Below are 72,089 nucleotides of genomic sequence, written 5' to 3'. Positions count from 1 at the left end.
TTTACTGACACAAACATTTGTATCATCTGTTGTAGACCCAAATACATTAAATAAAATAAGAACTGATTCTCAAAAAAGATAAACGCCATTCTTAAAATGTATAAACGAACAATAGTTGGATTAATATTGATTAGAGTGCACAATAAATAAAATAATTCAGAGAAGAAAAAGAGATATGTTATCTATCAAAACCCAGTTAGATTAACATTCATTGCATTGGATTGCACACTTTGTTTGTGTGGATATGTAGCAAATTAACATGTTAAATAGCACTTAATGACTGACTGAATGGAAATGACAATAAATGAAAATGTAAACCGAAAAAAGCGATCATGAAAATGTTTCCAATAAATGAATAAAATGATTTTTGACCACTTTGTTGTTCAGATATATCACATATTTGTAACTGAATGATGCATTCATTGAAACAAAACACAGTATAAACTGAGGAGTGAGTCCCGTGAGTTTCATGTGTTTTCTCCACTCCGCTGGGAAACTGCTCTCATGTCAAGAAGCATCAGATCAGTGCATGCGCTGCATCGTCCAATCAGTGAGCGATACACAGTAAGGGGGCGGGGCGAGTGTCTGAGGATTTCATCGAAGGATGGTCTGGTGGTTCCTCGATTATAGCTCCTCCATTATCGCTCCTCGCTCCTCGCTCCTCCGGCAAAAATAAGGCCATTGGGACGCTACTCAAGATGGCGCAGACAAATCAACTTCCGGTGAGACCGAGACCGAGGAGCGAGGAAATGAAAAATAAGAGAAGTGAAACGCAGCCAAAGTCTGTTCGGGGACCCTATGGCTCCTTGTCCAAGCCTGAGCCACTGATTGGCAAGTTAACTCTTTATATGATTCATCAGAGGTAATATTTCCATTCATGTTATTATTTTAAACCTTTCTCTCCTTTCATCCTTCTGCCATCCGTGTCACAGGCAGAAGTAGATGTAGTGGGGAGGAAATAGGTACGACATATATCGATATTTTAGTTACACTATATTGTGAAATTACAAAGAAAGCTTTCATTTTCCTCTGCCACACTTGTTCTCTCCCTCCTCTTCATGTCCAGTTGAGTCATTTCCCCGTCTGTGCTGCGGGTCTAGCTGCGTTGTTCTCTCTGTCCAGCAGAGGTCCTCGCTGTGCTTCTGATGTACAGTTTGGCAGCTCCCTCCAGTCAGGCAATGATCCGGTCCCTCTGTGTTCCTGTGTGCCTGCCCCAGTTAGTCTCTGCTTGTTAGTTAGTGTCCCTGCCTGAGCATTCAGCCCCCCAGTGGCGGCTGGTGGAAAATATTTTAGGTGGGGCTGTGGAAATGGTGACCAAACAATACTAGGGGTGTCCGGGGGGATGCGGACATCCGGACATAGTTTCTACAGCATAAACTGTGCAACAGTAGGGGAGAGTGGGGTAAGTTGAGCCATTTTTTAGTTATGCTGTCCTCTAAGCAAGGAGAAATGTCACATTGTAAAAATGAAAGCACACACCTATAATGCAGGATGTCCCCTATCAATAGCAATGATAAGAATGAATATTTGATCAAGGGCAGTGAAAATATTACTTACACAAAAAAAGTGGTCTTGTGGCTCAACTTGCCCCGGTTAGGGGTAAGTTGATCCAGGTCAGGGGGTAAATTGAACCACTGTTGGGTAAATTGACCCATTCACTTTTTCTAGTTTAAACCTGGGCATACCTACAAACAATCTTAAAGGTAACTATAAACAATAAATAACTTACCAAATACAAGTTTAGTTTTTCAAATATTTTAATATAAAGTTCGATTGATTATTTTTTTTGACATGTTAAAAGATACAATTTCATACATCTTACCACTTAAACAGGGTAAATTGAACTTTAAATGTAGCCTACAATGAGCTCTCAACTGGGCCTACTTTTATTCTGCTACTCCACATTCCACCCCTCGAGGTTGCAGGGAAATGTTAATTGTTGCTCCCTCCGTGCAGTTCCTCCAACCTTTTTTGGTTTAGGTAGCTTCTTCAGCACATCACGTTGTGGGAAAAGTGCCGCATCATTTTCTTTGAAACAAAAAGTGGGTTTCACCTTGGCAGTGCTCCCCGGGATTCTTCGGAGAAATCGTGCACTAACTTCATCTCCGTCAATTTTCTCAGCCATTCCAATGTAATTGTAGCACTTGCATTTGGTTTGAAATTTTACGATGACAAAGTCACCAACTAACAAATCTGTGGTGTCTGTTTCACCTAGCTCATCCTCAGAGCTCTCATACTCTGACGTGTCATCATATTGGACTGGAGCATCACTCTTTTTCTTCTTGGTTGGTTTCTTGTGGAGCTTTCCTTTTTTTTCTTTGCTGTTACTTTGCTTTTTCCCCTGCTGTTTATTTTTTCTCTCTTCATGAGCCCTCTCAATTGCCTGCTTTTCAGGTGTATCAGTTAATATTCTGGTCTTCACCCGCTTTCGCTTCGTCTGTGCCCTGGGATGTGGACTTTTGGGTAACGGCAGTATTTTATCTGGAGACACATATGCAGTGTGGCTAGGTTGCAGATCTGTGTCATCTGGTGAATCACATCCAGGAGTGGAGCTTGATGGAAGCTCAGAAGTTATGGAGTTCGAGGCAGTGGGGGGATCATCTGCAGCGGGTGGATCATCTGCAGCTGCAGCGGGTGGATCATATGCAGCTGCAGCGGATGGATCATCTGCAGCGGGTGGATCATCTGCAGTGGTTGAATGATCTCGAGCGGCAGACTGTAACTCAGGGTTTGGCCTGTCTGACACCATGGATGGCTCAAACTCTGCATCAGGGAAGATATCTCGATTGTATGGGTAGATCCCTGTGGACCTGAATCCAGAAATGACATTTTGCGGTGTCATTGCTGACAGGAAAGCCTCATTTACACATCCGGCAAGATTGTATATTGAGGCTGTTTTGCCTGGGTTGGATCTCATCCACCCATCGAGAGCTTTATTATAGTAGGTCTTGAATGGACCATACACGGTCTTGTCCAGAGGCTGCAAGCGATGGGATGTGTGAGGTGGAATGGTGAGAAGAACAATACCGTTGTTCTTCGCTATATTGACTGCCCTTAGGGAGATATGAGCCTCATGGTTATCAAGGATGAGTAGAATGGGATGGTCAGGGGAGCAGTTAGAATGCTGAACGAGATGTTCGAGGAACAAAGTGAAGGTCTCTTCATTGATCCATCCTGATCTGGTGGAGGTACCAATAGATCCTGGAGGTGATCCTGTGATAAAGTGGTCTTTATATCTAACCCTTGGGAAGATGAACATTGGAGGTGCTGCATTCCCAGCAGCGTTGACCGCACACACAATAGTCACCAGCTCTCCTCTCTCAGCTGATGTGATGGCGCCCACTTGCTTTTTCCCTTTCTCTGTGACAACCTGCTTTGGGTTCTGCACTGTAGTGACACCTGTTTCATCAACATTGTAAATCCTATTTGGAGGGAATGTATGCCTGTAAATCAAAGAGAGGACATTAAATAAACAGATCAGAATAATTAAACCTTACAGGTAGGCTAACGAAAAATAATTTGCAACAAAATAGCAATGAATAGATATGAAAATGCGGCTAGTAAACACATGCAATGCATTATGAATGTTATCAAAAGTAAATTCTGTCACCTGTCCATCACTTTGCCCAGATTGTCAAAGAATTCCCCCACTGTAGTTGTATTGAAGGCTGTAGCCCTTCCCATGGATGTTGCTTCAGGCATACGGCAGGAAAGATGATGGCGTGGCTTAAAGTTTTTGAACCAATCTCGACCTATAAAAATACAATTAATTTTTTCAAGATAGGCCTACTGTATTTAGCTACACGACATCATTTAGCCTTAGTTGACATACTAAATCATGTTTTCTCTTACACCCCTACCTGCACAACTACTCTCCACCCAGTTGTTGGGGACAGGTATGTTGTTTCTGTCTGCCAGTTCAAATGCCAGTTCACTGCATTTCCTTGGAGTGAGGCCATGAAACTGGTGTGCCAGTTTTTTTATGTGGTCTGCAAGCCCCTTCTCTATTTCCTCTGTGAAGACTCTCTTTGCCTGTGCTGTCCCATTGTACCCTACTCAGTGGCGGCGCCAGGGTATGGCTGGGGTAGGCTACAGCCATACCAAGAAATGGCTTAGCCCCACCTTAGCCCCACCATGAAAAATGATGTTAAAGTAAGCAAAATAAAGTCAGTTTACTCGCGCGGAGTAAATTGCACAGACAGCAGCTAGTAAGATTGATTTCAGTAGCCACTTGTCTGGAAATACCGAAGACTAGAAACAGTTTTGAAAACTTTTGTCACGTAGTGATCGTTTTCTCAATAAAACATCTTTGATAATGTCTTCTGGTCAATCAGAATCACGATAACGGCGTGGTGTTGTTGCAGGAAGTCCCGACGGAGAATACTTTAGCGGTAGTACATCTCTATATACATCGATACAACATTACGTGAAATAAGACCCCACGGTTTGATGATTGATAGGTGTGTGGGCTGTCTTTCATTTTGACAGACAGAACAATGGGGGCTATCCACCCTTATCCACAATGTAATTCACACAGCCTCTTCCCCTTTCTCTCTGAGGAGCAGCAGGTTCAGCTTTCAGAACAAAGTAACAAAAAACAAAAATGGCATTCATATTTTTAAATGTGTAGTAATAGATTTATTTATTTTTCTTCTCAAGAGAGTACCAGAATGTGTATTTTATGTTAGTATTTCAAAAAATCTCCTTGAGGGAGAATCCCCCCAGACCCCCCTGCAGGGGTTGGGTTTTCAGCATGTCAACTCTTTCACCTGTGGGGAAATTGCAGGATTGGCTCCAGGTCGCCCTTTTTATTTACTACAAGACAAATGTGCCTTTTTATTTACTACAAGACAAATGTGTCTTTTTATTTCAAACAGTTCAATTTGGATTGAGACAGGGAAATAATCTAAACCTCACGCGTGGCGTTTCACTGTCAAGGGGGGCGATATAGCGTGTATGTAATTACATTGCAAATACTGACTTGAGCCCCACCACTGTATGGGTTAGCCCTACCATAGATTACCCAACAAAAATAATCTGGAGCCGCCACTGACCCTACTGTTTTCACTTCCTTTTCCTCTTTCTTTTTAATGTATCTGCGTAGGGTTGTCCTGTCAATTTCTCGCTCTTTGGCCACTGCTCTAATGGATTTTCCACATTAGACCTCAGCGGCTGCTCTCTTCATCTCCTCATGGGGTGTTGAGCCCCAGCTTGTCTTTCGGTTGTATGTTCTTGGCATGATGGCTTTTCTACACTGTTTAAAATCTGAAGGAACAAAATCTGTTGTTTAATACTACATTAAAGTTCAATTTAAGACTGTTTACACTTAACTCAATTTTTGCCTCATGAGGGGGTAAGTTGAACAACTGGCTCAATTTACCCCAAGGCCCATGGTTCACTTTACCCCATAGCCACCATTTTAGAAAAAATAGCCTAGCTTAAAAATTCAGAGTCATCTTTAGCTTAATGATTCACATGGTTTAATACGCTGCTAACACATCAACATATACAATATAAGTGTTTAAACCTGGATACATTTTTTTTGACATGACAGCTGATATAGCTGACATCTAGAAAATGTACTTTGACAAGCAAAAAACGTTTTTTTGTAAAAATGTTTACTTATACAGTAAACTAGGATACCGGATAAAGTTAGCAACACACGTTAACCATGAACAGCCTATTTCCGTTCTCCTAATGTTATTTCATCCAACGTTGTGGAATTAGAGAAAAAGGGCTTCTAAACATGATTTATTTGTGGGGTGGAGGAATATAATATTAGTTAAATATAACATTGGGGCACGTGTGATTGTAATGAGTGGAGGTGAAGAAATTACGATCTCCATTTTGGAGTAGGCCTACAAGCTAGTATAATAAAGTTAACGTTACACAATAATAAGGAAGAGAGCTATTTGTGTGATACATCACTATTGATATTAATTTAGAGTGCATATTTGAGACTTCCAAACAGTAAACAAAAACGTAATTTATGGGTGAGTGTTTTTAGTGTATTCTGTTGATTATTACCTGTCTGTATTATGTTGCAGCTCAGCTGATTTTGAAATGATGGCAAAGGGAGAGGGACCGAAGTGAGAGTGAAAACACAAGGTAAGTTTAATACTACTGTTGTATATAAGTAAGCATACTAAACATGTATTCTATCACTGTATTATATAAGTAATCTTGTTAGTGTATATTAGTAACCTACTGGAGGGGCAGTGATGTTACAGGTGGAGGAGCTGATGTTACAGGTGGAGGACTTACTGGACATGTTACATACTGTACGTAAAATACGACCAAGAATGTGAGACAACTTTATACAAATTCATATCACATCCATTACTGATGCCATTTGTCATACTTTGTTAAACTCACAAATAATAAAGTTCCATAACTTCAGTTGGAAACAAAGACCACACCTTATCTCCCCAAGGCAATTTCCCATCCAATAGGTGTGCTATATAGGTGTGTATAACCCTTTCTCCTGTTTGTTTCTCCCTCTTTCAGCACAAGAACCAGAGGGGGATTCAATAGAGCCTGAATACCTGCACTGAGACCCTCACCCTGCACCCTGAGTCTCAACTCTCAGAGTTTTTCAAGCCTTTCCCTGTTATTTGTATTAAACCAAACATTAAGCTTCCCAATGGTGTGGTCTTCGTTTTGTGAAAAAGTGCAAATGCAGTGTTTGAATATGATTACCTCACATATTTTGTTGCGGTTGTCTGTTTTGATTGTTAAATTGCTCCTGCTGACTTGAGCTAGCCATTTTTTCCTCCTCTCTGTGTCAGTGGGGAAGCCGTACATTCTGATTCTTACTCCTTTTTCGGAACGAATGGAGCATCCCCAGGCAGCACAGCAAACCATGGTGGAGACGATATGCCAGGACAACACGGAGGAAAAGGCACAGACAAACTGCATGACATGCTATTCAATGTTTATTGAATTCCATGTATTTACAATGGATGTTCCTAAAACAACACATTTAACGTCATAATCATGCTGCTGCTAGTCCATTGATAGTCACCTGTTGGTCTCCTGTCCTTTCTGAAAGTCATAAAGATTACATTAGTCATTTAGATTACTTATGTCCTCAAGTACCATGGGATTACTGAAACCACCATGAATTTAAAAAATGGTAGAAATTAATCTAATCAAAATGTTGAAGCATTCCTTGCCATCCCCTCCCTCTAAATATATCAATAAACATTAGGAAGTGATGCTCCTGACTACCATACCTGTTTAAGAAGATAATATTTGTTTTAAATAATTCAAAGCAATACACAACAGCAACAGGCTCTTTAACCAAGGCAACGTTAGCCTAACATGTATATGTTAACAAGTAAACTAGCTGTTCACACTATTCCTAATATTATCCATAAATATTTGCAGATTCTATTTTATTTTTTAAAACATATTGATGTAAATACATACACATATCGGTATGTTGTATAAATATTGCAAATCAAAACCTTTATTCACTACTTATTACCAAAAATCGTAGTTCTATCTCCGGTAATCATGCATTCAAATGTCCCGCCACGAACTTCCGGGGAACTATTGACTCTCCCTGAACCAAGCATTTTGGACTTCCGCTGTCGTAACTCTTCTATCTATATGGCGCTGATACACGGGCAAGGCCAGGCAGGAAACATGTGACTTATCAGTAACTTTAGACATCGTAACACAATTTTAAACGAGATTTTATTGTAGATTATACATTTTACTGATACCAATTATATAATATTTACCTTGTTTATTAAAAATAAAAATAAAAATAAAAAATATATTTTTTAAATATATATATTTTTTATTTATTTTTAATGTGGGAAGAGGGGGGGCGGCGCCCCTATGGGCCGGCCGCCACTGCAGCCCTCCCATGTTTCTTCGTATGCTTTAATCTTTTGCTTGGTCCTCAGACCTCAGTGGGGACCTAATCCTGTTTCCTGGTCCGCTGCTCTCAACCCTGTCTCCTAAAAATTACGTTCCCACAGAACTAAACTGCATTCTCAATTACGTTTAGCTAGAAACGTATTTTCTCCCACGTTACGTTGGTTATGAACGTATCTCAAATACGTTTATTTTCTACATATCTTCTAGAAACATATTTTCTCCCACGTTACGTTTGTTATGAACGTATCTCAAATACGTTTATTTTCTACATATCTTCGAGAAACATATTTTCTCCCACGTTACGTTTGTTATGAACTTATCTCAAATACGTTTATTTTCTACATATCTTTGCCATTTATTGTCTTGCTTATAATAATGATAATAGTCATTTATAAATATCATTTTAGAGCACACATTTGAAATCGACGATCGGGCTCGATATCCTATGGTTAAATTAAAATCAGTAGGCGAGGCTGTAATTTCGCCAGCTGCGAGGCAGAAAATAATAGTTTTAACATGCCAAAAAGCTGCTGTGTCGTTTATTGCACCTCAAACATTAAAACAAATCCAGAGTTACGTGTTTCTGTACTTCCTCTAAGAAGAAAGGACAGTATACAACAGAAGAGCTCTGTGGCTTCAGGCTTGATTGCCGTTCAAATGACAGCTGGTTTCCCCAAAAGTGGGCGGGGCTGTAAAGTGAGTAGGAAAGATCCTCAGCTCGCTGATTGGATGTTTTAGCCGCAATGCACGTCGGGATATGGTGTTAATGCGATATGAAATCCGAAAAAAAAATCAGAGTTTAGGATGGCCGAAGACACTACACTACCCATAATCCCCAGCTATCGTTTGGGACTACAGTCCCGTTGACAAACCCTGTGATTAATCTTCAAGCTCTGGGATTGGATGTTGGAGTGGCAGTGCGCCAAGGTTACGCCGAGCACCAAACAGCTCTTTGAAATGGAACGAAACCACGGCAGACTTTCCAAAACTGCACTCGAACGCCCCCCCAGAACTACACATGCTGGCTATTGTGTTTCGCAACATGTTCTATGGCACGTCTCTACTGGGAATTGTAGTTTTAAAAGACGTTTTCGTTTTTCCCAAAATTAGAAGTTGACAGTATTAAACTGTGTACAGCCCTGGAGGTTTAGGGGATAGGAAACAAATTGGTGTGTACAAATGTAAAACATGTAATTAATAAATGGGTGAAAATCGCTTGTGTCCATAATGGGAAGCATTAATATATACCCACATGCCAGCTCATTGTTACTTTGTAATTCTACTCCACTACAATTCAGAGGTGAACCTGGTATTTTTACTCCACTACATTTATTTTAGTTACTTTGCAGATTCTGATTAATGATGTGAAATATAAACAACCCTTAAAGCAGACTTTAGTTACACCTGAGTAAAATTCAGGGAAAGGTGATTGTCAAGTGCCAACAATCAGGAGAGATATTAGTTGGTGCTTGAGAAGACGAAACATTTATCTGCAGATCTCTATAAAGTATATTCATTACTCGTTATTCTCTACTAATAGTCAATTAAAAACTGTATATAATAGCTATTTTGCACATCCCTTTCAAGATTTTCTAAGGTTTATTGACATATCATATACACAACTATGTTGAAGTTATGCAATTAATGAAAAACTTGGGTCACAGGTTCCTCAACAGTGCATTACAAGACATCTATCAATATGTGTATACCTCCACCATTAAACTCAAATTCTGCACATGTCTTATACTATCTACATACATAAGAGTATAATTAATATATATATAATATCAGTTAAAATAAGTGCTTCAACACAGTTAACATTGCAGGAAAGAAATATATTAGACGTTAAGTACTTTGTCAGGCTTAATATTTATCTGTAGATAGATACCCCCAAAGCTTTTTTCTTATTTGAAAGAAGACCTTAACCTAAAGCATTCTTTAATGTGTTAATAAAGGTTAATTAGTTTGTCTGTTTTGCACATCCTCATATTAATATCTTTATACATCCGGCACTAAACTGTTTTATTGTAGAGATCACTTACAGTATCTTCTTGATTTTTTATATTCTATATTTCTATCATTGACCTTCTACTTTCCCCCTATGAAAGTATGTACTCTTAATATTTTATTCATCAAATAACATTATTCAACAAAAATAACATTATTCAACAAAAATAATTAAATAACGTGCTTTAACCACTAGGCGGTGCACACAAGGTACACACAGTATACTAATAATAACTTTGTATTATTAGTGTAGGACACTTATGTATGTATAACATCTGAAGATGTGTAGTTTTATTCATGTTTTTACATAATTGTACAGGATATTGCTATATTATTTCTCATGTTTTACTTCTACACATTAATATCTGATTTGTAAAACATCACAGACAGAAAGGTATATCCGTCATTTAATGGTAAGCTATTGAAATTGTGATTCCATAGATGTGTCTCCCATCACCCAAATCCCCTGACTATTCTCTCAACTCAGTATTTACATTCTTATATTCAAAGAAAATCAGTAATATCTTTAAAAACTACAAGTCCTTTTCTATCAGCTGTGCACTGTTATGGTGTAAATATAACCTATCTACCAATTGGATCAAATATAAAAGTCAGCCGAATTAGTGTTGATGCTGCAAGGAGACGTATTTTGTGAAAAGAAATGTAAGATGTTGTTTAATTGTTGATATATTTATGGTCCACGTCACGTATTCAGTTTCGGCGGCAGTTCTTCCTGTTTGTCCAGAAGTCTTCTCATCAGGGCTCTATAAATAAAGAACTACGGCAGATGTGTAATATTTAATGCAGCCGAACCGTGTATTACAATGCCGTTATGTGATGACTTTCAAAGAGAAAAGCAAGAACACTCGGAATAAAGTATTATTATTTTTTTTTTTAATGTTTTCGGATTTCACATCGCATAAACACCATATCCCAACGTGCATTGCGGCTAAAACATCCAATCAGCGAGCTGAGGATCTTTCCTACGTCTGTTTCCGGTATTGTTCCTGTAATGAGAGTTCACATTTATGCTACATTGAAGGGTGGAATTGACTACACATCTTCAGAAACATAATTTGCTTCAGATATAACTCATAGCAATATTGTAACCATTAAGAAAAGCCAACTGCATTAAAAACCCAGTTAACAAACACTAGGTAAAGTATTTTTCCTTCAGTAATGAAGATGTAATTCCAATGTAGACACACCTGGGGTCGCTGTTCAGTCTGTTACGCTGAGCCATGCATTGTCTGGAACGTAAAAGGGACGAAGAAGACAAAGTGAAGTGACGTACTTCCGGTTCAATGTGAAAACATTCCCAGTTTAACAACAGAAACAAATCGCTTAATAAAAAGATAAAACACTGGCATGTAATCTACGTTAGAATAAATAGAATGGTTTTGAATAATAGATGAGAGTAAAATCTACGTCACTTTACAGTCCCACCCACTTTTTGGGAAACCAACGCTGTCATTTGAACGGCGATCAAGCCTGAAGCCACAGAGCTCTTCTGCTGTCCTTAGAGGAAGTTTGAGGTGTTTGAGGTGCAATAAACGACACAGCATGTTGTATACTGTCCTTTCTTCTTAGAGGAAGTACAGAAACACGTAACTCTGGATTTGTTTTAATGTTTGAGGTGCAATAAACGACACAGCAGCTTTTTGGCATGTTAAAACTATTATTTTCTGCCTCGCAGCTGGCGAAATTACAGCCTTGCCTACTGATTTTAATTTAACCATAGGATATCGAGCCCGATCGTCGATTTCAAATGTGTGCTCTAAAATGATATTTATAAATGACTATTATCATTATTATAAGCAAGACAATAAATGGCAAAGATATGTAGAAAATAAACGTATTTGAGATAAGTTCATAACAAACGTAACGTGGGGGAAAATATGTTTCTAGAAGATATGTAGAAAATAAACGTATTTGAGATAAGTTCATAACAAACGTAACGTGGGAGAAAATATGTTTCTAGAAGATATGTAGAAAATAAACGTATTTGAGATAAGTTCATAACAAACGTAACTTGGGGGAAAATACGTTTCTAGCTAAACGTAATTGAGAATGCAGTTTAGTTCTGTGGGAACGTAATTTTTAGGAGACAGGGTTGCTGCTCTGCATTCTGGTTCTTACCTGGCTTGCTCGGGGCTTGGCAAGCGGTTTGATGTGTTTAAAGCAGGCCACCTTTCCCTCTAGCAATGTGCAGATATAGGACCACATTTATCTGGAAACTTGGTTACTAAGGGCATATTTTAGTCTTCATCATCGATCACATTTGTTTTATATAAACCAATTTAACAAATTAGGCTAAAGGGTTTTTCAAAAACGGAACAAAAGACCTTCTGTCCTTAGACCCTTGCAGTAGACAAGGAACACTCCCCAAAAGAGAGGCCTCAAATTATGTTTTTCTTAAGTTCTCCCTGGTCTTGCATAACAAGAACTTATGTTTGCGCTGCTCCCATTATCATTCTACTACAGGGGGTAAAACAGCGATGGTGCACATGCAAAACAGAGACACACAGATAGTGGAAGGGTAGAAGAAATCCACATGATTTTCTCTGCAACAGGCTTATACCCACACTCTCCATCCGGTGAGTCAGACTTAAGTTCCTCCTGATAAATCCCTTCACAATCAACAACAGATGTGCAGGTGTAAAAAACAAGTATTACTGTGAGGCAAGTATTCTCCCGTCAGCTTAAGGCATTATTTTTAGGATGTTGTTGTGTGATAAAAAACAAGACGCCATGCTCAGTCTTAAACTGATCCACAGTATGGCAGAATTTAAACATCAGCAGAGCAGCCGAGGAGATTTTGAGTTGCATGTCAAAGTCTGTATTTTGTAGCCACATACTGTGCACGACTGTTTATCCATTGATGTGTTTTGCCGCTCTTTATCACACACAAGAAGCTGGCACAGACACACAGAGAAGCTCAACGGAGCCTCTCTAAATGCATGTTTGTGTTGAACATTATTCCACCTGCTGATCCTCAGGATCCAAGACGCAATCTCACAAAGCATGTCTGGCAACCAAGATAACAGCAGGAAGAGGTACAACATCCGGATAGTATACAACTACAGGTTTTAGATGCCTTGTAAACAAAGGCTCTAACAACACTGTAAAAACAGTTCCGATGGTGAAGTCAACAAAACTCAATTTTTTTATGTAATTTACTTGCCCTAAATTATTTTTTTTCAATGTGCGTTTAAATAAGTAACACTTAAGTAACAATGAGAACATGTTTTAAGAACTCATTAATTTGTAAATGAATATCACATTTTCTGAACTTTCTTATAAATAAGTTTTGGAAAACTTCATACAAATGTTTTTGTCAACGCCACGGTCATGACACGCCCTCAAACGAGAATACCGCGGTGTGAGACTTCCTGTTCCTCTTTGCAGCGATTCTTCAGCAGTTGGACACGTGTTTGCGTTGGATCCTCTTCAAACCATCGTAAAACAAGTAAACATGCCACCTGAGTTATTAATTACTGCTTTTTAACTAGTGTTATTTACTTTTCTTGTATTCACTGTTTTGAACGAAACATCAACATTTTAATGCATGCCAGCGCCATTACTGCTGTTAAAGTTAGACTCAGTCCTGTCGTGCCCATGTAGTCTATTTTTTCGCGCAAAGGGTGTTGGGCAAAGTTTGCATCAAGTGCTTACCGACGCAATTCTGTTAAAAGTGGTTAAGTTAAGAGTACGTATTAAGAATCAACTCCGCAAACTGTTCCCCTGTGCCTCTCTAAGCGTTGGCCGGGCACCGTGATGCGGCCGGGGGCTCAGAGGCTCTCCTGCCGTGCATGTTGTGCGGTAAAATACCTCCGCTAAAACTATTCCCTACTACTTTATAACCCAGCGGTTATGTAAGAGTAAGTCACTAATGCGCCTATTTGATATTAATTCCTCTGTATGTATTTCGCCGTTTGTTCTACTGTGAGCAATTAATTATCTCTCTACAATCTTAGATGTGTACCCAATTTAAACTCATAGTCTGCAGTTACAGCATTGAGTTGTTATTATACAAAATTAAGTGCAAACTATATTTTTCATGCTTATGCAACGCTATAGATGCAAATCCATGTTGGAATCTGCAGGAGAGTTAACGTTAGCTCTCAGTAGCCAGTGACGGAGGTGACTTCAGTCAGGCGCAATTCAGTAAAAGTGTGTATTGGGCGGTGTAAGAAATTCAAATCAATATTGAATGACGTAATTTAGCTTAAACACACAGTAAGCTTAAAACTGTTTTATTCTGAAAACATTTCTGGTTAAGTTTACTTTGAAAAGCTGTATTGAAAGGCGTTGCCGTTGTCAACAGTGACCATTTCCGGTTTTACGTTAACAACGATTACAGCCGTTAAAATGCATTAAATAAAAAGTCATGAATGAGTATATGAGGAGAAAAGGCGTGTGGAGTTATACAATGAACACACAACGTCTAAATCCTCTGTTATGCGCGATATCGGACATCGGAGAAAGAGGAGGGCGGACCCCCTACGTCACAGCCGCCATTGAAAGGAGGAGCCAAGAAATAGATACAGGGTGTTTCTCAATCGCGAGTACGCTTGCTTGGTAGCACATGTCTGCCGAGCATCTTGCTTCAGAAGCGAGTCAAGAATACTTCCTGGCATTCGGAAAACGAAGTGTGGAACACGCTAGCAAGTGTGCAGGTGTGCGTCATATGAGAGGCCCCGCCTTACATCTTCCGCCACAGATTTGGGGAAATTGGTCCGTGCGCAAAGCATTGTGGGGATTTTAAGACCGTGGAGTCTACTCATGTGCAGCCTCGATATTTCTCCAAACGGAGTACGCCGGGCTCGGTAGATTTCCAAGTATGCTGGAGATTGGAACAGTACTTCGGCGGCACTCGATGACGTAGTATGCTTGAAATAGTGGCTCTGGAGCAGCTTTACTCGCGATTGAGAAACACCCACAGACTGGGGACAACGGGATCTCAGTCTCTTCTTCACCCCGCTGACCTCCCCACCACAGCTGTTGTCCTGTCCCGCTCTGTTTGTTTCAGAACCACGCTACTTAATTAAAGTACCAATTTGAACCTTTTCAGAGACTCCATTAGTCTTTTATTTTACCTTCCTCCTGGACGCGAGAACAACAAACACAATCCAACAGCGGGGATGCATTTATAACGTCAGCAAGATGTGTTCAATGTAGTACAGTAAAATTCAGTCTTTACCGAGAAATATCAATAAGTACAGTTTTATTAAGGAGATGTTTTACCACAATATAAAGTAGATATTAGACAGTATGCAAACGAGATAAAGGAGTGTATATTGAAGTAAATAGGATCTGCTGTGTAGAGAATCATGGAATTGTACTGGTATCTAACAATACCATCCTTAATAAATGCCATCCTTATAAATATATATAAATACATTACCGTTTTAAATGATACTTGTGTTTTAATTATGTTTGATTCCATTAATTGAATTAAATATGTTTTAATGAATTCTACTGAAATGATTGTTACATTGTCATCATGTAACTATTTTGTTCTTTTATTTGCCTCACCAGAAAACAGTCACACCTCCTCTTGAAGACATTTTGCCTCCTGCTATGGACTTCAGGTTCACATTAGGTAAGCCCTTGAGTGTGTCAGACTAAAGTTGTTGTTTCAGAGGTTAATTCAAGACGTGTTATGTTTACATTCTAATAACGTGCCTTGCCCTTCATTCATGTAGACTGGCCTGCGCTCTCACTTATCAAGATAAAAGTTGAAATAATCGTCTGTTCTTATTTATTCTAGGACCCATGTGCCACTTTATATACATCTCTGAGCATGAGGTGGGGTTAAAAAGAAGTAATTGGACATTTTATTAACTATATCAATATCATGACTATGTGGTTCATTTTCTTGCAAACCAGACTTTTTTTTGATGACTTAAACCCCTTGTAATGCATGTGAATAGCACCTCTGTTACCGTCTGTTAACAGCTAATGTAAACTGGCTCGTTATGTTTTCAAGACGGATTTGATTTTAGTTTTGAGGAAAACACATGGTGGGTCCTGATTTGTACTCAATTTAGTGTTTAGTTTGTATATACAGGGAACAGCAGAGGTCGAAGTGCAACAGGCTCGTGATGCACAGCATGAAGTTATACGTTTCCCACGAGCCAGATGCAGTAAAAAATAACCATCAAGTAATAACCATGTGTCTCCATGTATGTTAATGTGTTGTGCTTTTAAACAAACTTGTTACTGTTTTATGAAAACTGTTTTGAAATAATCAAATTTTAATGAAATGATTAACATGTCCATAACGTTCCCTTTTTTTGTAGTGTATTTGTTTAATCTGCAATGTTTCGATGCTATCAAATATTTAAACAGTTGGATTGAAATCAGGATGAGTTTGTCGTATATAGGTTCCGGCAACTCAATTGTGTTTTATAATTTACTTTATTTATTCTTGTCTTATGTGGTCTTAGCAGATTGTTATTTGCATTGGTTACACTTAATATCTTGGCTTTTAATTGTAGGCTCAACTCATCTTTTCACATGCAGAAAAAATCACATTAGTGAGTTTACCCAACTCACTAATGTTCCCAGCTTGGAACCACTTGACACATATTTTTTAAGTTTTACCAAAGCAACAGTTTTTACAGTGAAGGCTGTACTTCTCATTCACCAACAAAGAACTTCAGGTATAAGAGAAACACATTTAAACAGCTTTAGAGCTGAGCATTTGTGTTTTGCCAATGAGAAAACATTTAGAAAATTAGGATAAAATCGCATGTCTGTAGTTCTCCATTGAAATTCCCCAGATTGCTGTGTGAGACAAAAGTAACCAAAGCTTGGTAAGATGGATACTCTACATAGCCATCTACAAATAGGAAAAAAACATAATGCAGTTATGTCAACTGCTACCTACCAATATAGTTGAGCAGTATTTTAGAGTTTGTAGTCATTACTAAGCCTCCTGAAGGCCACTAGCAAACACTTAAAGCAATAATAATTAAAACAATAAAAACAATGAGATAATTATTGCTGCAAACTAAAATATATTCTAATCTTAAATTATTTATTAAAACATGGAAGACCACAGACAAAATTGTCCGATTTATCCAAAAATATTTAACACTCACATCAGACGATATGAACCAAGAGCAAGCCTTATCGCACTCTTTGCTACTGTTAAGTTATACATTTTATTTTGTTCAATTAGCTTATTACTGGTTAGTATTCATGTCTATGTATGTATACAAAAGTGGAAATACACCATCGATCAAAGTTCACCTGTGGAAAAGAAAGACATATGGGACACAATGAGGAGACTGAGAGAAAATAAAGAGAGAAGGTGATAGAGATGAGAGAGGAAGAGCAGGTTCTGGATAGCATTAGCATTATGTCCCTGTGCTGTCAACACAAGTGAGGAGTCTCAGAGAAAAGGACAGGCCGTGAATACAGAGAGAGGAAAGAAGGATGAGATGTTAAAGCCACGGATGAGAGGATATGAGAGGTGGATCATTCCCAAGTATTTCACATTGACAAACAAAAACACCTACATTGAAGTAGCATTGAGGTATATTTAATGTTCTTTAATCAAAACACAATGTTGGCACAAAATCTTTCTTTCTGTACAGTAATGTATGTTCACAACAGAAATCCCCGAATGTAAGGTTCATTGTATCACACAGTAAGAGTGAGCCTAATACATTTATTGTTTAAGTGCTTAGTTATAACAGTACATCAACCCATGCTTTTCTGTTATATTCATTGGTAGATCATGAGTGGAAATGCAATGTACTATTTTGTGCTTTCTTTGCTCCATGTACATCGATTACTGACAATATTTAACCTTCTTATTTGCCTGTTTCTAGGCTGTGTCACGCTGAAGTTTTCCTTCATTTGTATTAGCCAGATACAGTCTTGGTAACAGCATGATTTCAGAAAGTGCTGCAGAAATAAAAATGTTTGCCTTTTTACGGCTCCCTCGTCTCAAAGTCCACATTATTTTAACATGCTGGATGCATGAAATAAGGTCTGTGGTTTACATTAGATTAAGAGATTATGCACAGCCATGGGCATGTAATGTAGTTTGCTTATAGCCGTTAGCTTTCACATCTGTTGATTACATTTAAGCTTCAAAAATATAAAGCAGTGTCCATATTTGGAGATTATCCGGCTGAACAAGAGAACCAAAACCACAGATCTTATTTTCTGCAATATTCCAAAATACAATAGATTTATCGTGGGAGCCCTTGAGATGCTAACTTTAGGGTCGGCCTACAACAATCACTGCACCACTCTATTGAGTGGCTGCTTTGACTGATGGCCTATTAAAATGCCCAGGCACTCACAATTATTCCAGACAGACTTGTATTCATTTCTTCATTGAAATATTGATGTTTCTGGTCGTACATGAGTTTGCACATCCTTTTTTCATTGTTCTTGAGTGCAGCAGTCTCATTGTCACCCTTCAAAGGTATATTAGCATTTAGCGTCCAGCTCTAGCATTCTGCCTCACTTAAAACAGCAGGCATCAAAGTCCCCGGAAGATCAGAAATGTCAGTTGGCAAGAATCTCACTTTATCTTTCCCCTTTGTCATTCGGTAGTCAAAACACAGTACACAAAATGCTGGGTTTTACAGAGCTCTAGTGTAAACAACACAATATCAGCAAATGAATGGAAATGACAAACCTGCTCTGGCAGCTAGAAAGTGCTTCCCAGAGATACAGGACACACACAAGCTGCAAGTGTCTCACATTAAATGGGAAAATTACAGACCTCAATACCCTTTTACTACACTTGTAAACATCTTAAGGTCTTTTAGGAGGCAGGGGGGGGGAGGGGGGGAGTTGCCTTCGTGTGTTTGAGAAAGATGACATGTCCATTTCTCCATGCATTCTGTGATCAGTTGATGAGAAATTATCCATCGCATAGCATACACTGAAAGGCAAGGAAAATCTCACAATGTCTGAAAAATAGTAGCCGTTAAAGAGCTAAAACAATGTACAGGACATTTACAAAAGAGGAATCAATTTCTAATACAGCTAGCAATAACCGTGGTTGTTGTGGTAACTGATGTACAGGAAATGAGTAACAGGTTTTACTGCTGTGCCAGCTCATATCCTTTTTTTCCTTCCAAGGTACTCAGAAGAAAAGCCATTTTCTGATTTTTACAATACAGCAGCTGAGCTCACAACACCCAGAGTTTTCTCATTAATAAAAAAAACTGCTTGTTACTTCTTTTTTGTCCAACAATACCGCTGCCCCTAGGTGCTTATGTTCAGGTAGTCTGTCGAATGAAAGAAAATGAGAACTGCAGCAAGCTACAGATTTTTTTTTCTTATGAGCAGAAACAGACAAATGATTGTCAATATTTTTTTTTGTTGATGGCTCATAATAAGAAATCGCACTTTGATTCCAGCAGGTTCATCAAGTCAAAAGTTGGCATCTACAATTCACATTATGTCCCACTGGTGTAATACCAATTGAGCACTGGAACAACACCCTTCATCTGTGTAGGTGAAATGGCTCTTTGGAACATCACTTCCATCCTCATCATGCTGTTCAGGCCCCCAAAAACGGTTAGACGTGGGTCTGCATGCGTTTCTGCAGAGGCCTGGTGAGGTCTGAGTTCTGAGAGGAGGACTGGGAGTAGTGGGAGGAGGACGAGGCGGAGGTTTTGCTGTCCTTGTCAAACTGCACGTAGCCTTCCTGCTTGCTGTAGCTGCTGACGCTGCTGTCACACTGCGTGTCGATGAAGGAGCTGGAGTCGCTCAGGGAGCTGCGCTGGAACTCCCGCTCGCACAGTTCGATGGAGCTGCTGCCCATGCCCAGGACGAAGCGCTGGCTGTAGTCGTACAGGCGGTTGGGCGTGGCCCCCAGGGTGTTGTAGATGTTGGTGAAGGACATGCCGGTGGGCACCCGCTGCTTGCCCAAGGTCATAGTTCCAGCAGGCGGGCTTCGGACTAAGTCGGGAGTCTGGCTTTGGGCCAGGGACATAGTGGGGGTGGGTTGGTTCTCGTTGAAGGTGTTGACACTGTAGTAGCCATTGGTGGGGTCCTTGTTCATGTAAATGAAGCAAAAAAGGACAATAACCTACATTATTGTTGTTGCCTTCAAATGAATCGAGGCTTTCGTTTCGTAAAACACGGTGCATCTACACTGAAAATCTGAAATGTTGACTTTAATTAAATTATTATGTCGGCATATTTCACATAACTATATTAGGTTAGTTGAAAGCAATAGCATAACGTTTAAATAACAAAGATAAGGTTCAACTTTATGTTATTGCTTTCAACTAACCTAATACAGTTATGTGAAACTTGTTGACTACATTTAATGAAAGTCAACGTTTCAGTTTTTTCAGTGTATAAAAACTCACCACACAATAGACAAGGGACTACATAACAAACTGTTTTTCTCATCTGTTACTTTCTCCTCTGAGGATCAAAGTAGAATCACAAACCGTAATTATATGGGATGTTGAATTAACAAAATAAATAAACAGGCTAACATTGATGCAGAGAACATACTTTACTAGTGTGAAGGACCTGCCGTTGACTTATCTATTCAGTTAATTGCTTCTCTATTCATCTTTCTGTGCAGCGTGTGGTCAGGATATGTTGATACATTTGACTGTTTGTAACTGCTCTTTCTGTTTCTCTCTTTTAATACCATGTGTGGATATGAACTCACTGCTGCTCTCTGCTACTGTATATACAGTCTAAGAGGGAAAAGAAGTGAAAAAGCAGCTAAATGCAGTTTCCCCGCAGCAGAACTTATTAATATCAAAATCTTGTTGCCAAGAAACTACACTGAAAAAACTGAAATGTTGATTTTAAGCAATAATATTATGTTTAAACTTCATATTATTAACCTAATACAGTTATGTGACATCTGTTGACATATTACATTTAATTAAAATTAATGTTTCAGTTTTTTGTATCCACATCACAAAAAAGATTTAAAGTGTACAACTCATCTAAACAGAAAGTCAGACTGCAGGCATACTGTATACAGTACGTAGCTGTTAACAGAGCTATCTCTCAAAAAGAACATCATTATGATTTGTACTGAGGAGGAGCCTCAAAAGATTATTTTCTTATAAAAGAATAATACCGCTGAAAATCCAGGTCGAGGCCCATGGCTCTGAAACGTCTTTTTACATGAAACAAAACTGCCTCATTTAGGAGTTCCCTTAACTTAAAGCTGTAATTTCCACATTTATCAAAAAATGCAGCTCTGAGTAGAAAAAGCCGTCAAACAGAGCGATTACACCTGGATTTTGGATCACAGACAAGGACCAAAAAAGCAGAATTAGTGTAGTACAGTAGAGCCTTTCACCTGTTTCTTCCAGAAATAAAGGTTACTTAAAATGTATTTTAAGTTAAATATGTATATGATCTATGTCTGTCTATCAATAATGAGCTACGACTTACAGTTAATTGTACAACTGTGTCTTGTAAAATGACTAAATAACCTTAAATTATGGGTTTGTAAATATACTCAGTAGTCTGGTAATGAGTATACCATTTCATTCAAGAATTGTGATTAGTTTAATGTAGACACTTGGCTAAGGTATTGTATATTAAGTAGGCAGAAAGACTTGGCTTACAGCTTGATTGAATTTCAAAGTGTGTGACCTAAGCAAATGTGAGAGAGTGGGAATGTAGTTGTGAAAGCTAGAATGAAGCATCTCAGCATTTGCTGCCCTCATGGGCTCTCTACACATCACCATTTCTTCCTATTAGTTAGAAAGTCAAATAACAAATGTAACCCCCTTCTGCTGTCAAAGGAATGTGTCAAAACTAGTCAATGGTACCATTCCACAGCTCAGCAGCTAATTGGCTATCCAGCCATCAAAGGGCAATGCTCTTTTTTCCCTGGTGGATGTTTAGCTGCTCATTCAACAAACCAATGCAACACAATGAGTCCATGTTTGACCATTTGAACCGTTCGTTTGTGGTTCATACGTTGTTATGCAACTATTTAATGAAAAAAGAACTAAGAAAAACAAAACGGTGTGCAGGTATTTTTCTGTATTTCGTAAAGATTATTGTTTACCCACACTTGCAAATAATGAATGCTTTGCCTCTTCTTAAAAGCCCACACGCAAAGAAAGCGTTGAGGAGAAGGCCAATGTGGGCTGCTTTTAAAAGCCTTGAGCTCTTTCATTCTTACATCTCATGTCGCTGTCTTGCTTAGCCAGTGCCAACACTTGAAATAAAGCAATTTGATTGCCTACTGCAGTGATTTTCAACCACTTTGCCGTTGGAAATGTGTCAAATTTGACAAAATCGGTCCACAAAAACATTATTTAATTTGCCAATATTGAGCTTCTTTGCCTGCAACGCTGTGACTGGCTAAGTACTTAAATACTCCTCCATTAGGCAGTAGGTAGCGCAATAACAACCTTGTTAATTTAGTTGTGGTGACAAATCTGACTATTTGTTCGCCTGGGTAAACAAACTGAAAAAACAGGTAACATTTATGAAAAAATCACAACGGTGTATAAGAGCTCTCAAAGCTAGCTACTTAGCAGCTGAACTCTTAACCAAATGGAGAGACTGTTTAGGCTTCAATGTGTTATTGTGTAACCTTTTAGGTTGTTGATGTGTGGCAGCAGGTTTCTTTTAATAGGTAATAGTAATAGGAGTCACGGCTTGGTCTTCAGTGTGTGTGGGAAGAGAAGCATGGTGTGCTGCAGTCAACATCATTACTGGCTAACTCATTTCTCTGATTCAGATGTGACTGTGCTGAGTTTTAAATGACTACGAGGCAGTAGAAAGAACATGCTTGACTAAATGAGAGTAATAAGAGCCTTATCAAACCAGACCTAAATCATAATGCTCCTGCTGTAGAGCTAATGGAGAAATACAGATATAAATAACTTTATCTCTTCCTACTAATTTTCCCAGAGGGTTCAATAGAAAATCAGCAGGGAGAGGCAGCCATTTATCTTCCTCTCCGTTTATCTCTCCTGTGTATGTCGCAACCTGCAGGCTATTGGACAAATTGAATTTGTGAGATCTTTTTGGACAGGCACTAGACTTGGCATTTATAAAAAAAAGTAAAAAAAGAATGCTGTGTTAGTTGTTCTTAAGCCTTTGTAAAATGAATTAACCTTTACATTTATGTCTTGAACACTAATTTCTGGATTATTAAGATTGATGTGCTGTTGCGGTAATCTATGCCTACCATATATATGTCCATATATATAATATCAAATGGCTAAATTAGTCAATGACTATTAAAAGGTGTGAACATCATTTAACTAAGATGACTTTAATCATTGGAACGCCCCCGCATGTGTTGTGCTGTCACTTCTGCTAGCATGTACTTCTTCACATTACACCAACAGGCAGTGGTGGAAGAAGTGTTCAGGTGCTTCACTTGAGTAAAAGTACCAATACATTATTGTCAAAATACTTCATTACAAGTAAAATCCTGCATTAAAAATATAACTTAAAGGGGACCTATCATGCAAAATGCACTTTTGTACGTCTTTTATACATGAATATGTGTCCCCGGTGTTTCAGGGAACTCACCAAGTGTCAGAAAACACAACCCTCTCTATTTTCCTCCATACCCAAATCTCTAAAAAAGGGGCTGCAACGGATCTGATAAAAACTGATCCAGATTTGAACACGTTACTGACGTCAGGACGGTGGCGCTACGGCTATTGGGCCAACTCCACCAATCAGGAGGAGACAGCCACGGCCATTGCCGTTCGAAAGCGCTGGAGACGCTGTAGTACATATGCCAGGCCTGTAGGTGGTGCTGATCTCACGGCGAATTGTAAGTGGCTACTGCCTGAGATCGCATGCTGTGGTTTTATTAAATGTGCCAACTGCTAGGACTGTCTTAGGGAAGATAGCATTTAGATGCGCAGCTCCACTGTCCTGGAATAGTCTGCAATTAAAATGGAAACTGAGCAATCTGGTGCCACTCAATGTTTTTAAAGCTCGGTTGGATGCTACTCAATCGGAAGCTGTTGGTACCTGTGCATGTGGATAGTTATGTAAATTGTAATCCCTGTAATGCTACTGTATGATGTCCTTTTGTTGTTCTGTTTATGTTTTTAATGTTTCATGTGGAACCTACTTGAGCAGGTCTCCCTTGAAAAAGAGGTCAATGATCTCAATGGGATACAACCTGGATAAATAAAGGTTTGAAATGAAATGAAGAATCAGCCCTTGCAAAAACAGTGCTAAAAAAGTGCAATTTGAGCAAAATGAGGCATGGCTAAAATGCATGATCTGTTTGGTATTTTGAAAAAAAAAAAGTATAAATATGCCTTATATAGGTATGGTCCTACACTATATTATTCAAATATAGCATGATAGGTCCACTTTAAGGAAAAGTACAAAAGTATTATCAGCAAAATGTCCTTAAAGTATACACATTTAAAGTAATAATTGTGCAGAAAAATTGTCTTTTCTATGTGTGTAGACAATTATATTTATACATGTGATATTTCTAGATAATATTGTTGCATCAAATAGCATTTCACTGTTGTAGAAAAACACAGTTCTGATTGACTTTTTGTGAAATATTTAAATCATGTGACTTAAAGAGTAAGTCCAATAGTTGTATTTTTAGAGATACATTTTGTTGAAAGTAGCTAAAGGTGTTAAATAAATGTAGTGGAGTAGTAGTATAGTAAAGTAAAAGTACCTCAAAATTGTACTTGAGTAAATCTACTTAGTTACTTCACACCTCTGCTAACAGGCATTGTTTTTATGCAGCTGCATAATGTGCAGCCACTTCTTATTGAACGCTTTCTTCTTTGCCTCGGCAAATAAAAGGCTAATTGGCTCTCTGAAGCTCAGCCATCACATTTCCCGCTGGATTTCCTGCAGTTGACATTTTGCCTGAATATTCTCACCCACCTTGATGTGCTGGAACTCCTTCTCTTCCTCCTGGAGAACCTCGAGCTGCTTCAGCACGGGCTCCTGCTGGAATTCCCCGCGCTCAATCTGCAGCACAGTTCATATAAAGTTAATAATAAGGCTTTAGTGGGTTCACAGCGGACATGTTGGCGTTAAGGTGGGAATACAGATACACACATTTTCTGGGAATGTCATAAACTAAGTGCCTTTTGGGACAATGTGCATGCTACTATCTGAGACATTCTGGGTTATTAAATACCCAAGGAATGCAACATTTTATACCGATTGATAATGATTGATACTTATCTAAGATACTGTTAATAACAAGTAAGAAAGCAATAACAAGAAACTGGTGTAAGGCTGAGCCACATACTAAAGAACAGTGGATGGATATTATAAAAGAGGTCTATATAATGGAAGAAATGACATACCAACTTGCAGTGAGAGGGTTAGTAAATGGAAGAAATTGAGCTTTTATGACACAGTGGAAAATGTCCAAGGCAAACTAATGTATGCTTTTCAAGAGACTATACAATATGCAACCCTGACAACAGCAACTTGTAACCATGGCTGTTCAGTTTCAGTTTGATGTTTATTTTGTTTTCAATATCTTTTATTTATGTGCTTGTTCTTTAGTGCTCTACCTTTGACATGTACAATGTTTTTTGTTGAATGTACAAACAAAACTCAAAAAAACTAAAGTAAAAAGAAAGAAGGCTTTGGTAGTCATAAATTGTGAATACTGTAGACCAGACAGCATGAGAGAATGCACATCAGTGATGACAAACGGCAGCATCACACAGCATTCCCTCACCATCATCTGTTTGATGCTCGTGTGCTCCTCGCTCTCCCGCGCTGCGTTGTGATCCTTGTGGACGATCTCCACTCGAATGTCATTTTTGACTTTACCCGCTCCTTTGAGACCTGAGGAGAGGGAGAGACGGAGCGGCTGATTGGAGGAGGCTGATGATGCATTGTTCTGTAACCTACCCTGTCCGTCTATGTGCTAATGGCAGCTTCACAACCAGCGTTTGAATTGCAACAAGGGTAATGAAGACTGTGGTGTGTACCCACACTCCCCCAGCCTGCAGTGAGACCCTCACTCACTCACTGGGGAGTAACGGAATATATGGAGCTAATTTCCTGCCATAACTCCACAAACAAACTAAACAGGTTTTACAAATGCCTTATGATTCACTAACAAACACAATGTGGTTTGCAAATACAAAACACCATCTACAAACTAATGAATTTAGTTTTGCAAAGAAAAAACGTATCTATCAAACAAACACATAACATTTTTCTAATAAATCATGTTTCAGAGACAAATTCAGCTTAGGTTTTACAAGTACACAACTTTTTTTTACAAGTGCACAAATTTGTTTTACAACTACAACACTTTGTTTTACAACTACAAAACTTTTTTTTACAAGTATACAAATTTGTTTTACAACTACAACACTTTGTTTTACAACTACAAAACTTTTTTTTACAAGTACAAAACTTTTTCTTCTCACGGCGGAATATTACTGCCAAAAGTCACGTGACTGGAATATTACTGCCAAAAGTCACGTGACTGAGTCACGTGACTTTTGGCAGTAATATTCCGCCGTGGTTGTGCTCATACACACTCACACATGCTCACTCACACATGCTCCACGGCAGCAGGGGGCACTACTGAGTCCATTGGGAAGGCGGGAGGTTGAGCAGAGCATGGAACAGCTCTTGCCAGCCTGATCATGACAGCGGTGTTTCTAGCGATCCAGCATCTGAATTTAGCGATCACAACGAAAACAGCCAAGACACATATTGAGCCCAGAAAATGAATGTTCTTAGGGCTGTAAATATAATAAGCCTTTGTCTAAAATAGACAACATTGTAACTAAGGAGATTTAAACTATACAGCGATTCTGCACTCGGTCAATCAGCTGCTCTTCATTTTCTTTCCTGCTATATTCAATGAGTGATACAAATATTTTTTACCAAACGTTCTGAATAAAACTGATACTGTTGGACTCGGTACTAGTTGACTGCTACCAGAAATAAAAGGAAGTACTTTACTGTGTACTTTGTGAGTAATCCTCTGTCAGAGTCCCCTCCATAGTACATAATGCATGTTTTTTGCTATCTTTGATGAATGATAAAAGGGTCATTCCAGAATTGGAGGACAATTTAGACACCAACATTTTTGAAAAATGAACCTTTCATTTGATTATTTTTTGTTATGTATTTAGGAAAAACAGATAATAAACCATAAAAAAAAGTGATTTGCCCAGCTAAGGCATCAAATGTATATTTTCCAATGAAGAATTAACCCTGTTACTCTAATTATAGTAACAGGGTTGCAAGTAACAGGGTTGAAAATCAATGCTAATTTTAGCTTTTACCTCAGGAATTAATGCTAGCTGCACAATGTAATGCTATTGTCAAGGAATGGACACACTTTATATTATATTTATATTTATATATATTTAACAAAAGAAAGATACATTTGAAATTAATTTGTTTTTGTCTCATAATTTGAGTAACAGGGTTGCGTTTGTATGAGTGCCACACTCCTTCAAGAGTGACAAGATTGGAAATATATTACAAATAAAAGAAAGGACTTAGTTTTGGTCTACCCATGGTAGTAGCACATGGCTTGCTGATGTCCTTTCCACTGTGTCATGCGGCAAACAGTTTTTTCACTTCCTCTGCCAAGCTAAAAAGGTTTCGGTAACAGGGTTGCGCGCATGTTGAGGGACACACCTTCTGTGCAAAATTACTGTTATTTAAAATGTGTTTATGATTTAACAAATTGATTTTACCATTACAAGACACATATATCAATAGAATAATACCAAAAAAGTAAATAAAAACCCTATTTTAAATGTTATAGTTGACATGCAAGTTGGTCACCAAGAAGCTGGGACAAGAGAAAAGGGCAATTTTAGGGGGTGTTCGAGAGCTATTTGATATTTTAAATAATATTTTGAAACCACTTTTTCTACAACTTTATATGCATCTTGTCTCAAGACAAGTATATTTAACACAACAAGTGCATGTCTTAGCTTTTTGGGCATGGATTATTAGATTTTTTATATGGGGGACATGAAATGTCCTCCAATTCTGGAATGACCCAAAAATAAAATGTTACCATTAGTTCTTAATGAAATTGATACGGTTTGACTTTGTATTAGTAAGCCTACCACTAACAATACATTGAAGTACTTTTACTGTGTATTTTTTTGAGAAATACTCTGTCAAAGTCCCCTCCTGAGAACAAAATCAAGCCACTTCTTCTAAGTTTGATGAGGGAAAAAAATATTTTTTGGGTGATTTAATGGGTGATGTAACATTAATGACAGACATAATATGAGGTCCTTGGCACTCTAGAGGGGTCATTTTGTGATCATGGGGCATCACCCTTACAGCATCAGGACAATATCATATGGAGTCAGATACTGGAAGTGGGCTGGAGGCGTTAACTGGGACTGATGGAAGGATGAGGCTGATGAGACTGAAGAATCTGCGAGGAACGAACTAGCGGCAGAGGAATAATTATATATTAAAAGACAGCAGCATCATAAGAGGGCAACCATGTGACAGAGTGTGTTACTTTGCTGAAGGATATTTGTGACCAGCTATCCATTCCAGGCCAGACTCTAAAGACTTTCCAAGGTGTGAAAATGCTGCTGCCGGAGTACTGACTGGAAGTATTGCTGATATCATGTCTACCATCCTCTTAAAATACTCTGTCCAACAATATCAGTCTCAGGAAGAAATGTTTTTTAACGCTTATTAAAAGAAAAACATGCATTCTTGTACTCAGGAGGGGACATTGACAGAGGATTACTGGAAAAGTACACAATAAGTACTTCATAGTACTTGTGGGGGTAGTTTCAGTAGTACTGAGTCCAACAGGATCAATCTCACGAAGAACTAATGGCAACAAAAAAGAATTCCCTCATCAAACTTAGCAGAAGTGGCTTGATTTTGTTCACAGGAGGGGACTTTGACAGAGTATTTCTCAAAAAATACACAGTAAAAGTACTTCAATGTATTGTTAGTAGTAGGCTTACTAATACAAAGTCAAACCGTATCAATTTCATTAAGAACTAATGGTAACATTTTATTTTTATCATTCATCAAAGATAGCAAAAAACATGCATTATGTACTATGGAGGGGACTCTGACAGAGGATTACTCACAAAGTACACAGTAAAGTACTTCATTTTATTTCTGGTTGCAGTCAACTAGTACCAAGTCCAACAGTGTCAGTTTTATTAAGAACTTGTGGTAAAAAATATTTGTATCACTCATTGAATATAGCAGGAATAAAAATGAAAAGCAGCTGATTGACCGAGTGCAGAATCGTTGTATACAGGGGCGGACTGGGACAACAAATCAGCCCGGGACTCTCGACCGGCCCACTTCGGTACCGCCGGCCCACCTCGGTACCGCAAGTAAGCGGCCCACCTCGGTGGTGCCGCAAGTAAATACCGCGAGGAAATTGTCGACGGGGGGGAAGGGGGGGTGAGCAGTGACTTATCCGACCGGCCCACTTCAGTACCGGCCCATCGGGATTCGTCCCGAACGTCCCCTGGCTGTATATATAGTTTAAATCTCTTTAGTTACAATGTTGTCCATTTTAGACAAAGGCTTATTATATTTACAGCCCCTAATAACATTTATTTTCTGGGCTCAATATGTGTCTTGGCTGTTTTCGTTGTGATCGCTAAATTCACCTTGTTTATAATATTATCACTATAACACCTGTCATCAGACTGGCAAGAGCTGTTCCATGCTCTGCTCAACCTCCCGTCTTCCCAATGGACTCAGTAGCGCCCCCTGCTGCCGTGTAGCATGTGTGAGTGAGCATGTGTGACTGTGTATGAGCCAGCCACGGCGGAATATTACTGCCAAAAGTCTCAGTCACGTGACTTTTGGCAGTAATATTCCAGTCACGTGACTTTTGGCAGTAATATTCCGCCGTGAGAAGAAAAAGTTTTGTACTTGTAAAAAAAAGTTTTGTAGTTGTAAAACAAAGTGTTGTAGTTGTAAAACAAATTTGTGCACTTGTAAAAAAAAGTTGTGTACTTGTAAAACCTAAGCTGAATTTGTCTCTGAAACATGATTTATTAGAAAAATGTTATGTGTTTGTTTGATAGATACGTTTTTTCTTTGCAAAACTAAATTCATTAGTTTGTAGATGGTGTTTTGTATTTGCAAACCACATTGTGTTTGTTAGTGAATCATAAGGCATTTGTAAAACCTGTTTAGTTTGTTTGTTGAGTTATGGCAGGAAATTAGCTCCATAGGAATACATGTAACAGGATTATGTAATCAGTAATAAAAAATGTTTTAACTGTATTAACTTACATTCAAAAAGTTGTAATAAGACTGATAACTAGCAGGAGTACAATTTTACAATACAATTAAAACATTTAAAATAAAGAATGATAGATTGAAAAAGCTCATTTCCACAGGACTTTTTCAAGTGCGCCTGATTTGATGAACAAAAGTACTATGTATGCTTTTAATTCATTTATTAAACTAAAATAACATCTGTAGGCATATCCTATAATTTATTCTGGTGTCTTTACACCTATACTGTATTTGCTATGCTTTTGTTCTATTCACAGTTCTGTTTAAAAAAAGAAATGACACATTTTTGGTAAAGAAAATATATTGATTTCTTATTTTCTAAGGTCACGTTGTTCTGTTAAAAACACCTTATTGATGTTTCCTTTCTTTTGTCTTTATTTGCATTGCATTCAATTTTAAGGGCAAGTAATCAGGTTACATTCGTTTTATATTTTGCACTTAGATTAGGTTACTTTTTCTCACAGGTCATTAATAATTGTAACAGAATACATTTTTATCGTCACCCCTGCTTACTAAGCACTTGAACACTCACGAGTGTTATCCAGAACCCCACAGAACGACACTGATCAATATCTGCAATCTAATAATGCAGCTGTTTATAGCTGGCCCAGCAGTATGGATATGAAATGCCTGACTCTGGCCTGACACTATGATGAGGTTACTTTATCTCACAGAGGCCACAACAAGCTTACTGTATGTAAAATCATTCGGAGAATACTGCACTTATTTTTCTCTTTCGGCACTCTGAAAGTCTTTAGATAGAAACTGAAAGGCTTGTGCAGGCTGTTCTTCACTTTGCAAATGTTCTCCCAGTACTATGGCTAATATTAAACTAATCAACTAGCATTCTCTTGGTACAACATTGCTAAGCGGTGCAAAGTTACAAAGTGAATATTTCACATTAAATGAGAAGGAAACAATAGCTTCAAACCAACGCTTCAGAGCAGGAACACAGCTTCCCTCGGGGTGCACTTTCATGTTTTAATCTTTGAATGCTTGTTATCCAACTGTTTCATAGCACGCTTTATACAAAGTACAAGAGTCTCAAACATGTTCTCTAAACTTCTATAAACTATTTATAGTAATATAATAGAGAGTTATTGTTTTTAGCAACAGACTTAAATTCTAGAAAAAGGCTTCCACTATTGGTCAGTAGTTACCTTGGTTGGTGGATCAGGTGAATTTGATTGGCCAGCTTGTTACTAAGGCAGGTTTGTGTAAAGCCTGCTGTTATCACTGAACAAAGAACAAGAGGCTCTTTAGTAACTGTAATAACAGACTGCCCACACATTACTCCTGTAACTAGATATCAAGTACTTCACAAGTGCCATCATTATTGTTTTAATTATGCAATACAGACCAACAAATACATTGCCTGAGGCCTCCAAGAGAAGCTGCTGCTGCCTAATTATGAATTACATTTAACAAAGAGACATGACAGGAAAAACATTCATTCAACTAATCAACACAGATTCATTCCCATTCATTTAACTAAGAGACACAAATAAAAACAACTGATTGTCTCCGTATTGGCCTCATAATAGTACAGCTCTGAAAAAACTGAAACGACAGCAGGTTCCACTATGCTGTCTGATTTCTACCGCCTCTGCTCGTTCAGAGCCTGAAGCTGATTCTCACTGAATGATGGGGAAATCTCATGTTGAATTTAGATATTTGTCATAAGGGCTTATTCTTTAGTATGCATTGGAAATATGTTGTCACCCAGAGAAGGACTATCTCTGCTAAGGCTTATATAATTTATTTGCATTACTTGAGGGTAACATTTGAATTATTTAGAATAATATTAAATACAGTTGGCAAAAAGACTCAACAAGCCTCTGCAGTCACTGCCCATCAAACTGCAAACATTGAATCATTCTCACACTCTGTAACAAAGGCCTTACTCTCTGGTTTCACATCCCTCTGGCGCGAAAGAGACACGGGAAGAGAAGACATGACCAGATGGACATCCTCTGTAGACAGAAACAAACACAGAGGAGTTAGCAGACACATCTCAAAGCTCTGTTCCCTCTGATGTTCCCTCTGATGTTCCACTCTGTTCCAGTGACAGAGCTACAGGCCACCAAGCTCTGGAAGGACTAGCAGTGATAATGTGGGGCAGGAATTCATGAACTCCTGCAGTGAAGGAGATGTAAACAGAGGAAAAGTCAAATATCTTTAGAATAAGACCAGAATGACCCTCTAAGGGCTGTGCGGAAACAGAGCTGGAGGTCAACTTGGGCACGAACCCAAATCAAGGAAACTGAACAGAAGGATGTTTAACATCAGCTAACGCTAGCAGATATTTCTCTGTGACACTGTAAACCATAGAGTGGTGCAACAATGATGTTATAGTGATTGGACCTAATACAGGGAGCTCCCATGCCAAACAGCAATGGAATCTTTTGTAATAATGCAGAAAATAAGATCTGTGGCAAAACACGTTTACAATACTTAGACCTTTTGCTAAGCAGGATGATCTATACACTTTAACACCACTTAAGGATTTTTTAAAGCGTAAATGCAATCAGCAAGTAAAACGCTGACGTTAGGCCATACTAAAACTACATTATAGTCACATGGCAGTGTATCACCAAAGCTGAGCAAGAGGCGGATAATGTTTGGCGTGATGACTTTAATTAGTCTGATTTAGTCACTTGTTAGCAGCCGCTGATTTAAGACACATGAAAGCTTCAGACAGTTATCAGTGGAGTGTTTGCTGTCATATTTTATGTCATAGAACAAAACTCAAAATCTCTTCAGCTTGTGTTGAAAAAAACGTGTTAACTTTGAATCAAGCAACACGAAGTGGTACAATGTCTTAATGTGTTTATGTATAAATGTGTCTATGCATGAGTATGTATGTGTATATGAAAATAATATAGGTGGGTGTACAGGTGTGTATGTATATACATGGCTATATATATTATTATTCTTTGGGACGGTGAGAAACAGCATTTAGATCTCCTTTTTGTATCACACAAACAGAGAAATTGACAATGAAGTGGACTCACTGACGAGGTAAAACATATCATGATCAGGATTCATTGCCACCATTTAAAAAAACTGAATGAAAAATGAACAAACACTGTGTTTTTGATGTGTTTGTCTGAGGGGAACTCACTCCGCTGGAATCGGGTGCAGCAGTAGGCGCCGAGGGTCCCCAGGAGGATGGAGAGGGCGAGGAAGGCCCCCACCCCCACCCCGATGATGACCGCCAGCCGCAGCGTCTCTGCACACACACAGCAGGACCTTTCAAAGACTAAACTGAGCTGCTTCTTCTTTTTCATGCTCTTTTACACACACCAACACACAACCACACACACGTCATTTGTTTTATTATTTATGAGGCCAGTGTTTACGCTTTACAGGCTGAGAACAATTTCCATCAACACACAGGCCTCTGCCAAAGCTTTTGTTCAATATCTTTCTGTAGATATCATGATAGGAGCTCTGGAAGCTTTCCAGCAGGGAATTGTGTGTCCTTAAGTGGCTTTGACAGGCCGGCCAGGAGACATAATTCAAGAGAGAAGCTTTAAAGACCAAAGTTATAGTTTGACCTTCATTGTTCAGAATGAGATTTGGAAGTGATGCTGAAAAGAGGAGCGACTCAGACCAGGCTTTTGCTGGAACTCAGACTCTTTAGGGAAGAGCAGAACAGCTTACACTATTTCAGGATTATACAAGTTTAAATCTTGAGAATCCCTAACAAAACAAATCAATTTCACAGATAAGATGATTAAATATGGATGACTTCAACCCTACATCGAAAGTTATCTCAGGTATTAATCACACTCAGGAAAATATTTATTTCCTCCAGGAAATAGACAGATATCACTCTGTCACAACACATTAGTGCACTTATTGGACTGGTCTGCAGAGGCCAGGAAATGTAATGTCCTAAAATATCTTATTGACACAAATGAATAAATGTAGAGTTCTATGCGATGGTCTAGTATATGAACAGCTCATGTTCAATCTCTGACGAAGGTTTATTTTAAAAGTGATATTTGCCTGACCTTATTGAATTTGTGGAGTTCTTGACAAGCGATATGGAGCGACGCTTTTTTGAGTCAATCCACATTCTGGTAGATTAATATATGTGCATGCATGCGGCCTATTTCAGCACCTCTATTCAGCTGTTGGAAGTCGGAACATATTGAATCTCCACATATCCCAAAAAACTCAGAGTGTATGTTCATAATAGTCAAGAAGACAGACTCTCTTCATCCTTTGAGTGAAAGCCAACTGCTTCCAACTGCTGTTCTTGGCAGGACCCGCCCTGTGTAGCTCGGCAGAAGAATTACACACTGTTATAAAACAGTTTCAGTGTAGTACTGACACAGCTCCTGGGTGGGGGGCTTCACTCTGGCAGCAGGGGCTTCTCCTCCGGCCAACACCAGCTTCAGCTGCCCCAGGCCCAGGCCGTATTAATCACTGCCAGAGGAAATGTATTCCACTTTTTGCAGCTGCTCAGGTCATCGCTACTTTTATTTTAATTTAAAAAAGCTTTGGGTTAGAAAGAAAAAGTGATTGTAAAAGAGTAAAGGTGCTGTACACTTCAGAATCATTATTTGATCATGTTTTGAGTCATCAATGTTTCTCTCTTTGTGGATATTATCATTTATAACAAATTGTGTATAACACATTTTATCGTGATATTACGGTATTGTGAGTTTTGGTATCGTTACATCCTAGTTGGCAGCATTAATACAAAAACAAATGTAACAAAAGTGTGTATTCTTTTTTTTCTGTTCATAGATAGATAGATAGATAGATACTTTATTGATCCCAAATTGGGAAATTCATGACTTTAAAAGATTGACATATCAGAAAATAAATGCATTTAGGTTGTTTGAGGTAAAACTTTTGTATTTTTTATGAATTCAGTTATTTCTGGGCATCAAACACAGCTACTAACACTCAGGCTGCTCTTTCAGGAAATTCCGGGGTACAATCAATAATGTCTGAGTAAAAATGTATCAAACATTTTTAATAACTGATACCTGCTGGCTCCTGCTGTTATAACAGCATGTTTCATTATTTTTTACATGAAATCATTTATTTTCAAAGCAATGTATTTCTATTGGTAGTATGTTTTGTGCCTGCACCACGTCTTTTTGTCCCGTTGGGTTTTGGATGACCGGAAGCTGTGTGGTTCACTTTCTTACTCAATATCAAGCCACGATTATTGTTTTTATTTTAAATCGTATAATGTCTGACTTTTTTTGCCGTCCGTGAGGAAAATAAATGGGGCTCAGAGCCTCAGAATACGGAAATCTGTATTTTTTTAATCTTTTTTTCCTCGTAATTTGTTATTCTTTTCTAAATAACACACTGTTATTTACTCAACAATAACACACAATTATCCTTGTTTTTATTTATTTGTTTAATTCTAGAATATCGGGCTTTTTTGCCGTCCGTCAGGAACTGAATTTCAAAATAAAGTCACCGGAAACAGACGTAGGCAATACACAATGATTACCCAAGATCCTCAGCTATGGTTGAAGCTCGGTGATTGGATGTTTGAGCCGCAATGCACGTTGGGATATGGTGTTAATGCGATATGAAATAACTATCAACAGAATTGCGTTGCCAGGCAACAGCTTGGGGTGAAAACAGTATTTCCGGTCTCGAAGTTTGCATAGTAATCTGCAGTATTCATCAACTAAAAACATCAGTTTATCCTTGTTAATTACACAACATTGATTGGTTTAAATTGTGTACAATGCTTTTGTGTTTTCCCCCTTCGATTCGGAGAAACAAATAGTTTTTTCGCTGTTTAGGATGGCCGAAGACACTACACTACCCATAATCCTCAGCTATCGTTTGGGACTACCCTTTGCTTGACAAACCCCGTGAATAACACTAGAACCGCCAACGGGTACATTTTACCCGCAGCTGTTTTTTTATTGTATGTAACTTTTTTTCAATAAAATATTCAAGTCTCCCAATCTGTGACTTTTCCTGAAAGTGTGTTACTGTATGTAGCACCCTCTGTTGTTAAAAATGGTCAATATGGTCAATATGAAGATTACATGTTGTGACTATAACATGAAATGCCGTGAGACTGGGTTGTGTGGTCCTCACCTTGTTCTTTCAGTCGGATGATCTCCGTGTCGGAGCCGAAGCTGTTCCAGGCGGTGCAGTTGTAGATGGTCTGGAAGTCAGCGGGGACGATGTTGCTCATGGTCAGAGTGGAGATCACTCCCTCATCGGTACTGACTGTCTCCACGGTGTAGCGTCCAGACGTCCCCGACTCTAAGACCGTCTCCTTCCAGGACCAGGCCTGAGGCACAGCAAACGTGTTAGAGGGGCTAAACTGAAACCAGATGCTAATTCACGCATAAACACACACACGTGCAAACATAACATAACAAGTTTTCCGTTTATTTTCTTTACAACATGCTATTGTTGGCATGGTTTCCTGATGATCCTACTTGAGAGAATTCATATTACTCACCACTGTGGGCGTCAAGAATGATCTAATATTTTCTCGTACTTAGGGTTAGGGTTGTGAATAACTAAGTAATGTACTGTTTTTATACATGAAAAAGTTCAATTCAAGCATAAATAAAGTATGTATTACTTTCATTCATATGTGTCTGTGAATGTGGCCTCTGGCTCTGTTTCAGTGCCTTATGGCGCATTTCCACTACAGGGCCTCGCACGGCTTAGTACGGTATAGTTAGGCCTTGGTAGGCCAGGCTCACTTTATGCTGCGTTTCCATTACAGTTTAGTAGCTGGGGCAGTAACTATAGTAACGCAGTGTAGGCGGAGCTGTGACGCCATCTTCAATGCGAACCACAAAACCAAACATCAGCCGTTAGCTGTTAGCACTCAAGCTCACAGTTCCTCATATATGTTCAGAAACTAGACAAAAGTTAAACAAGTACAAACCACAGACTGTCTGTGTCATGGCGAATACAGTCGCTGCTTTATTTATGTCTGTAGGCCGTTGTTGTGAGTGTGGACGGTCGGAGCATATACAACGTTAGCTTAGCCGATCTCCATTCAGAAAACACGCATTTTAAAAGGTTTTTCGCCTGCCGTCTGTCTGCAGACTTGTCAAATCATTAATTCATGGTTTTTACTAACCGGTATCAGTATGTTGTTACTTCGGCATCATTTTGAAACGTGTATTACAATTAAATCACGGTAAAATATGTTCATTGTGTTGTAGTTGTAGCCACTCACGTCACTAGTTTAGCATATTCAGCCCGGTTGTTGGCCCGGAAAGAACCACGATTTTGGAGGGCCAGAAAAACTGTGAAAAGGTACCCGTTAGCCGGAACTACTCCTAGTGGAAACGCAACAAAAAACCGGCCGGGTTTGGCACGGCACGCTTAAACCGTGCTACGCGCTGCAGTGGAAATGCGCCATTAGTGTTTCAGCCTAATGAGATGCATCCCCCACACTGACCGAATGTCTCTTACATGGATATGAATGAGTAAATGGAATGAGGAATCACATGACTCACGATGCGGTCGGGAGGGGGGGTGCTGCGGATGAAGCACTTGATCTGACCCTTCTCTCCGTAGAGCACCTGCTGGGTCTGGGTGCTGGAGATCGTGGGGGGACCTGTGGAGGGACAGAGACTCCATCATCACAACATGGACCTGAGCCAAACGTCTTTGCGTCTTTCAACGTCTTTGAAATTCTCAGTTTCCTCTACTTTGTAACTCTCACATTTACTTTTGTAATTTAAATCAGCAGTATAGATCAATGAATGTTATTTATATATTCAATTACATTAGTAACAAACACACACATACGTGCTCTCCTCTGACAGATTCTAATCATTCCAAGATAAGGAATGTAATACGGAAACAAAGGTTGTTTTAGCACCAGCACACATCCTCATCAGTTACCATAGTGACATTAGTTTTGAACATTACCTCCTGAAACATTGACTTTAATTAAATGAATAATGTCAACAGAACTGTATTAGGTTAGTTGAAAGCAGTAATATTACATTTAAATAAAAAACATTAGGTTCAACTTAATATTATTGTTTTCGTCTAACCTAATACAGTTATGTGACATGTGTTGACATGATACATTTAATTAAAGTCAGTGTTTCAGTTTTTTCAGTGTACTGTAACAAAACAAAGAAACATTATACTGTACTGTATGTTATGCATAAAAAAACGAAATAAAAAAGGTCAATTAATCAGGTTAATCTGATCAGTTAGGAGGCTTTAGAGCTGTTACTCATGTTTTTAGACTGGCTGTCAGACAGAGAGTAACCCCCCCCACATTTGGATCAGAGGAGGGTCTGACGCTCTGAACACTGAGTGACAGCCCTGACACTGAGGACACTCCACAAACTGCTGACCATAGAACATTCTTCTTCTCTTTTCAAATAAATGCTCTCCTCAGACAGCCCTCAGGGCATGGCTTCTTGTTGTTTACAGAAATAAAATCAGTGATAGATAGCATATTTAATGAGCATTGTTTAAGGAGCCTGAGATCTAACATTTTCATCGACAACGACTGCCGCTCTGTCATTGCTTTACACTTGACAAGAAATCACATAATCATTAACTTGAGTCATGGAGCAGGAGAGGTGGAGGTAAGTGGAGGGGGACATTCTCATAAATGACACGTTATGATAATCTCTTACCACCATATCCACAGAGATAATTAATCATCGTTGTGCTTTTGGATGTGAGAATAGCTTACTTTTTACCGGCATGATACACTGTCCCTTAACAAACAGCTTATTTTCTGAAAGTTGGTAAAGACTTGACAAAGGTTACCTCAAGTTCAGTCTTCAGTCTGAAAAACATGTTTCCCTTCACTCTGATCTGCCACTGTGAAAATATATAAGACTTCACAACGTCTTAGTTGTAAAGTTGAACAACTTGCAGCTTGTCAATGTGTTTGCTTCTTTCGACTGGCTGACCTTAAAACATCTCTCTATTAAACTGTATTGTCTAGCTACTGAATCGTTCAAAAAGGTTGGAATCCTTTTTCATTGTACTGCGGCCATCAGTCACAAAGTGGAGATAAAGGTGTGAAATGTGGCCATTAGAAATCAATGACAGGCAGCCTTAATAACTCTCAGTGACGGCCGCGCTGAAGGGGGGGTCTCCTCTGTCCACAATCATCTCTGGGTAATTTTCATTCTTTGAAAGGAAATGTTGATACATCCATTTTGGCTCAGGGACGGTTGCTTTTAATTCTCAGCATGTCTTTGTCAAATGTAGTGTTATTTTTTCTGCTCAAAATTGCCCCCCATTACCAGGTACTGGCTGTTCAGTACAGCACAGGCACATGTGAAAGCTTCCAAAGTGGAGACGGAATCCCGCCACTCATGTGAAAGCAAACTCAACATGGATTCATGTGAACATTTTATATATACATTCGATTTATTCTTTTGAGCTTTTAGGGAAAGCTAAGCCATATTTATTATGAAATAAAACATTGTGACTGTTTTCCAAAGCACAGCAGTGAATGAAAGATTTGTTAATGTTCAGTGATTGAAATTCTTTGTATTAACAGAGCAAGGACAGTTTCATACCTACAATATATACTGTACAAGATGTTATTTTATATTTATATCCTTATTTTAATAATACTTAAACTTCTGTTATTTGTATGCAAAATGACATTATTATTTAAATTTATTTTTTAGATGTTATTTCATTCATTCTAAAATGTTGTCACAAAATATTTCCCCTGGGATAAATTAAGATTTTTATTTAGATTTTGATATTGTAATACAAAAACATAGAAAACAAATATTAAAATTGTACATAAAGTTTGAGATTTTAATCAATCCTACACAAAGATTTAGATTCCCATCATCTCAATATAATAACAGTGGCCAGAATCCTGCTCCTCAAACCTGATTCTCCCCCCCCCCCCCCCCCCCCCCCCCCCCCCCCCCAAAAAAGGACAAAGTGCCATTGACATTCAGTGCATGATGGCCATTTAACTTACCATTCACAGTGAGCGTCACCTCCTTCTCCCCGGCGTTCACTCTGGGGACCACGGCCCGACACACATACTTCCCAGCATCCTCCTGCTTTACTGCTTTCATTGTCAGAGTACTCTTGTTGCTAAGCACCTGTGTTGTGAGGGAAACAGTTTTAAAAGTTGGAGGAGAAATTAGTAATGTCTATCTAGTTAGGCACCAATTACTTTGACACAAAAGGATAGCAGGATTTAACAAGCTGCTCGACGCTGACAACAATTTGTAAGCGATGTCGCACACAGTTTGCAGGGTGAAAAATGTGACTAGCTGAAATATTTAGTCATTCAAATCGCAGGCTTCTGATTAATGATGTTTTACCTGGTTTTTATCCATAGCACTTCAATCAGCTACAACAGGAACATTTGATTTATTCCTTTGAGCTTTCAGGGAAAGCTGCACGTTTTTGGCGTACCTTATTTTGAAATAAAAAATGTACAGTTTTTCCAAATCACTGCAGAAAATGAAAGAATTTGTGTTCAGTGATTGAAATATGTCAATGCCTTGTATTTGCAGAGCAAGGACAGTTTGATTTTGTGTGCTGCACATCTACCTACAATTACAGTATTATCATTAAAAAATATATTTTTGATTTAGAATGTTTTAGGTACAGGCAGGTGTGGAAGTTACAAACTACCTGTTATTGTAAGAAGTCATGTTAAACTGTTTGACAACTTCAGTGCAAGTGCCATATCTTGCATGAAGTTTGCTGCATGTCTTTATTACAAAAAAATAATAGGGCACACTGAGAAAAGGAAAACACTGACTTTAATTAAATGTATCATGTCAACAGATTTCACATAACTGTATTAGGTTAGTTGAAAGCAATAATATTAAGTTTAAATAAAAATGTAAGGCTCAACTTAATATTATTGCTTAACCAAACTAACCAAATACAGTCATGTGAAATCTGTTGACATAATACAATTAATTGAAGTCAACCTTACAGTTTTTTCACTGCAGCGGACCTTGAGATGAACACCAAACACACCATCTTTTCGTCCATACAGTCACACCTGCAAACCACACTCCACCAAGTGTGAAGAACCCCCCAGGACAGAGCGCAGTAGAGAGGGAAGGGGGGGTGCACGATAATCATTGAGTGATGCACGTTGCTCAGGCGCCAGAGTTGATGGAACATATTTCCATGAAGTCTTATTTTTTATGACACAATTTCAGCCGGAGAACTCACCATTGTTTTGTTGCTGCTGTCAAAAAATGCGCTGCAGGAACGCACTACTGTTTTTCTTTTGTAACATGTACGAATGGATGGAATTTTTTTGTTCTACCCTGTTCCGAAGAAAAACAAGAATTTATCCTTGAACCTTGACACACACATACACACACAAACCAGCCTGTCCTCCTCCAAAAAACGACCAAATAGGTTGATTGTTCAGCAGCTTATTACGACCTATAGTCACGTTTTAAAGTTTAGCACCTCTAGTGGTCGTGTAAGAAACAACAATTTGCGGCAATTGCAAACGCTCCCGAGGGTCGTATATTCACAAATAACCCTCTCTAGAAAATCCTAAATTGTGGAATAGTTTGGCCATTAAAATGCTTTTTGATTAGATTTCCAGCGAGAAGTGTATATTGTACTTTTAGAATCCACGTCCAGTGGATGTGTAGGATCTATAGTTTGATAGATATTACGAAGATCATTTGTCAAATGATTTTACAGTGATATCTGTACTCATCCACTAAAAAACATCAGTTTATCCTTGTTAATTACACAACATTGATTGGTTTAAATTGTGTACAATGCTTTTGTGTTTTTAACCTTCGATTCGGAGAAACAAATAGTTTTTTTGGGAGTTTAGGATGGCCGAAGACACTACACTACCCATAATCCTCAGCTATCGTTTGGGACTACAACATCCGCTTTGCTTGACAAACCCCGTGATTAGTCCTCAAGCTCTGTGATTGGATGTTGGAGTGGCAGAGCGCCAAGGTTACGCCGAGCTTCAAACAGCTCTTTGAAATGGAATGAAACGTCGGGTTACGTATTGTAACCCTTGTTATATAAACACAGGCGGAGCCCTCCACTGGACTCTATGGGTACTACCTTATCATGCAAGCATTCACCTACTGAGATTTCTATAGACGTAGCCGGCCCCGGGGCGGGCCTACCTGAATGCGTGCGCATCTCACTTCCCTATAAAAGGAGGCCTCGCCTCCTGACCACCATCCTACACCACTCTTCAGCGAGCGGTATAGGACAGACAGTCCCCCCAAGGTAGAGGGCTCCGCCTGTGTTTATATAACAAGGGTTACAATACGTAACCCAACGTTATATCTCTCACAGGCTCCGCCCTCTACTGGACTCTATGGGTACAGTGGGCGGAGCCCCGATGTATGCACGCACTGTCGTCCAGCACACCGATCCACCTCACTGTCCCTGACCGGCTTTAGCAGCCACTGCGCCTCACTCACCTCTCCCTCGGTTGTAACCGTGGAGAAGTCCGGGCTGCGGCCGATAGAGCACACCCTGACGCGCTTGCCTCGCAAAAAAGTGTGCTCAAAAATAGTGCTGAGGACTCCCCTACGTCTGCCCATAGGCAGACAGGGAAAGTCTGCAGCCCAGTATGGGTTCACTAAGCACTCTCCCTCCTGAGTCCCTAAAGAGCACGGGGAGAACGCAAGTGCCCCCTACGTCCCCCCACTCAGCCACTGACCCTGTGCAGAGTGTGTAGGGACAATAATATGGAGGGCTCTCCCCCTCCTGCCCCCAGGCAGGCGAGGGGAGCCCTACAGCCCTGTAAGGGCCCAGAGCGCATTACATCACCCCGCGACCCTCCAGGGGTCCGGGGAAATGTAAGCGCATTTACGCCCGGGGAGGGGGTCAGATGCCCACTGACCCACAGCCCCCCCCCTCCTCACCAGTCCTGTGTTGCCACAGCAAGCACAGACGATGAGAAAGAGCCAGACATATCCAAGAGATAAAACTTTATGAAGGGGCCTGGCGTTGACCAAGACGCCGCCGTACATATATCCTCCACACTCACACCGCTGAATAAGGCTGTTGATGCAGCCACAGCTCGTGTGGAGTGCGCACGGACCCCTGTGGGACAGGCTCTCCCTGCCTGCTTGTAGGCATGTGCAATGGTTTCACAAAGCCAGCCTGCCAGGCGTTTCTTGGACAGAGCCTTTCCAGTCACCCCGCCCCCGAAGCACACAAACAGCTGTTCAGTGCGTCTCAGGGTAGCTGTGCGCTCTACATAATATGCTAATGCACGCACCGGGCAGAGGAGGTGTAATTTAGCTTCTCTAGCCCCCCCATGGGGTGGAAGACTAAAACCCCCCAACTGAATAGCCCTCGACCTGAACTCACTCCTTAGGCTCTTGGGCACAAAGGAGGGGTTCGGTCTGAGTGTCGCCCCACTCTGGTCACCCCGAATCAATAAACAGCTCGGGTGCACCGACAGAGCGGTTAACTCGGACACTCTTTTGGCTGACGTTAAGGCAAGTAGCAACGCTGTCTTCCACGACAGTGCTTTCAGGGAGGAGAGCTCAAGAGGCTCAAATGGCCCGTGACCAAGGCCTCGAGCACCAGCGGCAGGTCCCACTGTGGGGCGGAGGCGTGCACCACCGGGCGCAGCCTCCTGACCCCCTGTAAAAACCGCAACATCAGTGGATGAGAGAAGGCTGACCTGCCGTTGAACCCCTCATGACAGGACGAGATGGCTGCTGCATACACCTTCACTGTGGAATGAGCAAGCCCTCTGTCCACCAGTAACTGTAAGAAGGATAAAATAGAGCCCAACTCACAAGATAGGGGCTCTATTCCCCGCTCCTCACACCAATGCTGGAATCTCAACCACTTCGGCCTGTAACAGGCTGTGGTGGATTCTGCTCTAGCTGCCTGGATAGACTGAATAACGCTGTCAGACAATCCACCCTGTCTCAGCCTGTCCCTCTCAGGAGCCAAGCCTGAAGAGGACGGCCCAGAGTGGGTAACGCCCTGATTGCACCTGCCTCTTGAGACATTGCCCCCCAGAACTGGGGGATCGCCCAGGGCTGGCCCACCTTCATCTGCGTCATTTCTGAGTACCACGGAGCCCAGAGGCGATCCGGTGCTACCAGAATGACTGCCAGACGTTCTCGCCTCACTCTCCCCAGGAGAGGGAGAATGAAGGATGGAAGAGTAAAGGATGGTGGTCAGGAGGCGAGGCCTCCTTTTATAGGGAAGTGAGATGCGCACGCATTCAGGTAGGCCCGCCCCGGGGCCGGCTACGTCTATAGAAATCTCAGTAGGTGAATGCTTGCATGATAAGGTAGTACCCATAGAGTCCAGTAGAGGGCGGAGCCTGTGAGAGATATAACCACGGCAGACTATCCAAAACTGGATTCGAATGGGTCCAGCCCCCCCCCCCCCAGAACTACACATGCTGGCAAATTGTGTTTCGCAACATGTTCTATGGCACGTCTCTACTGGGAATTTTTGTTTTAAAAGACGTTTTCGTATTTCCCATAATTAGAAGTTGCCAGTATTAAACTGTGTACATCCCTGGAGGTTTAGGGGATAGGAAACACTCAAATTTAAACATATAATTAATAAATGGGTGAAAATTGCTTGTGTCCATAATGGGCAGCATTAATATACCCACATGACAGCTCAGGTCAGAAGAGTTTTATTTAATAACTGGTCTTATGTCTGTGACCACTCCTGTTATTAATTGATAAGCCTGAAACATGCACTTGTCAAGGTTCAGAGGCAAATTCTGAAAATATGGCAGTAGCCATCGATCATCTTAAAGGAAACCTATCATGCTATATTTAAATGATATATTGTAGGGCCATACCTATATAAGGTATATTTATACGTTTCTGTTTTCAAAATACCAAACAGATCATGCATTTTAGCCATGCCTCATTTCACTCTATGTCCTGTTTGCTGTCTACGGGTCTGATTCTGCTGACCACGCCCCCCTGCAGGAGAGGGGAGTCGTGCTCTGATCAGCTGCTGGGCTGTCAGAAGAGGGGGAGAAAAAGAGATCTCCGTGTTTTATTATATAGAGTCGTTATTCATTTGTTTTAAAGCTCAATAAATAACAAAGAAGACCTTTGACCGGCACTTTTCTAATTTTGTCCGGAAGATTTAAACTTTAACGGACATCTTGACCGGCGAAACAAACTGAAACTGAAACTCTGCCGCACAGTCCCCTCGTTCCTTGGAAGAGGCGGAGAGGTGGGTGTTTGTCATCTGCTGGTGGACTAACCGGAGAAAATTACAGTGCTTGCCTCGACGGGGAGGGATTGCATTGCAGCGGGAGCAAACGCTTGCCTTGGGGAGGGAGAAAGAAAGCCACAGCGGAGAATAAACAGAAGGGTAACCATGGTAACCAAGTCTTCTTCGCTGCTTTTGTGGCAGACTACAGCGCCACTTACAGGCCTGGCATATGTACTACAGCGTCTCCAGCGCTTTCGAACGGCAATGGCCGTGGCTGTCTCCTCCTGATTGGGGGAGTTGGCCCAATAGCCGTAGCGCCACCGTCCTGACGTCAGGACAGTGTTCAAATCTGGATCAGTTTTTATCAGATCCGTTGCAGCCCCTTTTTTAGAGATTTGGGTATAGAGGAACATAGAGAGGGTTGTGTTTTCTGACACTTGGTGAGTTCCCTGGAACACCGGGGACACATATTCATGTATAAAAGACGTACAAAAGTGCATTTTGCATGATAGGTCCCCTTTAAGATAAGATAAGATAAGATATACTTTATTGATCCCAAGTTGGGAAATGTTTTTGTTACAGCAGCATGTACAACATGCAATGTATTATTACTTTGTAATTCTACTCCACTACAATTCAGAGGTTAACCTGGTATTTTTACTCCACTACATTTATTTTAGTTACTTTACAGATTCTGATTAATGATGTGAAATCAACCCTTAAAGCAGACTTTAGTTACTCCTGAGTAAAATTCAGGGAAGGTGATTGTCAAGTGCCAAAATAAACTATGCAATATATTAGACGTTAAGTACTTTGTCAGGCTTAATATTTATCTTTAGATACCCCCAAAGTTTTTTTCTTATTCAAAAGAAGACCTTAACTTAAAGTATTCTTTAATGTTTAAATAAAGCCTTATTAGTTTTTCTGTTTTGCACATCCTCCTGTTAATATCTTTGGACGTCCTGCACTAAACTGTTTTATTGTAGAGATCACTACAGCATCTTCTTGATATTTTCTATTCTATATTTCTATCATTGACCATCTACTTTCCCCCTATTTTGTATGTAGGCTACTCTTAATATTTAAATGTTTTCATCAAATATAACATATTCAATAAGAATTACTATTGATACTGCAAGGAGACGTATTGTGTGAAGAGAAATTGAAGATGTTGTTTAATTGCTGATATATTTATGATCCACGTCACATATTCAGTTTCTGTGGCATTTCTTCAAGTTTGTCCAAAGGTCTTCTAATCAGGGCTCTATAAATAGAGAACTACGGCAGATGTGTAATATTTAATGCAGCCGAACCGTGTATTACAATGCCGTTATGTGATGACTTCCAAAGAGAAAAGCAAGCACACTCGGAATAAAGTATTTTTTTTCGGATTTCACATCGCATAAACACCATATCCCAAGGTGCATTGCAGCTAAAACATCCAATCACCGAGCTTCAACGATAGCTGAGGATTATGGGTAGTTCGATGTTTTAGCCTATCAAAACCTCTGAAAAAAGAAACGTGTCTCTCAGAATCGAAAGGGAAAAATCTATGGGAAAAACACAAAAGCAGTGTACACAATTTAAACCAATTAATGTTGTGTAATTAACAAGGATAAACTGATGTGTTTTAGTGGATGAGTACGGCAGATATCACTGTGAAATCATTTGACAGTGAGGGGAATACAGTTTTATTATGAAAACTTAGAGACTGGAAATACAGTTTTTACCCCGTGAGGGTTGACGCTAACTTTACATAGGGGGAAAGACATACACGTTCTCCTGGCGAGACCTCAAATAATCTTCGTAATATCTATCAAACTATAGATCCTACACATCCACTGGACGTGGATTCTAAAAGTACAATATACACTTCTCGCTAGAAATCTAATCAAAAAGCATTTTAATGGCCGAACTATTCTACAATTTAGGATTTTCCAGAGAGGGTTATTTGCCGCAAATTGTTGTTTCTTACACGACCACTAGAGGTGCTAAACTTGAAAACGTGACTATAGGTCGTAATAAGCTGTTGAACAATCGACCTATTTGGTCGTATGAGTTGGAGGACTTGTTGACACAAACACACACATTCAATGCAGTGAGTTACCTCGGATTATCTTCTAGCACATTCCATCCCTTGATAAGAACGTTTTTGAAGAGGTAGTGCAAAGCCATGATCATCTGAAGACTCCCATGCCAACTATGATTGTTTATATGCAGAATAAGCTCTCTGTGTGAATAGGCTGCTTGATCTTCAACTGAATCTTGATTTGTTTTGTTAAGTCTTCACATCTTATTCATAACCCAAGCTCTTGCTGTTTCCGATAACTGTTGTCATGCCATTTTAAAATGGTCTCAATAAACTGTTGTGTACAATGCACTTGAGGTGAATAAAACGTACCACTCCTGAGCCACGTTTCATCCAAACAATGGTCAGAGAGGGGTTTCCTGTCCAGGCACAGTGAAAAACTGCATCAGATCCCAGGTCCACCTGCAGAGACTGAGGCTCCGCCGCCATCCGGGGCCCAACTGGAAGACATGCAAAAAAAAGGATCTGTAATTATTTATAATTAACATTTAGGCAAACGTTACCTCAAGTATTTACACTGTATATATCTTCATAGTCTTCTGTAAACAACTTGTAGGATGGAAGCTTTAACGTGTCGTAGGTGAATCCTTGATGAATAGCATCTCTACCAAAATGTTGGTAATAAACATATCAGAGAATCTTTTCGCGTAAATCTGTAAAAGGTTCTGTTAATAAGTTCTAACACACACAAAAGATGTTTAGAAGTCTCTATCTTTGTAATCAAATAACAAAATGGTCTGTCTCTTTGTCTGTTTTTTGGACAGATGACAAAAGGTGTGGTTTTATTTTTCTGACATAATGATGTACTGTCTGAACCAAACCACCACCACCAAGCATGAACAATCTTATTTTGAATTGTACATGAAACCTATGGCTGATAAATATAGCATGTTGACTGAAACACAAGGTATTTTTTCAGTGGGAGAGGTTAACAGATGCAGCTTCAAAGCCTCATTTTAATTTATATAGTTAGTACAAACAGAAACACATAGCTACTTAATGTGCAGAATGACATAATTGAACTGGCACTGACAGCGACTTCAGAAAATAGCGATCACATGCAAATTAGAAGGATGAACTGTTTCCACTGCAATGTGCTTTCCCATATAGGTTTTTGGATGTACATTTCCTAGAACATGCAATGACATTTTATTGAAGTAGAGGGTGGAGTATATATATATATATTTGATTATGTTTATCTGTTTAGGTTAAATGCTACAAATAGTACAGTGCACCCACAGTTTATACCCCCTGCATGACTTGTGAGTGGTTTATAAATGTAATGCTTCTTTCAACAATCAGAGGAATTATCAAGTTTCCTTACAAAACATAGCTGGGAAAACAAATCAGTTGTTCATAAATGCATGTTATGACATATATATGTACACAAAACACATATGTGTCATGTATCTCAGCCGGTCTGCACTCACAGTAGACGTCCACGTTCCGGCTGATGTTGGTGTTGCCCAGCGCGTTGGTGACCTCACAGGAAACAGGCTCCGTGAAGAAAGAGTGATCCACAACGACCTCATAGGTGTCACCATGTACGTCTAAAATCCCGTTAATGCCTTTAGCCCATCTGAAATAATCAGAACCAGAGCAGATCAGTGGCTTAATCAAAGGAAACAACAAAGTATTTTTCTATAAATATGAATCTGAGGTGGACATTAGGATCTTTGGAGAGTCGGTTTACTAGGAGTCGTTCAAATATATAATATATTTGATTAAGACTTAGCTCATATGTCTTTACATAATAATAATAATAATAATAATAATAATAATAACAATGATAATAATAATCATAATAATAATAATAATAATAATAATAATAATAATAATAATAATAGTAATTTACCCAAAGCTGAATTCAATTATAAGCAATAAAAAACAACCAGTCTTGACTGTGTTCAATTTTGGAGTACAAAAGAAAATTGTAGGTATCACAAAATAAATGACTGCACAAATAAATACAAAAATAAATGAATAAAATAAATAAATACATTCTGGAATAAACTAACAAAAGAAAAAATAAATGAAAGAACATAAGCTGACAATAAAAAACAAAACAAAAAACAGTCCTAACCCCAATTTAGTATCATGCATACCTACATTTATCTATAAAACATTTATTACAGGTTGTAGGTAGCAGCGGGCAGTAAAGTGAAGTAAATCCAATCTGCTACCGTGCTGTTAAAGACCACCTACACGTTCATTGAGGAATACGTACAACTGTGAATTAGAGGTGTTTATTATTACCAAGCATCCACCTTGTTGAAAAAGCATCTCTGAATGAGCCACTATGGCTGATGTGTAGCTGACCTCAACCTTTGACCTCTATTCAACACAGTAGAATCGTCCTACAGGAAGAAACTCAAGTATTCTGTCGTACAGGAGGAAACATATTGCGTGCCACTTTTCAAATGAGGGCTTGAATTACACTTGCCCTTGTGTGCATGTTCATCTGCATTGCATTACTGGTTATTCAACTGCAGCTCACTTCCTGTGCACTCTTCATAACACTATAAGTGATGCATCCATCTAAAGATATATCAAAAGTGAATGACATCTTAAGAAATTGTCAATATAATGGTTGTTGATGGCTTCTCACAAAGAAAAAAGTTTGATCTTAAAAAAATAAAGAAATGTATTGACAGCTGACTCTAGCTGACCTCCTCTCAGTCATCAGAGGGGCAACTTCTTTGGTTCTTTATGCAGGAGGACTGAATCACCCACGTCATTCTGCTGTCAAAATCCAACCTCCACTCCCTTTTCCTTTGCGAAAACTTAACCAGACATTTCGCAGCAGAGCGTCTCAATGTTTGAACGCACTTTCTGTTCCCTGTCAGTCTTCAGTCTGCCATTGCACCGTCCCATGACACATCCAGTGACAAAAATAGAGGTGACCACCTTGTCAGATTACCATATGTGGTTTCTTCAAAGGGATTGAACACACAAGGCTACTGCATGAGTTTGAGCTTATTTGATGTGAGTTGTGTTGGACAATCCAGGTCTGAGATGACACCTCTAGCTGCTTTCCAGACAGATTTGATTATCTTCAGCTCCGTGTTCCACCTGGTGACACCTGCAGGTTTCTGTTTCAGCCTTTATCTACATCTCGTATTGATTTATAGCAGACTGTCAAAAACATGGACTCTTTTCATGGATGAAAGTCAGTCATATCATCGCTGAAATCAGTGGTTTTAGGACCACATGCCTCAATGCTCATTGTCTCTCTATCCTGTTGAGAAACGGAAAATATCAGAGGACAATGACGTCTCGCTTTGCTGCGAATACTGCTTTACAGGGTTTTTACTACATGGACATAAAAAGCATCAGCTATTTCTAAATTGTAAATACAAGAAAGATTTAACTTCATCTTAAATTTGGGATTCTTTACCTTTCTAGATGTATTGCATTTATGCTGATATACAGCAGGAAACAGGGCTTTGTACCCCACACATTTCCAGACACTGATCTTTGAAGTTTTTATTTGGAAAATGCAAACAGTTTGACCCACTATACACATATAACACTTCCGAGGAAATATTAGAGACATATATCTGAAAACTTGCACAAGCTTTGCTGCAAATACTGCTGCTTTACAATGTCTCTGGTTTCAGACAGAGGGTGAAAAGAGGTAGAGGCACAGGCAGTGTGAGAAATGAAGAGCTTTTTGAACATTAAAGCATGTCAACATGTCACAGTAGAGACACTAAACACTAACATGAACCTGAACATGAGCATAATATTTCCTGTTTAACAAAAATCTTTGATTTCAGGCAGGAACACTTCAACCAGGTGGTACATTATTAATATTAATTTTGAATCAAAGAGGGCCTTCAGTAGAGCCTTGGGGGACCCCAGTACAATTTGTTAATTTCTCTACAGATTTCCATATTGCATGATTATCATCTATTCTTAATTTGTACTGTCATTAAAATTAGACGAGGGAACAAAATGATTACTTTATTAAATGTTTTAATTTATTACATTACATTTAATTACTTTCTTCTATAAAGTAACAGTTTGCAGTTTCTCTTGAGTGATGCCTTCTGGGTTGAAATAAATTGAGTGCTGACGATGGTGTGAATGTATAGTCTCCTAAATTGGTGTGAAAACAGCGTTTGGACGTTCAGAGAAAATTGCTTTACAAACAGAGATATACTGTATTTGTTTACATAAAGTAGTAGCATTTCACTTTATTAAGCAAAGTTCATTATTTCTAGGTGGCTGTGGCTCATTTCGAAGTGTCTTTGGGCAAGATACTTCATACCAACTTGTTCCCAGAGACCTGTCTGTGATAATGATGTGTCAGTAAATCGCTTTGGATAACAGCGTACATATATTCATTAAAACCCTTTAAATAAGTGTCATGGTCTCCCTATCGAAAGGCCTCCATTTAAAAAAGAAGCAGACAAAATCTGGTGATCAGATGTTTCCAAATGTGCAAGGAAAACCATATACTCAGATGAGTATTGAAACAGTAGGTACAATTCCTCTAGTATTCCTTATCTATATTCCTTTTTTACCGTTATAAAAGGGAAACCAGTGATACATGCTGGGGTAGTTCTGCTGTATGATATACAAATATATAGCTTACAATAACGGTCTTCAGAGAGGGGAAGAATAGGCTTTAGGGGAGTGATCCGTTAGCCTGTCCCCCTCCACCCTCTAATAAATGTTATTTATATGAATGAGGAGGATGGATGACTGTCCCATTAACTTGTGATACAACCTGAGTCTAAAACTACATTAACCTTTACAGATCATCATCCATCTAAATTCTAAATGGTGGTCAAATACCTTCTTGTGATGATTTATTTCTGACTGATGTTGGTTTAATCTCCATAACAATGTGGAAATAACATCAACATTTACATTTGAAATTGCCTTATGCTTTCCTTTTTAACAATTCAGAGCTAATAATGTAAGCATGGAAAATGGGTCACATGAATCTAATATCTTTGGGTTTTTGGTAGTTTATGTGGGAAATTAATGTTTGAGTGTGTCAGTGGGTTGTAATGCTCTCTGACACACCTAACTTGTGGCTGCATTACTGGATATGTGTTATTCTACAAATGTGTTTAACAAACTATACTATTTAAAATGTCTTGCCACTTTAGTTAAATTATTACAAAGAAAATGTTATTTTTTTCAAGCAATACTTGGTGTCTATTGGACTGTGGACCAGAGGGTGAACCAGGATTCGCCATAGATATGAGGTCCACCAATCAGAGGGCCAGTGCCCCATATGTTGATTTGGAAAAAGGTGTCAGTGAAAATGACATGTAATGTAATTTCTAAATTGTTATTACAAGCAGTAACATTTAAACCTAAATCTGTAATTTTCACACTTTCTATTTTGTGCAGATTTCAGCTGGATACCAGGGCTTTTTACACATTTCCACACACAGATTTATGATCTTTTGTGTGGAAAAAGCGGACCCTCTGACCCGCTCACACAAACACCTCCCAGGAGACTTCAGTGCCAAAACATTCAAACAGGTTTTTGTCCATAGGCAGACAGTGATGTTGTGCCCTTGCGCTCACATCAAACGGATGACAGGCCGAGCTTAACCAGCCCAACTGAGGCTCTCATTAGACTCCGCTAAAAACGACAAATGAAGAAACAAGACATGACAACTCTGCTTCGAAAAAAAATCCCTCATCAACGTATGGCAGCAGAAGCAGTTGACAGCACTCCCATAGGAACAGGAGCCACTTGATTTGCAAGCGACATCAACACATTTCCTCTCTTCTTCCGCTCTGTACTCTCCTTTCTCTCTCCCTAATTTAGTATTCAATTAATCTGCGTCTCCCTCTTCGCTCGCCATCCTTTGCATTCGTCTTCTGTTTCACTTTCCCTTCCTCCATCCATCACTTAATTTCTCCTCACTTCCTTTGCAATGTTTTGAAAAACAACAGGCAATAATGAGTCTGCCAGACAGCCAGGGGTGTCGACGTCTGTGTGGGCTTGTTCAGATAGATTGTCACCCCCATGGTCGTGCCCCCCCCCTCCTCCTGTCCTTTATCTATCTCTCTGTGGACACGGTACTGCTGTTGAGTCGCTGTTGCACTTTCATCCCAACTCCCACGAGTCTGGGCAAACAAATATGCTTGGAGCAATAATAGAGTGGTGCAGTGATGACGTATTTTTGTTGTTAGCCTCGCAAGTGCTCCCTTAACCTGTTAAGCCCTGAGCCTGTTTTTCAGGTCTCAGGCTCGAAAATGACATTCCCAGAACAAATGACCATATCTTCCCTTCTAAAAGGGTTAAATTAATAATCTTTTTCTCAAAGTAATGATAAACCTGTGAGTTGGATGTAGAAAAGTCAGAATCAATATAGATGTTTTTTATTTTAAAGAAAATTCAGATTTTACATAGTAAAAAACTGTAAATTATAGTGTCCGTCCAAAAATTCTTTTTTACTTATAGTGAAAACTACCCTTGAATGATGGGTTAGTAGACTAAAAGCTTTAGGAATCCAAAGTACAACATATAATAAGTACCCTGTATCAAGATTGATGCAAAACAAGTGACATTTTACCTTTTTAGAGAGATTTAGCAAAAAGAAACCACTTCTGGGGTCATTTGGGTGGATTTTCCATATCTCTGGCCCCCCTTGCTCGATTTTGATGGTTGACACCTCTTTCTGACCGTTAGAGCCAATATAATTGAAGGGGGAGTCCCCCACACACACACGTTGTGAAGAGAAAAGGTGGGGGCTTCGTGCATGTAATTTTCAATCAGAGTGAACCTATCTCTAGCTTTGACATCTGGAAACGGAAAAGCAGTTTTAATGCTTATGGATTATCAGAAATCATTTCAAAGGGACACAGACACATTAGATTAACCTATGGATTAACTTCAGCAGCGTTTTTATCGTTTTAATGCCATTGAAGACCACTTCAAGGTAAAAATGTTAGTATTTTTAGCTACCTAGCGTCACCTGTTTTGATGTTGGTTTTTGCTTATAACGTCGCAAATACGTATAATTCAGTGGTAATGTCGGTGTCAATCGATTCTGTGTCACCTCACGATGTGAAACGATGTGTTGGATGTGGTGAAAAGATAAATAATAAGGTTTTGTGAGTGATCTTCGGTGCAGTAAGGTGTTAGCATTTTTCGCTCGTTGCTAATTCAGAGGCTCAGTGTTAGCATTGTGGGTTTTCTTTTGAAAAAAAAAAAAAATATGATCAGTTAGATGAGTTTCTTCCCGTTACATGGATATAAAACATTCATAGTTTTATTAAATGAACATGCCCTCAGACACTGTTTCCTGCAAGATGTTACCGGGGTCTCTCGGGCTTAACAGGTTAACCAAAATCTAGGGGATTTTATCATTGAGTTTGTTATATTGCATAAAATAAGCTATATGTTGAGCACACATTTATGATTTATGATTGTACTTTTTTTAATATGTTTTGTCCAGAAAGAAGTAAAAGGCGAACAATCGGCTATAAACAAACTACTTTTGACTGTTGCATGACTTAATGTAAATATCGCTTAGCTAAAAGTGGCTAATGTTCTGCATGATGATGTTTAGCAGTCTCATTAGCCACTTGTTAGCAACATCTGTTTTACAGACACAGAGAAGCTTCAGACATTCACGAGTCGGAGGTTTTTTTAAATATTATAAAATTATGAAAATGTTGTTAGCTTGTGTTAACAGAAATGGGAACAGGAAGTGCTCCTTTCCTGGTTTAGGAATCCTTCTACACTATGCACACACCACAGATTGAAGTTAACAAGCACATTTTCTATTTTCAAATCTTGTACACATCCCATGGACAACAATTGACTGTCTGATGATTCACATATGGTCTCAAACTAAGTATTTATTTCCCTCTGAGTCAAGCTCTTTCAGCCAATCTAGAATAAGAGACAGAGGAAGAAGAGTGGAGACAGGAAAGAAAGATGGAGAGCATCTGGAGCGATTGCGATAAGGAGGAGGAACTAACTTCACTCGTCTCCTACCACCATCCCATCCACCCTCAGCAAGTCTGACTTTCCCCATTTGAGAGACACAATAATATACCTACGGTGATCAATAAAACACTCAATGGAGAGGGCAGCAACGGGTCAAAAAATGGAATGGTTGCCATGGAAGTCACCCACAATGAGACGCTGACATATAGACTCCATAATATGCAGTAATGTTGTGCACATCAGACTCCAATCCAGTGGGAGCAGAGCGTTGGTCCTGCTGTCTGTATGCTGTACTGAACAGGGACGACTCTGCTCTGCAATTATTATTCATATTATTTATTTATTTATCTATTTTCAGCAATTTAGTTATTTCAAATTGTTATTATTTATATTATGATTTTAATTTTTCTCTCTCCTTTACAATGCCAATTAAACCAATAATATAGTCAAACTAAATTGAAACTGATGAAAATTGAACAGAAATGGTAAAACATGATGCCACAATTCAACTTGTTTTCCATATTATTTATATGGATGATTCTTATGTTATATTTCAAAATAAAGAATGGAAAAGTAAGTCTGTGGTACAAACACAACATTCCCTTTTTGCCATGTTAAGTTGCTTTAATAGAGTACCATGATGTCTACCCATCCAAGTCCAAACCCATGCTGTATGACTCTTGACCCCATTGGTATTTTGTGACTCGTCTTACTCTTTTATCCATATATGTGACCCTGCACTTCTCTTCAACTGTCCTGTAATCAATTAATCAATCAATACAAAAAAAAGTTAAATATTGTTGGTGATCTAATGTTGGTCTGAACCGTCTCTTACCTTCTCTTACCAACTCTTATAACAATGTAAAGTGTATTTAAAGTGTATAAAGTGGATGTGATACTATCCATGACTTGAATGCAAGGACTCACTGGTGTATGCAGGGGAACTTACATTTTACTTTTCCAGCATAACTATTAAAACAACCTTGTGCAAAGCTTTTAAACATTTGCTTTAGTCAAGTAGTTCACTGTGGTTTGCTCCGCATCAATATAAAAAAATCACTAACAAATACACACAAGCCTGCTCAGTATAACCTTGCTATAATAAAGCTAAAAAGGACTCTCGATTCACAAATTCAGTTCATGAATTCTAAATGAAAGTACAACCTGAATTTGAAGGATAACATCTGTTGTAGCGTCTATTCCTTTCTTCCTAACCTGGCTAGAAGACCAGAGAGTCAGGAGAGGACCTTGCAGGACACAAGAAGGGGAATAATAAAATAATGAGTGACAAAAGGCCTATTTATGAAAGGATGGGCCTTCCAATAACCTAATAACTGATACTCCCACATTCCAAGATAAAGCCTGCAGTGTCACGGCATTGTAAACTGTGGAAAAATAAAAAAATACTGACTTTTCAATGTAAAATGGGATCATGCTATCATCTAATCAGCAAATGTATAATAACTGGTAACATCACAACAGCCTGCACCACTGACACAAAAAGCATCCAAACAAGCTATTAAAGAAGCATTTGAAATAAAAATCTGTTCAATACTCCGCACAGGTTGTTTTTTTCTCTTGTGCATTTTAGCCTGTGTTTCAGAATACTTCAGAGCCCTGGTGGCAGGACTGAATCTCAGTGTGCATGTCTTGTAGCTGACCCCTCCTCTCAGAGTTCATGCAGTGATGGAGAGATGGCCGGCCCTGCCCTGACACACTGACAGATGTCAGAGATGTGGCAGCTTCTCAGGGCTGCCTGCACATATATAATCACAAAGGTGCCTTCTGCTGGGTGGGGGGGGGGGGGGTTATGAGTGCAGATGAGCCAGTGGTACGGTAAGATACATTATTTTAGACAGCTTTCAGTCAGTGACTGCCCAGCATGACACAGACATTTTGGTATTTCTACATGGTGAACGATCCTAAACAATTATCATTATGAGAATGATATCCAGATATAAAACTAGATAATGGATGCTGATGTTATCAGACATAATGGTTCTAAAAAAAGAGGATCAGATGCTGTGTTTTTACCACAGATACTTTGTGCACAGCATTTTAGTTCAATTTCCTCTTGTAAAATATAACATAAGAAGATTTTATACATCAAGTATTCATTTTAATTGAGACTACAGTAATTGGTTTAATTTGTGGCATTGTATATTATGCAACATTTTAAATCCCCTATATGGGTCAGTGTTGACTTGAGTTACACTGTGATTTCCTGTGTACGAAGGCACGCAGCAGGCAGATATAAAACAGTGCACAGAATAAATCATAGTATTAGTTATGCTGGAGCTCACCTGTAGTAGAGGACAGGTGGGTTGGCTTTGGCGGCACAGTGGAATTTGATCAGATTTCCCTCCAAAACAGGCTGTGGATCCACGGTGAGGTTTACGATCGGAAGGTCTGAGAGAGAGGAGAGATTATGAGTGGATGAAGAACAAAGAATTATAGAATGGTGCAGTAATTACATATTTTGAAGGCAGGCACAGAAGTTAGCATCACACAGGCTCCCTCTACTAAAATCAATGGATTCTTCCAATGGCATGTGGCAAACACACATTTATGATACTTACAGGTTCAGGAAAATCATTTCCACATATCAATACTTGTGATTTCTTTAGCCAGGAGTAAAAAGGTAACGTTTGGCTTTATAGGAATTTCATCACAGTCACATGGCTGTGCATAACCACCGCTAAGCTAAAGGCTAATGTTCAGTGTGATGATGTTTAGTAATCTCATTTAGCTGCTATTTTTTTTAAATCACAAAGTAGCTTCAGATATTCACCAGTGAGGTATTTACCAAGCGGCAAACTCTTGGGCAGAGCCGGGAGGCCAATAAGGAAGTGCCTCAAACTGCAGTTCATCTAGTGGCCAGTAGGAGCAGTCTGCAGAAGAGAGCAATTTCCATAGACCCCCATGTTAAAATGACCAACTTTACAGCAGAAATAAATATGTTTACATCGTGGTTCAAAAAACCATATTCTCTGTATAGTTAGATTCCCCCTTCATGACAACAGTGTGGGGGGTGCATTGTTTTATAACACAACCCTTTTAGTTATATTAGGTCTTAAAGTTTTTGCATAAATTAGGGCACCTTGAGTGACAGGTCTCTGCAGTGAGTGCTGCTTCTAGCTTTCTGTCTCTCTGCTAGTAGCTCCGTTAGCTCAGTAAGCTCCAGGATGCGAGGCTGATGCGGGGAACACAACTTGAACTCGTTGATGTGTTTGCTGTGTTGGTGTCTGGTGGAGTTTTCTTCATTTAAATATCGGACTTATCTTATGGCTCTGCTGTTAACAGCATTCCACTATTTTATCATTCATAACTTTCATAATTCCAGAGATACATCCCATAATTCATCCCATTTTTAACCATTGAAGTCAATGGAGAAAATCTTCAGACTTGAACAATCTTCATGCGACTTCAACTGCTAACTGTTCCTTCATACTTTCACTCAGAAACCTCATTCCAACTTTAAAATCCACTTCCTGCCTGCCCGACCTTACGTTACGGCTGCGCCGCGTCAAAAATAGGATTCATCCTAATTTTAGAGGAGCCCTGCGCCGCGGCGCTTCTGGGACGCTTCTGGGACGCTTCTGAGCCGTAACGCGCCGCGTGTGGTGGAATAGCACCCATTGACTAGAGTGGCCGCGATCACCGTGAGCACCGCGGCGCAGCCGTAACGCGCCCGTAACGCGCCCGTAGCGCGCCCGTAGCGCGCCGCAGACGGACCCGGTGGAATCTAGGGGTTAGACTCTGACGTCACTGTCGAGCCGTTAGTGGCCGACACCGCCTACTTTAGGCTTCTCGGCAACTCTGCAGAATACTATGGGTAACGTCACGGACACTACGTCCATTTATATATACAGTCTATGGTATTTACTGACATATTTCATTTATTTTAGGAACAAAACGTAATGTCTTATCTATGTGACCTTATAGGCAACTTAAAGGTCACCTATCATGCTATTTTTAGGCAATAGCATAGGTCTCAGATATATACAAATATATAAAAAACATGTCTATGAAGTGTTTTGCTCAAAATACCAAACAGATCACCCATTCTCGCCATGCCTCATATCCCTCCGTTTCAGCCCTGTTACTAAAGTGCTGATTTGGGGTATAAAGCTTTTAAAAAAAGAGAGAGAGGGGGTGGAGCCTATGCCTGCTCATGCGGACCCAGCAGATACTGTCTAAATGCTGCGGTGATGAAACGCCATATCATGTTCAAAACCACATCAAGGATTATTTCTGAAACAGTATGGAGCTCAAATGCTTTTTCTCTTGCGGGTTTACCACAAGGTGAGTTCCTTTTTATATCCGGCTTCTTTACACATACTCTCCAGTACAGGTTACCTCTGAGTGTTAGCGATGCTTGCTAATGTAAACAAAGACCATATTACTTCCAAAACACTTCGCGCATTGATTCTGATAGCGATGTTTCTGATAGGGCCGTGCCATCCGATATGACAATTACGTCATATTGGATGGCAAATCTGGATCAGCTCCGTTGTTCCCCCGTTTTTAGAGATTTGCGCACGGAGGAAAAGAGAGAGGGTTTTATTTTCTGACACTTTGTGAGTTCCCTGACACACCGGGGACACATATTTATGTATAAAAGACATAAAAAAGTGCATTTTGCATGAGAGGTCCCCTTTAACATGTTCAAAACATTGCTGAGGGAACCAGAAGTGGTAAAATGCTAACTCATTTGCGAGGTTTGGGACTCATTTTTGCATTATTTTATACAGGGGCTTGATCACTGATTGTCTGTAGTTACACATTGTAAAGAGTAACAACATTTCTAAAGTCCACGAACACTTGTTTTCTTTACCATAGCATAACATCATGCTCTGAATGATAGAGCTATGCTGGTTTTCAAAGAGATCAGCTTGGAGCAGTTCCATCACACATGCGTCACCCAGGAGGAAACGGATGTTCCCATGTGGGAGGTGCACAATCACCATGAGCAAATCTGTAATCCATTTCAAATTAAATTAGCTGGAGATGTAGCAAACGCTTTGAGGATTTTAGGCAATCACCCAAACATTGTGGCATCCAGCCGCCTTGGCATCTCTTAAACACAAGACACCGAGGTAATCCAGCCTTCAAACATCATGGCTCACACCGACAGCTCTCTGTTGGCTAACAACCATTCACACCACAGCAATATGAGATGCTAGGTCAACTTATTTCTCTTGTCCTACAAATGGTGCATGCACAGCCGCATCAATGTGTTATTGGCTTAAAGTATTTTCCATGCAAACTTGCTTGGATACTGCCATCAAAAGCCTTTTCTTCATTGAGACGTGTTACAAAATAAAAGTAAAGCTGAGAAAATATCAGTTACCAGCAGTGTGTTACAATGCAACATCGTGCCATATTTACATCACCGCTGCCATATTAGTCAAGTTGCCAGCAACCAGTATGTTGGCCAATTTGCACAATTAGCGTAAGTTGCATTAATTGCCATTTATTAGCATAGAAAATAGTAAAAAAAATGGCCTGGCCAATTTTTGATAATTTTGCTGTGTTTTTTTAAGGTGTATTGCGAATATTTCTAGGATACAAAATTGTGGTTTTGGGTCTTGTAAACTTTAATACCAAAGTTCATAAAAATGTCTCATCATCATTTTTGATCCCGAACATTTCAGAAATTGATTCTGCATACTCAATAACCTCCAAAGCCACTCTAAAATGGTCAAAATCTGCTAGACCATTTTTTGTACTATTGTCTGAATATGCTAATGAATGCTAATTAATGCCACTCATGTGCAAACTGACCAACATATGCAAGTTAACATACTATGCATTTCTAACATAAAACTTTGGGGTACTCAACATTTACGTGTTCACTATAGAACTTTATGAGCTGGCAAATACACTTTATTAACATTATATTTAGTTCTATTAGTTATTTAATATTGCATTAGTGACGAAATGTCAATAGAAGGAATATTCACCATGCGAGTCATATGTCTTCCTCCTTTGGAAATTTAATTAGGCATGGATGTATTCCTTTTCATAACATATATTGTAATTGCCTATTTATTTATGGACTTAATACATAAAAAACACATATTCTTTATGTTTTAATTTCTTATAAATTATCATATAATTTACAGAAGAAGAATTTCTAATCATTAGTCAAATTCTAGACAGCTGCCTTTTGTTTTGTAAACAAAACACCGGGTCCATGTTGTGTCTCGTCAAATGTGTTAGTTATGTTTATGTATTTTGTCTGTCATTTCCTGTTTTATTTTGTACTTACCTCTTGTCTTTCATTTCAGGCCCTGTTTTCTTCCTCCCCTTGTGTGTTTTTCCCACCATCATCAGTGTCTGCCCCGCCCCTGATTGTTTCCACCTGTTCCCACTCACCTCATGTTTAAATAGTCCTGTCTCTCCCCTGTCCTGTGTCAATTCGTCTTGTTTGTTTCTCCGAATCGTCGTGCCAAGCCTCAGCTCAGAAAGGATTGCTTTCACTCATGTCAGGTTTTGTTTATTTTGTTAAGTTTTGTAGGCTTAAGCTTCAGTTTGTGTCGAGATCCTGACAAGGCAGCTGCGTTTATTGTGAAATTTCCTTTGTATGCATGTATTGTTGTGTGTGTTAACATCAATAATGCTTGGTAACATTCTGCTCCATTTTCTCCATAGTTTTTATTCCTCCTGGTGCAAATAAAAAGACACAAAATGCAGGACTTGGTTTTTCTTTTGTATTATAAAGCAATTGCATTTTGTTCTGCAACCCTGTGTTGTACAAAGACAATAACCTTGACACGATAAATAAACCCTTGAAGTGTTTCTTGTTTCTCTTTTATTAGTCCAGTACAAAAGCCAGTCATTGCTGTATTTAATGTTGTTTCTCCTTTCAAGGACAGCCACAGTGAAGGTAGCAGATCAATGTCCGTGCAGCGACCCCCGAACAGGACGGAGGAGATTTTGGACCTCCATGCAGCCAGCTCTCAAGCTCAATATCTACCAGCCTTGTTTTATAACAAAACAAAGCCTTTAAATGAAAAATACACACCAGCAAAAGCCTTATTTCCACACACAAAAACTGGGAATCTATTATGTCAAAGTCTGGGAAAAAATAACCTTCCACTGATTGAAATGCACTTTTCAGCACAAAGAAACGGATTCAGGCAGAAAGCTTCAGCTCCGGGAAAAACATCGTGTTCCAAGCACAGATACAAAAGACCGAAGATAAACTTAAGTATAGCCGTCTGGATAATTCATTGTAATGTATTGGGTATAGTCAAGGCTGCCACAAAGAGAATGAAAGGTGCAGTATGCATTATCAAACACTCCCACTCAGTGACTCTCAAGTGCTTAAGCAAAGTATTTTGAGGTATACGGTGAAGGCACTTACTGAGGTGAGTTTCAAGAAGTTTTCATTTGAAAACTTTCAGATAATTGATTCTTCCAGAAGTCCCCTGCTGTCTGCAATTGACGTGTGTGTGTGTGTGTGTGTGTTTCTGAGTTTTTTCAGCCCTTCAGAACTTTACTTGGAGAACTTTGCAAGATTTCTTTCTTTCAAAGCTAATGAGATGTTGCCTTAATAAACAAAATAAATAAATATGAATGAAGTAAGGAAATGCCTCACTTAATTAAAGGAATAAAAAAATCATTGTTTATTTGTAGTGCAAAGAGGGCTTTAATTATGTTAATGCTCTGGTTTTTAGTAATTAACAGGGCTTCATTAATATAAAACTAGAAAAGCACAAATACCACTATTCGATACGGAATGTGGCTGTTTCTTCAGGAATGCAGAACATTTGTTTGAAAATTACAGTTTCCTTTCTTTTATGGGGGATGATTGCCACTGTTACATTTTATATTGATTCTCCATTTAAAAACGTAACCAAGCAACCCATGCAGAGGAGCATAGATCTTTATTATACTATGAGGAAACATATGTGCTGTATTTCAAATATATGTCAAAAATCCAACCAATGAAAACATGTTAGCAAGGCGAAGGTGGTCATAAGGCCAGGGAGTAGTGAAGTGAGTCCAGTTAACACCTGAGATTAATAGATCTGCTTTATCTTATTTTACACATTTCCATTTCATATATTCATCTTTCATTTAAGTAACAATGAATTTTAACACAAGTTTAAAACATGAAGCGCGATTATCAATTAAATAAACTGCAAAAATGCTGATCAATCAAATGTTGTTTATTAAAGGACACCTATCATGCTATATTTGAACAATATATTGTAGGGCCATACCTATATAAAGTATATAAATATAGTTTTTTTTTCAAAATACCAAACAGATCCTGCATTTTAGCCATGCCTCATTTTGCTCCATTTGCTCTTTCCAGCCCTGTTTTTGCAGGGGTCTGATTCTGTGAGCTGCAGCTGACCACGCCCCCCTGCAGGAGAGGGGAGCGTGCTCTGAACAGCTGCTGGGCTGTCAGAAGAGGGGGGAGATCTCCGTCCTCCATGTTTTATTATATTATTATATAGAGTCGTTATTCATTTGTTTTAAAGCTCAATAAATAACAAAGAAGACCTTTGACCGGCACTTTTCTAATTTTGTCCGGAAGATTTAAACTTTAACGGACATCTTGACCGGCGAAAAAAAATCTAACTGAAACTCTGCCGCACGGTCCCCTCGTTCCTTGGAAGAGGCGGAGAGGTGGGTGTTTGTCATCTGCTGGTGGACTAACCGGAGAGAATTACAGTGCTTGCCTCGACGGGGAGGGATTGCATTGAATTACAGCAGCGGGAGAAAAAAAGCCACAGCGGAGAATAAACAGAAGGGCAACCATGGCAACCATGCGCGGGAAGTCTTCTTTGCTGCTTTTGTGGCAGACTACAGCGCCACTTACAGGCCTGGCATATGTACTACAGCGTCTCCAGCGCTTTCGAGCGGCAATGGCCGGCCGTGGCCCAACCCCACATTCCCCTGATAGGTGGAGAGTTGGCCCAATAGCCGTAGCGCCACCGTCCTGACGTCAGTAACGTGTTCAAATCTGGATCAGTTTTTATCAGATCTGTTGCAGCCCCTTTTTTAGAGATTTGGGTATGGAGGAAAGTAGAGAGGGTTGTGTTTTCTGACACTTGGTGAGTTCCCTGGAACACCGGGGACACATATTCATGTATAAAAGACATACAAAAGTGCATTTTGCATGATAGGTCCCCTTTAATGTAATTGGGAATGTTAAAAACAATGTTGATAGTGAATGCATCAATACAATTGTGTTGTTAGATCTGATATTTTGGTTGAAAATATTTAAAGAGCCTGCTTGTGATAACAGCATAAGTACACTTTAGGCGCTGCAATATGTGGTAAGGTAAAACTTGTGAAAAACACGAGACAGAACCCATATCATAAATATTTAACCAACTAACCCGACTTTACCGCAGTGTTTTTTGTCCAAACCATACTAAAAGTATTTTAAAATTTGAAATAGTGTTTACCTCACTAGAAAAATACATACATTATTTAAACGTCGATTTAGTTGATCTCACACTATAGGAGAATACTGTCGGACTTCTAAGTGGCCCTTTAACTTTATTGAACCACAACAGCTCAATTTCGGCTTTAAATATTGAGTAAATCAGTCTTTCAGTCTAGACAGTGGTTAGATTCAAGAGGTTAAAACTCGATTTGTCAGTCAATAGTTTGTTCTACTGATATTCCCTGATGCAGGTCCAATAGAGCTCACCCTGATAGACCGTTTATTCCTTTGTGAATATTAAAGAGATTTGCTAAAGCAACACATTCATTCCCGTATTTATTATGCATTTGATACTAAAACAGTAACCTGTTCATATTTTAAACTTGGTCTCTTTCAATTGTCAGTCTGGTTCTATCTGCACTTTCTCTAATGAAGCTCAGCGCAAGTTCAACCAGGAAGACCTTCTTTACTCATTCATTTACTATGCTATGTTACTACTCTCTCTCCTCTCAATAAGTGATCGGGGGCGTCACTCCCCAGCTTAACCAATCACTTCGCTCTATTCTCACAAGCCTATCATAGCGCTCTGCTAACCCCTTTTAAATCTGCTCTCCCCCCTCTGTTAGCTGTCATTTCAGGTGACTCGACGCAACCCTCCTCCACCCCTTTTCACCTCCTGTCCCTCTTTATTTATTTTTTTATTTTTTTATTTATTTGACAGGGACAGTGCACATTGATTGACATTACTGTAAATGCGCAAGAGTTAGCCAACAGGCTATTTTTCATCTGTAGTCCTCTGAATTCAGGGTCAAGCTAAGCCACTCCCCTTCAGACCGAACCCAACTATCCATTCACCACCACCAGTGTCTAGACCCCGGGGGGGTTTCATTGGATCGGTTTTCCCTTCCCGAATGATACTCCTGCACAACGGGGCCTAATCACCAAAACTCCATTACATTCATTTGTGTATTCCTGGCAATAAATATGTATTCTTACATCAAAACCGTCTCTCCTGGTTGAACCACTGTTGTCCTATCAGAGACAAAGTGGAGATGGGGAGTATTTGATACTTTACCACACAAATCAACTGTAACCTGTCTGCAATAAAAGCCACAATTTTGCATGGCAACATGTGTCCCACACTTCATTTTACTTCAAATGAATTACAATTTATGAAATGATCATTAAAAGACAAATTGAATCAAGCGCATACCAATATTACCATCCTATTAACCAAGATGATGTAAACCCACATTAAGGACTTGTACTTCAAACCACAGCACTTTTTTTTAATATTGAGTGCTCACAATTTTTACCTTGATTATTTTTTAAGAATGTTGATTTGACAACGAACATTTCATTTCTTATGTTCTATTCTCAATAGAGCGTTATAGTGATGACCTATTTTTGTAGGCCGACCCTGAGGTTAGCATCACAAGGTAACCCTCGACAAAAAGTAATGTGATTTTTCCATTTCATTCGGAATATTGCAGAAAATAAGATCTGTGGCAAACACATGTTTATGATACTTTCACATTTTGTTCAGCAGGATAATCTCCACATATTAACAGCACTATTATAAGATGGAGTGTAATTGGTCAGAAGTAAATAGATAACATAATGCTATAAACATACTGCAAACAGTCACATGACTTCACGTCAATGTCACCAAGCTAAAGGCAAACTTGTGGTTGATGTGATGCCATTTAGTAGATTCATTTAGACCCTTTAGACACACAACAGCTTTTTTTAGACACATAAAGGTTCAGACGTTTACCAGTTGGGTGATTAATGGCATCTCTTATGTTGTAGAACAAAACGTAAAAACCTTATTTCGGCAATATAACCAAAGATTCATTAAAAAACAATAACTACAATAGAAAGGAGTCCGGAAGTGCATAAATGCTGACTCATTTCCAGGTTTAGGACTCATTCCTGCAGGATGATATTATTGGCGATATTATGTGAATTGTGTTTTTGGGGATCACCCTAAAAGTCTTCAGGAAAAATTATCTGAAGATTGGGGAAATAGTGAACACTGGGATCAAAATGTGTGTACCACATTTGAATTGGTATGAGGTGAAGGTTAACAGAGTTGTCAGGCTGGGTGAGGGGGTTCTGGCCCAGGGCTGAGTGTGGAGTGAGAGCCCTGGATATGGCTGCAGGCGTGAAGCCGCCACTCTCAGAGATCTGTCAGTCTGATGCGTGTACAGAAGCACACAGAACAGCACATCACTTATACTTAGGGTTAAGGTTGGAGTGAGATGCTGTGACATGGACTTGTAAGCCTGTAGCCATCCCCTCTGAAATTATTCTAATCACTCTTCCTCCCTTTACTCCACAACAAAATGTAAATAATAAACAGATGCATCAAGAATGAGTTTCAAATAGAGTCCTTAAAGTCTGTATTTAGAATACGAGACCAATGTTTCTAATGATAAACCACACATGCAAGGAATCTGCTCTTAATGATGTCTTTAGTTATCTACTTCTTTTATACTCCTGACTTAACTGTGGAGTGTTTAGAGACCTTCTTCTAGAGCAGGGGTTCCCAAAGTGGGGGTCGCGAGATGATTAAAAAAAAAAAAAAAAAAAAAATAATTTGTTATAATTATTATTATTATCCAGTGTTTCCCACCTAATTTGATTCTATTTGTAGGGGCACCGCCCCCCCCCATGCAAATGAGCCATAATCTCATTAAATATGCGCATATTGTAATTTGTAATTACAATATGAACATTGGATAAAGCCAGGTTCAAAATTATTGTTTCATCTGGCGGTCAACCGGGACTCATAGAACCGTAGTTACAGACGTAACTATCGTTATATGGCTATAATGAGAGAAAATCCCACAGAAATGTATTCAAACCACACATAAAACACAATGTCAAGACTTTGGGCTTCAGGAAATGTTCTCCCAATTCTAACCAACACACATTTTAAACATGTGTTTGCATTTTTACAAAAAAGTCCTGCCGTTTCCCCATCTGTTTTTCTACAAAAAGTTAGTTTTGTCATGCCTCAGAATATATCCTGTCTGCACTGACAAAGAAAGCCACAGCTCCCCCTTAATTAAAATAATAATCTGACAGTTTGGGAAAGCCAGTTGTTGCCTTTACCAGGACGAAGATTCATATCCTATCGTCTATCTGTGTGTAAAATGTAGAAATTCACATTCAAAGTTTCCGGCAATCTGTATTAAAGAATATGCTGATTCCGTGTAAAAGCCCAGATGAGCGTGGTGGTCCTGCCCAGGGGCCACAGCACCAGACTCAGCCTGTGTTTGTCTGTCCTCTGCCCAGAGGCATCCTGCCGTACAGTGTGTCTGCAGAGTGCCTCTCTGAGACAGCAGCAGATGCCTCCCATCAATATTAACAGCCAGTGGTTAACATTGGCTGTCCCCAGTGGTGAGGAACTTTCTCAGACCTCTACGAGTCTCTGCAGCCTCTCCACCTTGACAGTGCCATCATAACTTATTCATCCAGCACCTGTCACCCCCCCCCCCCCCCCACTACCTGCAACTGCAAACAGCGCCTGCCTTTCCAAAACTTGCTGAATTGCTTCTTTGTGAAACCACACTTTTTCAGTGTTTCACATTAAACCTCAACCAGAGCACAACCTCACCTAACAGCTATATATATATATATATTTATGTGCATTTTAAATTGAACAAAGAGTGCATGTTTAAGCATTTGGCTCAAATACTGCATTGGGAATGATTAAGCCGAGTATGGAAGACTAATAGAGTGTTGCAGGAATGAGTCATGTATCCGGAATGCGTCAGCTTGTTAGCACTGCCAGTTTCTATTGTCTCGAGTCAAAGGTTTTATTGAGTTAGATGCCTGAAATAAGATTTCTTACAAGATTTGCACGTTTGTCATAGGACATAAAATACATCAGTAAATACCCATTTGTGAATGTTTAAAACTTGTATGTGTAATTGTTTATAAAGCTTTTTACTGCTGGTGATTGAATTAATGCTTAAAATATTATAATAGTGGTGTTATAGGGAGATCCTGCTGAACCATACTGTAGGTCTTATATTCTGCAATATTCCAAAATCAAATGGAAAAATCTCTTTACAGACTGCGCTGTAGCTCACCTGGTAGAGCCTGCATGTACGGAGGTTCAGTCCCCGTGTGGAGGACTCAGGTTTGAATCTGACCTTGGACCATTCTTTTTTGTCATCCTCTTTTCTTTAATTCCGGTAATACCTGGATCAATTATAATAAAGGAATTTTCTTTAAAGTGACTTTGGTGTCCTGCACGTGAGTTTTACCTGTTCTGCTCTAAGATAAAAAAGTATCTTGGCGCCCCCCCTTTCTGTGGAAGCAGACTACATTGCCTTTAATCTGAAGGCACATTTCAGTAACTGGAGGTGTTGGAGCTCTGTCACTGGATGCCAGGAAGCTCTATTACCAGGCCGTCCAATAACACAAGTGGAGGTTCCAGTATCAACCACTTGTTTTTTAACTTTGGACATTCAATGAGAAATGGTGCTGCCATTATTTTTCATGATAGAAGGATTAAGGTCCATTCTTACAATAACCAGTTAGCTCCCACATATCAGTCTGTCCAAGCTTTACCTTATGTGCTCCATTCATTTTGGACGGCAAAACTGAAAATGAATTCATGGATGGGAAGAAAAGATCAGTCAAAACAAAAATGCACCTCTGAATGGTATTTCATGCTTTATTAGTCATACCTAATAGATGTGAAGGAGCACAAAAGCCTCCTATATTAAATCCATTGAGACTTCCAAATTGTGTGGAAATAGTTTTTGCCATCAAATAATATCATCTGACAATACAATTATTCATAGAGGTGCATTATTTTCGGTGTTTGGATGACACTATGAAAAAGGTAATAATTATGATGATAGACCCAAAGACCCCGGAACAGAAACAAAAACAAATGAAAAAATGTAAAATACATCAGCCAAGAAAACATGTGAGTGGGTAAAATAAAGTGGAGGGGGGGGTCATAGATCTGAATGAGATTATATAGATAACATGGAGCTCAGCTGTGAGCCTGTTAGGTTAGTGGGAGGATTTTGTGCTCAATGTGGGAGTTAAAGGGAGCCAGTGTAGGTTCATGTATTCATATATGTTGGTGTAGGTGCATTTGAAAATACGGGAAGGTCTGACATTAGACTGAAGAACAAAGCATACTGTAGTCCAATGTAGAGGTAATTAAGGTGTGAACCACATTTTCAGCATCAAGAAAGGTGAGATTTCTGCAATAATGCAAAGGGTGGAACTGATGTTCTGGTAAAGAGAGAGCTGACGAGAGAGGATTGAGATTTTAAAATGCGTTAACAATAGTTAGACTTTAGATCATTTCGTTTTGTGAACAACTGAGTTTTAAAAAGCTGTACTTTATGAGGTGTAGCACGTTTTGGTGTCACGGCGAAGAGTGATTCATACTTTTTGCAGAAGAGATGTTCGAGAGACAGCACTTAGATACAAAGTGGGCCCATGAAAGAACCTTGCGGGATCTTTGTTTTACTATAAGTCATAAGGATGTTGATACACTGCACCTAGAGAGTTTTACGTGCAGGTGAGTACGATGGAAATGACTGACTGTCATAAACTGGACTTAACTCCAGGAGGCTCAGAAAGCTGATGGCTCAAGGCAGCTCACAAGGTTGTTGGTTACCCTTGGGAATAACTGTGCCCAGGTATTAAAGCTTGAGTGAAATGGCTCTGAAAGCGGAGAGTAGATTTGTGGGCAAAATCACTAGTTTTTGGGGGGTCATCGAAGACTTTTGCAGTTCAGTTAATTCAGAGATGAACAGTGGGATTATTTTTGGTATAGTCAATATAATAATGCAGGAAGAAAAGGAGTATTGCCTGAAAGATTATGGGCTAGGTGTTCAAATACTTATTACTTATGGAAAAGCAATTTCAGAAACAGGAAACACAGCAAAGTGTTTGACAGAAAGAGTACCATAACGTTTCCAGGAGAGCACAGTTTAAGATTGAAAAAGTTATCTTGTTGATGCCATGATCTGTCCATGATGAAATCATTAGGAAACATGCCATTTTATTACATTTTGCGTGTTAAAATGGCCAATGCAGACTGATTCTAGAGTATTTCTTGAATTGATGAATGAGTATCACATGTTCCTTGTTACATCAGCATTGAACTAGGCCTGTTTCTAATTGTTGTGCATACAACTGGTGAGTGGGTGTACAGCTACATGAGCGTAATGAGAAGGTATAGAAGTTCATAGCCACACAGGGCTGTTGTGATTTTAAGGGGAGAGAGAGGTTTGCTGGTGGAAATCAGGAGACTGGGGGTGAGTTCAGGGGAAAGTTCAAAATTGTGTTAAAAAGATTGTCACTTCAGTTTGAGCCGAGGATGCTGGGGTGGATGCAATCATCGAGAATATAATTCTCAAAAAAACACTTAATTACGACTACAGGAAGAGAGTTAAATAATAAAAAAAGGCAGGAACAAAGCCCATGTTTTAATTAAATTATACATACAGTCATTAGCTGAGGACACAACATCTGTAATGGATTACTTATCTTTGACATTGTGTTCATGTGCTTTCCCACACGCAGATTTTGCAGGGGAGTGAATCTGTTTTCTTTTGTTGTTTTATAGCTATTTTGAAACACCATACAGGTCAGTAGCCACATTATCCTTGTGTCACAATTAGGTATGAATATGAGTATGAATGGTGTGCAGACTGTTTTAAGTGTGTCTAATGAAGCAGTAAGTTAAGTCAGAAGAACATATTTGATCTTTTGCATTCATTTGAGGTTTGGTGATTTTCACTTACGCTGAATATCGATAGTGACAGCAGCATCCTTGCCATTGGGGGCGGCTTTGTTGGAGGCGCGGCAGGTGATCTGCTGCCCCGACTCGATGTTGGAGGGAGACAGGTAGAGGGTGCTGACGGTGCTCTCCCTCTTACCATCCCGCAACAAGGTCTGAGGAATCAAGGACACGAGAGAGGAGTGTTTTAAAAAGTCATATTCATGTGTGCAATAGCATCATTTCCTCCACACACAAAGAAAACACAGCAATGCTCGGTCTGACCCTGAGTTCACGGAGCGTAAAGACATTGTATTTATTTATTTAGTGAAGTTGTGAGTCCCTCAATTAATAGTTTATTATCCTGTATAGTATTTTTCTGAGGAACTGATTTTCAGAGCAGATTTATATTTCAAATAGCTGGTTGAATGATTGATGTTTAGCCAATGAGTCATTTCAACATATTTAAAACCCAGGTTCTTGTGCTTTTCATCACTTCATATTGTTCTTTACTGAGCCCTCTCAAGGACTCCTAAACAGGTTCCAGTTATTATGTTTGTCACCACAACACAACTGGGAAAACTATTTAGTAGACATCATCTGAGACAGGGTT

The 72,089-nt window shown here is 39.3% G+C and overlaps 1 protein-coding gene across 1 annotated transcript; it reads right to left on the bottom strand.

The window, feature by feature from the left end:
• Positions 1-19,453: 19,453 nt before the first annotated feature.
• On the bottom strand, positions 19,454-71,652 carry kirrel3a (kirre like nephrin family adhesion molecule 3a; the record flags this gene model as incomplete). Its single annotated transcript, XM_034117355.1, has 12 exons — positions 19,454-19,930; positions 24,763-24,849; positions 25,577-25,686; positions 32,034-32,102; positions 33,254-33,361; positions 36,220-36,418; positions 37,611-37,711; positions 40,079-40,205; positions 47,681-47,808; positions 48,799-48,947; positions 57,602-57,707; positions 71,502-71,652. Coding segments are annotated over 12 exons (1,812 nt in total), but the record flags the coding sequence as incomplete, so codon positions are not given.
• Positions 71,653-72,089: the final 437 nt, after the last annotated feature.

The sequence above is a fragment of the Trematomus bernacchii genome, unplaced genomic scaffold (genome assembly GCF_902827165.1).
Source record: "Trematomus bernacchii unplaced genomic scaffold, fTreBer1.1, whole genome shotgun sequence".
NCBI lineage: Eukaryota > Metazoa > Chordata > Actinopteri > Perciformes > Nototheniidae > Trematomus > Trematomus bernacchii.
This window is presented reverse-complemented; position numbering and strand designations above follow the sequence as displayed.